This window comes from Gossypium hirsutum, chromosome D10, assembly GCF_007990345.1.
Source record: "Gossypium hirsutum isolate 1008001.06 chromosome D10, Gossypium_hirsutum_v2.1, whole genome shotgun sequence".
In the NCBI taxonomy this organism is placed as follows: Eukaryota; Viridiplantae; Streptophyta; class Magnoliopsida; order Malvales; family Malvaceae; genus Gossypium; species Gossypium hirsutum.
Window position 1 is genome coordinate 14536615 of NC_053446.1, and position 72089 is coordinate 14608703.

Genomic DNA, 72089 nt, shown 5'->3' on the forward strand with positions numbered 1-72089 from the left:
ACAACCAATTCCTAACTTTAATATGGTTATAATGTGCGAGGCCCTGTGTCACACACGGCTGTGACACACGACCGTGTCTCTCCCCGTATGGACGAGAATATGTCATTTTATGGCCTCTTTCCTCACCCATTCTTGACTTCAACCTACACACTAGAAATTTAAAGCATATAGGTCAAAACAAGATCTCTAAAACAACTAATTCCTAACTTTAATATTGTCAAATTGTCACATATAATCTAACAATCTAATTAAATCTAAAACAAACCAAACATGCAACTACTTATATTAACATGTTTTACCAATTTATTCTTCACTAAGCCTAGGATTCTTTCATCGAATAACCATACTAACATTATACCAAACATGATAAAACCATTCATACATAAGTTAACTTAAAACATAAACAAAATGAAAATTTTGACATTTATACAACTATTTCAATCCCTATGCATGCCATATAAAACATGGTATGTTTAGCATAATCTACCGGCAAGTTGAATAGTGTAATTTGATGTGTTGATCCGACCTCCCAACTTCTCGAAAATGTATAAAGAATATTAAACAACACTAGTAAGCTTAATGAAGCTTAGTAAGTTCGTTGGCTTTAAACATAGATCTTACTGAACATACTATAATAATTCATTTAAATAAATCGTTCATTACACATTCCCTGCCAATCACAACTTCAATTGATGAATTCACTTATTTCATCTCAAATTCAATAATATCATTGAGTCATCAAATATTAATTTCGTATATCTCTTACCAACCTTTGTCAAATCGAAGAACGTCTTACAGATATGAGTACATTGTACACAGAAGCCCAAAGGCTGTATAGAAGCATAGAACATCATATGAGTTAACTGAAGCTTATGAGAGTTAAGCAGAAAGCAAACATAAAAGTTTGCAACAAATGCTGAACCTCGGTTTACTTGGGTAATTTGTCCTCAATTCTTCCTTTACACAGAACGAATGTACTCAATCCTGCGTTCCACTCACCTCGAACATTCAATTTAATTTTTATAACTTTAACAATAATTTTATTTCAAAAATTAATATGAATAATTACATAATACCATTCATTAATCTAGCATTTAACCTTAAATAATACCATTCATTAATCTAGCATTTAACCTTAAAGTTTAACCATACGAACTTACCTGGGTTAAATTGTAGAATATGTATTAGTTCAGGGACTATTCAGCCAATTTTCCGTTTTCACGATTATCTACAGGCTCTTGATCTAAAATATAAATTCATTCGTTCATTAGCATCTAATTCAATTCTAATTCACTTCACAATTGTATACCCTTCAATTTTTAAAATTACACAATTACCCTAACTTTTACAACTTTTACAATTTAGTCCCTCACCAATTAGCCAATCAATTAAGCTAATTTTTATAAATTGATAATTCATCTAAATATCCTAAGCTATAACACAGCCTTTGATAAACATAATTTATTAACAAACCCTTTTATTTAATCTTTTTCACTATTTGGTCCTGAAGTCAATTTCCTTTGAAATTACTTGATAAAATCATCATATAATAAAATTAAAGCTCTAAATCCATGTTAAATCATCATCAATATTATGCATCCATCAATGGTAACTTTCAAAATTACCCATAAAATTAAAAACTAATTAATTAAATAGTTGGACCTAGTTGTAAAAGTCTTAAAAAGACAAAAATTTCAAGAAAAAGGCAAGAATTGAACTCACTTGTAGAAAAATATGAAAATCAACTTCTTAAAGGTTCTTAAATGGAATTTTTAGGCTGAATATTGATGAAGAATAGCCTAGAAACCATTAAATCCATTTTTTTTATCTATTTTAATTTTTATTTAATTCCGAATTTTACCCTTAAATCACCTAATCTCTTGATTTTTTTTCTTCTTATGCCATTTCAGCCATCATTTGTGTGGAAATTTCATCCCTTAAGCTATTTAATCACTATTTATTTAATTATCAAGTTTTGCACCTTTTTTCAATTTAGTCCTTTTTACTTATTTAATTATCAAAACGTTAAAATTTTCTAACGAAACTTTAATACTAATGACATCCCATAAATATTTATAAAAATATTGATAGTTCGGTTTATGAAATTGAGCTCTTGATACCTCGTTTTCAAAACCAATTAACCTAATAATTCCTTCTAAACTCAAATCACTATTTCACAAATCTTTCTAAAATCATATTTAAATCATAATTACTAAATAATATAATTTTTCAAACTCACTCATCGAATTTTATGGTCTCGAACCACTATTTCTGACACCATTGAAAATTGGGCTGTTACAACGGGTGCGTCTTAGTATTGTGTGACACACGGCCGTGTGTCCCCAATATTTTTGAATTAGAGTAAAACAGAATGCTCACACGGCCTAGCACACAGCCGTGTGGCTTGGGCGTGTGACCCCTGCATCTTATTAATTCAAGCCAGTATGCTCACACGGCTGTGTGACCCAAGTCAGAGAGCTCTCAAGTTTTGGTATGGGCTGGGACACGGCCGTGTGTCCCTATTTCGAATGCCCACACGGCCTAAGACACAGGCGTGTCTCATGACTACGCGAGACACACGGCTTGGCCACACAGTCGTGTGTCCCCTGCACCTTTGAAATATTTTTATATTTTTTGAAAAAAATTTTAAGTACCCGATTTAGTCCCGACTTGTTTCTAATGTTTATTTTGGGCCTCGAAAGCTCATATAAGGGATATTATGATTGACTTCTGTTATAAAAGCTATATGATATGAATTATCTATTTATTTGATCTGTAAATTTTGGTAATGTTTCGTAACCCTGTTCTGACAATAGATACAGGTTAGGGATGTTACAAGAAGGATGTAAAGAAAGGTCTCATCCGGGCCATTTGAGATGGTTGACTAGTTAATTTCTGGCTTGATCCTTAGTTTAAGGATTCGGGGCTTTTGGCACAATATTACATTGGTAATAAACCTATTTAAGTTTCCCTACGTGTTTCCAATGTTGTAAATACAGATGGTTCGTGGAATGTGGTTTGGTTACAATCGGTTCTTCCTTTTGATTTTTTGAAGCAAATACTGGGTTGCACTGCACCAATGGAAACTGCTGGGAAATATTACTTAACATGGAGATGGATGTTAGGAGGTGTTTTCTTTATTGCAGGAACATACAAGATTTTCTTGCCTTTAATGTCTAAAGGAAACTCGAAAGTGATTCCTTCACTTGGAAAGTTATGGCATCGTAAAGAGTTTGTATTTTTTCTTTTGTTAGTTGCCCATGGTAAACTCTTGACTAATGAGGAACGTAAAAGGCGAGGTATGTCCAATTATCCCTTTTGTGAATGTTATGGCTTGTGTATAGAATCTGTAATTCATGTGGTTCAAGATTGTTGGTTTGCTCAAGTTGTTTGGAAATCGATTATCCCAAGGTTTAATTGAAATGTTTTCTTCAACCTTCCACTTGTCAAGTGGATTATTTGGAACAGTAGGAATGCAGGAAAGTTCAATTTCAAAGTGGTGAATAGGGTTCTTTCTATTCGATTGTATGTTGGTTCCTTTGGAAGAATCGGAATGATTTTATTTTCAATCATGCTAGTGGCGACAACCATGATCTTATTTCCTCGGTAGCCGCTTTGATAGGGTCTCTGAACACTAAGGTTTGTCTCACGCTTTGACAGGTAATTTGCAACATCCCGAAAATCAAAGGTTTATAGAATTAGGTTTGGGAATAAAAAGAGAGTATTCATGCCTTAATTTTTAAGATTATCTATGCATTTTAAATGAGGTATTGGTTTTTTGGTTAAGTGTTAGTGAAACGTTCTTTGAAACCTAAGTTCAAATCCCTTCTCTCTCACCATTTTTATTATTTTGCAAATTTTGCCTTAAACCCTAGTATGTGACATGCCTTGTTTTTAAAATAAATATTGCAAAATTATTTCAAGAATGGAGAAAAAGCCTAATGGTTAAAAGAAATATGAGAAATCATGAAAATTAAATGAGGTCCCAAGTTCGAATCCTTTCCTTGCGAAATAATTAAAATTTGCAAAATCCCTTGTTTTTTTAATGTGTGTGTCATCCATACCCTTGAACCCTAAGTATAAATATAACTTTTTATTTTATTTTTCAGCATTTAATTCAAATTTTACCTACCCAAGCCGTTCACCCACTTCCTCTCTTCTTTTCTCTTTAATTTTCTTTCTTTCTCCCATTGTTGTCGTCGCCTACACCTAGTTTTACCATCTCTTTCTTCTTTTTCTTTTTTCCACAAGATTTGTTAACATATTCTCCACCGTATTGCTTTTATTTTTTCCTCATTAAAATCAACCCCAAATCTGAAATCTTGAACTCCAAGATTGATCCTGAACATTGCCAAGAAAGTGTCATTGCCGTTTCTCTTGACTAGTTTGGGTATGGTCTCTTCTCTCTTCAATTTCTTAATTAATCTTCTCCATTAAAAACCTAAATTTTCATATCTAAAATTTGGTGGATTTTAAATAATTTCAAAGGTATTTTTCAATATTTTAATGAAATCTTAAACTGTTTTAAAATTCAGCCCCAATTTTGGTCACCGCGAGTGGTGGTGCGTGCACCTATAGGCAAGAAAAGGGAATGTTTTGTTTCTTGGTTCTTGCCTATATTTTTCCAGCATTAATTTGATTTCTTGAACCCTCCTAACCAGATTTTAAACCCATTTCAATTAGGGGAAAACGTTCTTGATCGATTGGCCATTCAAATCCTACAAATAGTGAAGCGTAAGTGCAATTAAGGGAAACTAGTTTGTTATTTCGACATAGTTGTTGGGTAAAGGTTATGAATTGATTAAATTAAAGAATTAATCATTAATTAGCTACTGATTTTCCAGTATATTATTGAATTAGGTGCTGACCTAAATGCCCCAAACCATCCGTAAAGACGAAGAACGATTGTACATACGGTTTATATCGATACAGTGTAAGGAATCTAACTAGTTTGGATTCATAAAATAGTTATAATTTCAACGATTAGTTTGAAGTCATAAGTGGGTGTTTGGGGGTTGCTTTAATGGTAAATTTATTGAATTTATACTGAATTTTGGTTTAGGTTCATTTAAGGAATTATTAAGGAAAATTGGAAGATTCGCTAGTGTGCTGCAAGGAAGCGAAAAATAAGGTGTGGGTCCTAAACTCATAAAATTGTTTGAAAACGTTAAATATCATATTATATATGATAAATTAGCTTGCTGATTGGATTGTCTTAATAGCCAAATTATTAATTTTGTGAGTGGTCGAACCAAGTATGTTTCGAGCCTTAAAAGATTGACATGTTGGCAAAATTGCTAGTTTGATAGTATAGATGTTTGATTGAGTTCGTAATTGCATATTTGAGTTATGAGATATGGGAATGTTTGACTGAATGATATAATGTGTTGAGATATTAAGCTTATGTATGATTTAAATGCATGAGATATTTGATATATTGTGTATTGAAAAGGGTGCTATTTATGCACAATGAAAATCTATAAAGTATGTGAAATTGAACGATATTGATTGATACCAAATTAATGGTAATTTGAAAGATTGGAACACTGTTTCCATTTACTGAAAGTATGTGATTATTGAGGACATGCTGAGCATGTCAAATGAATGTAAAAAATATTGAGATATGATTATGTATGAGATTGTGTGACATATTGCATATGCATTGGGTTGGGATTTTGTGGTTGATGGAGGAATTCTGTGGAGTACCGGCGGCATATTAAGTCCGCATTATTTGTAGTCAGTGCACTGCACCTGGAGTACCAAGGGGATTATCGATTTTATCTCATATTATATGTTATTGGTGATTGTATCGCACTATTTGATATCCGACAAATTTTCTGCATTATTGATTATTTGGCGGTTTTATCACATCGAGTTATGCTATAATGTTTTGGAGTTTGGCAAATGGGTTATGGGGAACTCGTGGTGTGTAGTGGATGGTATGGGTAGGAACCTTTTTGCATTGCATCATGTGCACGACATATTCGAACGTTATTGATGTATGCTACGTCTTATATTTTGTTGTATTGAATGGTATCGAAATTAATGATTGTTACTCGAATGAATGATGACCTGTGCTCATACACCGTTTGACATCAATTTGATAATGGCTATGTAATGACATGAAATTCCTATAATGGTTTTGTTTTCTTCTGTTAATGCTATTATGTTTCACTGTATTTGATGTTTTTGACCATTTAAATAATTATTCAACTCACACTGAGCTTTTCATAAGCTCACCTAACTTTTTAGGTAAACCTTAAAATTAGGGTCGGACTCGGCATTCGGAGAATCAACTTGGACCTCGGGTTGTTATTTTTTAATTAAGTATTATTAAGTATTTATTGGTTTTCGCTTATAATTTTTAATTATTTCTGGTCTATGGCTTGGTAACTTTTCTTTTGGGAAATTTTGCATACATGAATTACTCAAGCATAATAACTGGATATTGCATGATATCGGGCTTAAGTAAAATTTGATACTGTTCCCTAGTTTCCACGACATTGCAAATGAACTATTTTTGGAAAAACAAATCGATAAGGCAACTAATTTTCCAAAATGACTTGAAAAATAGTTTTTCCGCTGCGTTAGTTTAACTTCGAGTTTTTTTTAAAGAAGAGCAACAAGCAAAAATTTTTTCTAAAACAACTCTGTCAATAATAAAATGAATCCTAAGCATACACGACCTAATGAATGAATGCTTTTAAGCTAACTCAAAGTACAACTACAGTTTTTCTCTAAAATGAGTTTATTTAAAGTCTTCAAAAGTAACGTTAACCATTCGTAAATTTCGGTGGCTAATGTAGTATTCTCAATCTAGCAATAACATCTAGGCTGAGTTTGGGAGGTTACATAATTCCAGTTTGAGGGGGTGGTGGCAACTCCCGAACACCGAATGGGCCAAAGTTAATGTGGATGGCTTAGTTTCAAAGGTTAATTTGAGGGCAGCCTTAGGTGGAGCGATAAGATGACCTAATGGGGGCTAGCTTGTGGGATTTGGAATAGCAATGCTTGAAGGTCTAAAGTTAGCTTGGGCACATGGTTTCCATCTAGTGGAAGTGGAGAGTGATAATGCTCTTTTAGTTGACATCCTACAAAATGGATGAGCTGAAAACAATAGTTTTGCTGAAGTAAGGATGGTTCATACTTGGGTTTTAAAAAATTGGCAAGTGAGAATTAAACTCATCTCTAGAGATTGTAATAGAGTTGCTGGCTGAATGGCGAAGGAGGCTATAGGTAGTTTGGATCAATTGACTATTTTTAATGACCCACCTATCGTTGTGCGATGAATTTTGGAAGCAAACATGCATCACGCGTTATTTGTAAAAGTTGTTGTTAATTAGTCTAGATAGCCCTTTAGCCTAAGTTACTTTTTCTTAAAAAAGATGTCCAGGTATGCTCTTATGACACACGTCCAAATAAAACTTTTTTCTTTAATTTTATAAGAATGACCTAATTTCCAAATTCCCAAATTTAACTTTTATACTTTTATTAAAAATTATAATTTAATTTAATAATAATGAAAAATATTTTATAATTAATTAATTTTCTTTTTTTCAATTAAGAACCATTGAATTTAAAGATTTAACATAACTAAAATAGAATAATAATTAACTAGTAAAAGCTAAAGTTGTACTTTTATTTAAAATTCATTTAATAAAGGCTTAACATGTCTTTTAGACACTGTACTATAGTTAAATAATCAGTTAGATACTTATACAATTTTTTATTAGTTTGGTCTCTAGACTTTAATTTTGTATAGCATGTTACCTGAATCTGATTTTTCATTAAAAATTTAAATTGAATAATGTCACGCAGCCACATGTAAGAAAAATAAAATAAATAAAAAATTTAAAAAAATTCGTTAAAATATCAAAAAAAATATTAAAACTTAAAAAATCATAAAAACTAAAAAAAAATTATTATCTATTTTTGGAATTTATAAAAAAATATTTTTAAAAACTATAAGTACGGGAAACTTCAAAAAAAATTAAAAACAAATCATAAAATTTTAAAAACTCTTTTGTTTGAAATTTAAGATTTTTAGAAATTTTTGAATACTTTTATGGTACTTTTTTTTATAATTTAAGGGATTTTTTTCCATTTTTTCATATTTTTAAAGAATTTTGAGTTTTTTAGTTTAAAAAATTTCTTAAAACTGTTCATAAAAATCTAATTTTTTTCTTAAAAACCTAAAATTCTAAACAAACAATTATTTTAAATTTTTTAAAATTAAGCATTTTTAATTTTTTTTGTTTATAATATTATAAAATAGATAAAGTTTTTTTAGTATCTTTTTTAATTTCTTGGTTTTTTGTTATGAATATTTTATTAAGTGGATATCCATCATGATCAAAATAAAGTTTTGATGTATTTTAAATTCAAATAGTTATTAGAATTAGATCTCTACTTCTTTTATACTTCTTATGCCTATAATTAGAGATTCTGATGAAACTTTGTAATTTTCCATTTGATTCATAAAGTACATTCTCTATTTCTTTCATATTTTCTTTGTTATTTATTCTCTCCATCTTTCTTTATTTTATAACATGTTATCAGCACAATGATTCTTTATTTTTTTCAAAATCTTTCGAAGTCGTCCCACAAATCAATCTTCAGGATGTTGAAAGATTCAATATCAGAATGGATGCTCGTGATAATAGTCAAAGTGATGACGATGATGTTAAAGATCTTCAGGTATATTTTATTATGTTTTATTTATTATATCATATTTATTATAATTTAAGAATAATCATGACAAAATGAATAGATAACTTCTGATTTAAAATCCACGTATATTGGCGATGGTGATTATGAAATAAAAAATCAATAGAGGCGTTTAGAAGTCTGTCATACCAGATTTGTTGCATTCCTCAAAGTGAATGTAAACTTAAAGAAAATAAAAGATATATTCATGGACCACTAAAAGTGGGAACATAATAATAACTAAGAGAACAATTGATTTTTGGTCAAAAGCCAAATATTTCCCATCTTACAATTTTTGGATGTGCGGTATATGTTCCAACTGTTCCACCATAACGCACAAAGATGGGTCATAATAAGAGATTGAGAATGTATATTTATATGAGTCTCCTTATAATATTTTTGAGCTATTAATTTGATATTTAGTTATGACATGAGTTGTCAGTTTTCTCAACATTAGGGAGAGAGAATAAAAAGTTGGATTAATAAAGTAATTGAAATGAATTATCAAGGTCTAAGATCCTCGTACAAAGCAATGTGAACCAGAAGTTCACCAGATAATTCATTTTACAAATTAACTGCCAGATTCATTAAATCTCACATACTAGCTGAAAATGCTCCAATATGGATTGATGTCCTAACAGGGTAAACTGTTAATGCAAAAGAAAGTAATCCATGCATGAAGCATGGAAGATCGGTCGGTTCCAAAGATAAAAATCCTCGTAAAAAAAGGGAGCAAACATTCAAGATGGTCATATAGTGGAGGCGGGGGTTCTTGAAGAGACCCATGACATAACTAATTATAAAACTCAAGAAGAAATTCAAGTACCTAAAAGTGAAAACGAAAATGATGAAAATAAAGAGATCTTTATAAGTTATGTTAATACAAGAAACAGATAGAATAAAAAAAAATGTAGTTGTCGACAACAATTTTTCTTATAATGTTGCTATTGAAATAACAAAAGAAAATGAGGATCTTAGGCCTAAATCTACTAAGTAATGTAAAAAATAGAAAAGATTGGTCAAAATGGAAAGATGCAATTCAAGCAGAATTGAATTCACTTTCTAAACGTGAAGTCTTTGGACCTGTAGTCCAAACACCTAACGGTGTAAAGTCGGTAGGATATAAATAGGTATTTGTGCGAAAACAAAACGAAATTGATGAAGTCATAAGATATAAAGCTCGACTTGTAGCACAATAATTTTCGCCAAGACCCGACATTGATTATGAAGAGACATATTCTCCTGTGGTGGATGTAATCACGTTTAAATATATTATTAGTCTGGCAGTACATGAAAAACTTGACATGTATCTAATGGATGTTGTTACATCCTATTTATATGGTACACTTGATAGTGAAATTTATATAAAAATCTCTGAAGTATTTAAAATCCCAGAAGGATATAGAGTTTCTTGAGAAAATTTCTCGATCAGATTAAAGAAAATTTATATAGATTAAAACAATCTAGGCGTATGTGGTACAATCATCTTAGTGAATACTTGTTAAAAAAAGGTTACAAAAACGATCCAATTTGTCCATGTGTCTTTATAAAAAGTTTGGATCAGATTTTGTGATAATTGTTGTTTATGTTGATGATCTAAATATTATTGGAACTCCTGAAGAGCTTCAAAATACCATAAATTGTTTAAAGAAAGAATTTGAAATGAAAGATCTTGGAAAAAAAGTTTTATATTAGCTTACAAATCAAGAATTTAAAAGATGAAATTCATGTTCATTAATCAACTTATTTGGAAAAGATATTATAGAAATTTTACATGGATAAAGCAGCCAATTAAGTAATCCGATGGTTGTACGATCGTTATATGTGAATGAAGATAAATTTTATCCTTACGAGAATATGAAGAGTTTCTTGGTCCTGAAGGACCATATCTAAGTGCCATAGGGGCATTGATGTATCTTGCAAACAACACAAGACTTGATATAACTTTCGTTGTAAACTTGTTAGCAAGATTTAGTTCTTCTCCAACATGTAAACATTGGTATGGAATTAAACATATATTTAGATATTTCAGAGGGACTATTGATATGAGGTTATTTTATTCAAATGATTCAAAATCCCTATTAGTTGGCTATGCTGATGTTGGATACTTATCAGATACACATAAAGGTCGATCTCAAACAGGATTTTTATTTACATGTGGGGGTACTACCATATCATGGCGTTCGGCAAAGCAAACATTAGCTGCTACTTCTTCAAATCATGCAGAAATAATTGCAATGCATAAGACAAGTCGAGAGTGTGTTTGGCTAAGGTTATTGACCCAACATATCAAGAAGATATGTAATTTTCTTTTATAGAAAAAGATGTCAACTATCTTATATGAAGATAATGCAACATGTATAACTCAATTGAAGGGTGGTTACATCAAAGGTGATAGAAAGAAACATATTTCGCCAAAATTATTCTTCACCCATGATCTTGAGAAAAGAGGTGATATAAATGTTCAACAAATTTGTTCTAGTGATAATTTAGCATATCCTTTTACTAAGGCATTTATAACTTCAACATTTGAAAGACTAGCACACAAGATAGGAATGTGTCAACTTAAAGATGTAATGTAATGTTGCCATTAGGGGAGTCTAAAACAAGTTGTACACTTTTACTTTAACCAAGGTTTTGTCCCATTGGGTTTTCCTAGTAAAGGTTTTTAATGAGGAAACTTATAATAGATGTAATACCCCTAACCCACATCCGTCGCCGAAATAGGGTTTCGGAGCATTACCGAAGCTTATCGATCAAATAGACATAAATTTAAATATTGATATCATATAATATTCAGATAAAAAACCAATTAAATTCATACATAATGTCCCTTATTTGAGCCCTTGAGGCCTAAAATACGTGTTAGAAACAAATCGAGACTAATTCAGAGACTCAGAGAATTTTTCGTAAAATATTAAAAATTTTCAAAACTACAGGGTTCACACACTCGTATGGTCAAGCCATATGTCTCACACAGTCCAGTTACACTCCCGTGTGTCTGGCCGTGTGGACTCAAAATGTACTTTTAACAATAAGTTTACCATTCCCTGTAAGCTTGAACAATAAGCAACTCAAAAATCATTCGTTTAACCAATTCAAAACACAATCAAACACATCCAAAATATGTCAAAACAATCATCCTAGGTGCCTAACCAATGTATCCTCATAGGTACCACAATTATATCATCAAAACATACCAGTAAAACATCATTCAAATCCAATTTGTAAGCATGCCAATTTCAATTTATTTTACCTATTTCATGTTCATTTAAACATTAACTTAAATTTTCCATAATATGACCTCAAACATAAAAACATATTTATATGTATATAACCATCCAATATTAACTTATAATCTTACTTACAATCAATCCGCAAAATGATTAATATTTAGACACCCTAGGTACATGCCGACACAAAACGAAAAACATCACCACGTTTGAGTTCTGGATCATTGTTGGATGTTGAATCGACGATCAAAATTAAGTACCTAACCTGCGCACGGAAAACAAAACCGTACGCTGAGTAAAAACTCAGTGGTATTTCTATAATTTGAATATTTAAAAATAATATAATATAATATGTATAATAAAATGTTAAGCACAATTGAACATTTAAAACCATACAGTACTAAATTTTCCATCACTTGCTATAGAAATAGCTTTTAACAATTTTAATCACATTTCATTTATGCAATTGCTTTATCCATAATGCAATTGCTTTATCCATACCATATTCAATTCACTATTCCACTTCATTTCTCATATCATTCCATTTCAATATAAATTATAAGACTTTATTATTCATTTACCCCTATTAACATGACTCGGACTCAGACGGATACACAGATCCAATCAAAACACACCAGTTTGGCACCCAGTGTCTCATCAGATAATTCGAAGTAATAAATTGACACTCAATGTCTCATCGGTTAAACCGAAGTAAATTGGCATCCAGTGCCTCATTAAATTAATCCGAAGTAATAAATTGACACCCAGTGTCTCATCGACTTGAAGTCGAAGAAATCCCTAAACTCTTCCAATCCTATGGCATGCCATCTATATCCGACTCAGCCCGATACAGTTAATAGGGTTTCAATTCACTTTCCAAATACAACCAATATTCATTTCAATTCAAATAATCAATATAATCAATATATATATACCAATTCAATCAATATAAATTTAATAAATCCATCACATACTAAATCAATCCATTTCAATTATAAAACACAATAATTCTCACCTTAATCACTTACCATAACATTTAATCAAAATACAACAATTAATAATTAGACTCGGATTATAGAAATACAAACCAAAAATTCTAAGCTATTCCTCGTCGACTTTATCTTTTCCCTTTTTAGTTGAGGATTCCTGAAACACCCTAAATCCGACCTAGACGTTATGGTCGATTCCGGCGATGTCACATGAAACTCCTTTTCGAAAAAAAAAGAGTTGTCGTCAAAAACCTCTTACCTATATCACCTCTTGAAAGTATCTTATGTTAATTCCAGGACATGTCGTTCATTTTCAAAACGTAATTCATAAAGTTATTCTCTTTCAAAACGTGATTAATTTTCAAAACGTCACTTATTGCATAAGCTTTTTAAAACAGTTGCGTATTTGAGTGAATTTTGTTAAAACATTTGGTTCTTTTTGAAAACTCGTTTATCCCTACTACTAGCAGTTATAAATCATAATAATAAAAATCCCAGATTAAAAATATAAATCCAAAGAGGCCATGATACAGTAAAATCCCCAACATAAAATCAAAATCAAAATTAAGCACTTAAATGGAATGAAGTAGGTTGTGTGGCCATCGCTGAGTCCTCCGCCACACCGATCCTCCTATAACTGGGGATTACCTGTACGGATAAACCAGAAGGGTGAGTTTACAAAAACTCAGTGTGTAATCCCATATACAAGCAGATAGAAAGCAATCACAATTTGTCTGGGCCTAAGCCCTTTTTCAGTATCAGATCCAGTTTCAGTTAGGGCCTTAGCCTATTCAGTACAGGTGCAGTCATGCATTGGGCCTTATCCCATTACAGTATCAGTAATCAGTACAGTATCATTTATGCGATCACAAAATCCTACCCAGCTAGCCTTTACACTCCATCTCCGTCTAACCCTACATTCCATGTGGGGATATAATCACCCCACCCATCCCTACACTCCAAGTAGCACCGAATGAGGCACTATACAGTATTATGCAGCTAAGCTACTAGTAAGTTAGGCTCAAAGCCTTTCAGTACACTTCCTTCGATCAATATAAACCCATCCCCATGCTATGCATCATACAATCATGTCATGTCCGTATCATACATGCAATCAGTACAGTTTTATAGCATGCTCAATATACAGTCATAAATATATATATCGTACATGGATATAACAATCATTCAGTCAATTAGGTGTCTAGGTAAGCTTACAGACCCTACAGTAGGTCCACCGTCGACTCAAGCGACTCGTGTAACCTTAGCAATACAACAGTGAAAATGGGCCTACAAGCCCATGATATTCGCTCGTGTGGCCCACATGGCCCAAATTGGCCTTGGTCGTGTAGATCACATGGCTTGGCCCAAAAAATCCCACACGCCTGTATGGCTCACACGACCTAATTCGGTCCGGCCTGTGTATCGCACACAGCCAGCCTCGTTGATCAAACGCCTATGTTCGATCTCACGGCCAACCACATGGACGGCCACACGCCCGTGTGGCGTCGACAGCCTCACTTTTTAGCTTTTTGCCATTTCCGTTTATAGTGTTACGGTTACACACATTGTTTCAATTCAAAGCTAAAGCCACCACGAGCACTTTAGAACCTATTATTGACCAACATTTCGATCAATTAGTCACTTAAACGATCGAATTAAACTTAATCCCAAAACAAAAAAGTCACCTTCCAAGTGGAAAAACCCTTACCTTACGAACTACAGACGCTTCCCTCTATAACTCGGCACTAGCACAGCCCCTCACACCAAATTTTTGGCTGTCAACACAGTTAAACAAAGGTTCCCCAATTAATAACTTAAAAACTGAAATTTTATAGCACCATTATCACTTACCGAACGAGTGCGACTCTATGTTGCGCAATATGACGATTTGAAAACAAAGTTGAAAAGGGAAAGGAAAGAAAAAGGTGGATTCAACAAGAGGGAGGATAAAATTCGGCAGCAAATGAAAAATGGAGAGGAAAACGATAGAGAATTTTTACAAGAGAGAAGAAAAATAACTGGGTAACTCCCAAATCCCCTATTTTGCTCCCACTAAACCACATCCGTTACAGCTGGGTAACTCTCAAATCTCTCCACATGACTCCCCACTCAATCCAAACACCCTAAACTGTCCACAACCTCCCACACATCTTAAACACTCAGTATTTTACCACATTTCAAACTCCTTCACGGCACAAGAACAAAAAAAAATCCCCTTGTACGTACAGGGATTCAAATTCAAGACCTCCAGCACATTGACACCTCACTTAACCACCAGACCAACAAGCCCATTTTAACATATTTTACCAACATATATTTATAAGCCTACTGATTAGAGATAGAGGTTTATTCATTTAAAAAAAAAATTTGCCCAAGCTAAGGCTTGAACTTGGGACCTCTCAAACACTTCCCAAAACACTTAACCACTGAAGTAGACATATAATTCTGATATGACGTTAGCTGCGGAATTAAAACAATTAAAATTCATCAATACAACACAATTCAATCTCATAATTAATATTTCAATTTTTACTCAATATTTTCCTAAATTCCAATTTAGTCCCTAAACCGAGACTAATTTTATTTCTTCAATCAATCTTATATCTTATACAAATTCCACTTTAGACTAGATTTAACTCATTAATTTCACTTAAATCCTTAAATTTTGAATTTTCAAAATTTAGTCCCTAATACTCAAAATTTACAATTTATTCTACAATTCAATCATTTTTCATTTCTAACTTAAAAATCTATCAATTTAATCCCTATTACTAAAATTATTCAACATAAACATCACTTAAAAAATTAATAATTTTTAAAATTTTGACATGGGTCGGGTAGTATTTAATACTGGGCTTCCAAAAATATAAAAATTACAAGACAATGGACTAAATTGACTAACCAATTGAGCTTTAAACTCTTGAAACCCTAACATTTCTCTTCCTTTCTTTATTTTTTTCTTTTCTTTCTTTCCTTCTCTGTTTTGTTTTTTTTTCTTTCTTTCCTTCTTTGTTTCGTTTTTTTCTCTCCTTCTTTTTCTATTTCTTTTTCTTTTACTTTATCATTATAATATAATAATATACATATACTTAACTTTTAAGTTTTAATATTATAATATTATAATATATATTTTAACTTTAAATATTTATAATATATATACACTTATGCCGCCTCAATTATGACCATTGGCATAATTGCTTCTTTGGTCCTTTTAATTTTTCTTTAATCTATAATTCAACTTTCACCCTTTGTACAATTTAGTCCTTTTACCTAATTACTCTTAATTCATGCAATTTCACCTAGCCAAAACCTAATTAACTACACAACTAACTTTGTAAATATTTTTAACAAATATGTACGAGTCTGATTTACGGTAACGAAGTCTCTATGCACTTTTCGACACCCGTGACTATCGGGTTGTTACAATAGAAGATTGTGTACTCTTTTTCCTTCATTAGGTTTTTATCCCACAGGATTTTTCCTAATAAGGTTTTAATGAGGCACATTATCTACCAATGGACATCCAAGGGGGAGTGTTATGAATATCTTATTAAGTGGATGTCCATCATGATTAAGATAAAGTTTTGATGTACTTTAAATTCTAATGGTTATTAGAATTAGATCTCTACTTCTTTTATACTTCTTATACCTATAAATAGAGACTCTGATGAAGCATTGTAATCATCCCTTTTATTAATAAAGTACATTTTCTATTTCTTTCATATTTTCTTTATTCTTTATTCTCTCCATCTTTCTTTATTTTATAATAGTTTTAATATTTTTATGATTTTTTTACTTTTAATGATTTTTTTAATTTTATTATATTTTAAAAAAATTAAGTGATTTTTGTACTTTTCTTGACACAAGACAATTGTTGGAAAAATTGCTTTTATGTGAACTTTGAGGCATACTCTCAATAGGTAGAGGTGAAGAGTTGAATCATAAAATTATGGTTTCATATTCTACTCCATGAGACCTTTACAACGGTATATCATATGCTCAAAATGATTTTGTGATAAATGAGAAATTGATGTTCAAAGTAAGCTACTTGGAAATATTGTTGAGGAAAAGAAAAGGCTTAGATCCCAAATTGGTTAGATACCAAGTGTGAGATGTGTTTATATATGTGAACTCTCTTGAAGGATAATTGTATGATTAAGCTTGTAACCTTGTCTCACGCACAAAGAGGTGTAGGTTCAAACATGATGGGGTTGGGTTGCACCTGCACGACGTGTTCAACGCGAAATGTCTGTGTAACAGCTCGATTTTGACCCTAATCTGACAAAGTGGTCTTGGGACCACAAATCTAAGTTAGAAAAATATTTTAATATTACTTTTGATATTTGCAGTATGTGAATTGATATGTGTAAAAATTTGATCGCTTGAGTGCTCAATTTGATAAAATGACTTAATCGCGTAAAATGGAAATTTAGGGGTTAAATCTAAAAGCACCTAATTGTTGTTGTCTTTTAAAATGGGAGGAGTTAAGAATCAATTAGACCATGAAATAGATAGTGGGCGGCATATGACAAAATTGACCTTAATATATATGTTATATATATTTATTAATAAGGTTAATTTAGTCATTTGGTAAATTATAATATATAATTAAAATAAGTAATGAAAAGATGAATATCTTCATCTTTCTTAGCTGAATGTTGAACATGAAGAACTCATCCATGGCTTTTTAAAGTTTCGGCATTTCCATAGCTAGATTAAGGTATGTTTTGGTTTCGGTTTTTGATGATTTTTATGTTTTGTAATCGTTGCTTCGTGTTCTATCAAACCCATGCTTTGATTTTAGAATTTGATGGCGATTTTGAGATATGCCATTGATGAATGCTTGAGCTTTGTGATAGTTGATGATGAAATATGAAACATATGTAAAAGATTAACATGTTTTGTCTTTGAATTTTTGGTGAAATTGAGTAATTAGAGCCAAATTGTGAAAATAAATTTTTGAGGGACTAAAATGTGAAATAAATGAAATGTGTGGACTTGTATGAGCCTATGAATATTCGGCCCTAGCATATTGTGGGCAAATTTTATGTATTTTGTGTTTTATGCAATAGGGACTAAATTGCAAAAAGTGTAAAAATGGTAATTGGCCCATTTATGTGTCTTTGGACTAAATTGAATGAAATAATATTTAAACTATTTTATTTTGAATATATTTAGATCAAGAACCAAAGAAATCAGAGTTGGATAGAGAAAAACTAAAGTCGTCGACTAATCGCCCGGTTTCGATCTTCATTGTCTGAGGTAAGTCTATTAGCAATTTAATGTTATTAAATCAGCATATATACATGTATATCTATTGTATATTTGATGAGTTGTAATTAAAAGTATATAAATTGAATTAAAGGTATGAATTTTATATATGTATATGTGAGGTTCGAATATATATGTATATACATGTATAAGTTCTTGAATTGAATTAAAGGTATGAATTATATATATGTATATGTGAGGTTCGAATATATATGTATATACATGTATAAGTTCTTGAATTGAATTAAAGGTATGAATTATATATATGTATATGTGAGGTTCGAATATATATGTATATACATGTATAAGTTCCTGAATTGAATTAAAGGTATGAATTTTACATATGTATGTGTGTGATTTGAATAGATGTATATACATATACAAGTACTTGAGTTGAATTAAAATTATGAATTGTAAATACTCATAAGATTCGAACATGGATTACAAACTTCTTAAGGTGAAGTTAATGTGTGAATTGTACATAAATGTTTCGAACAAGTGTTTGCTATTAAGAATTATATGAGGAATCATCTTTGTATCTGTGATATTCAAGTTCTGTGCCTAGTATGCTTAATGCCGGTGAAATTTTTTAGACTTAATGTCTAGCAGGCTTAATGCCGATGAATTTTTCAGACTTAATGTCTAGCAGGCTTAATGCCAGTGTTCTGAGTCAGGCTTCAAGCCTAGCAAGCTATATTCTGGTGAATCATTTAAAATATGTGTTTAGTAAGTTCTTTGTCAAAATAACAACAAATGAACTATAAAATTATAATAATTAAGTATGTGTTATTTATATCTTATTTGATAAGTATATATATGCATTCGGTTATATACCTTTGAAGTGTATATGCTTTCGATTATAAGTATTTGATAGGTATATATATGCATTTGGTTATATACCTTTGATGTGTATATGCAGTCGATTATAAGTATTTGATAGGTATATATGCATTCGGTTGTATGCATTTGATGTGTATATGCATTTGATTATAAGTATTTGATAGGTATATATTTGCATTCGGTTGTATACATTTGATGTGTATATGCATTCGGTTATAAGTAGTTGATAAGTATATATGCATTCGGTTATAAGTATTTGATGAGTATATACATACATTTGGTTATAAACATTCGGTGAGTACGAATTTTTGGTTATCAATAAAATGATTTAAGGATAGCAAATGTCTAAACAATAATCATATGTGGTATTTGCGATTTCAATAAATGTACTTAGGAAATTATATGACTCGTATATATTTTAGTTATGCTAAAGACTTACTAAGCTATATAAGCTTACTTTGTTTGTTTACGTCTCTCTATTTTATAGACTTAGAAATCAAGCTTCAAGCTTTAAGCTTTGGGGATCGTCAGCAAAGTTCATCACTCTATCTTCTATTTCGGTATTTAAATGTTTGACTCAACTTATGGCATGTATAGGCTGGATAATGTTTTGAATGTCGTATTTTGATATACTGTATATGTAAATAATAGCCATGCGAAAATGGCTTAATTCCTTATGGTTTAGTTTGTTTACAGTGTTTATGATTTGTTTTAAATGGTCAAAAGTAGGACTTATAATTATGCATATTTGATTATAGTTTAAGCTTATTATATGTAAATATATGTGATGCACTTGTCTTGATTTAAAATAGTTTATTTAGTTTTGGGTTTAGTCAATTGGCCGAACATACATAAGGTAGAATGACATTTAGATTGAATGTTAATAGGTTATAAATAATGAGTTAGTATTAGTCAAAATTTTCACATACTTGAAATAGGATTTGGATTTATTTTGTATGAATTCGGTTTTGAGATATCGATCAAAAGTTAAGTATGTTTTGGATGAAGTGATTGTTAAATTGAGTTCATGAAAAGGTGTCTATGTTAATAAAATGTTATGAAATAAATTAGTAATTTGCATATGTATATATTCGATTATATGAGATTATAAATCATGTATAATTTGAAATTAAACCAATTATGTGTATTGAGATACTTGACTTGTAAATTGCACATTCGGCTTATGTTCTTTTTAAATAGCTAAAATATATATATTCATTTGTATTAGTTGGTACTATATTATAGTGTTTCGAATTTTAATATGTGAATATGAATATGAATGAATAGTTAAGTTCAAGTATATTTTGAGTTAACCAAATTGCATGTAAATGGTTAAAATTCTTGAATTCAAATGAACATCTATTCTGAGTTGTGTTTTGTTCAGTAATACCTCGTAACCCTAATTCAGCGATGGATATGGGTTAGGGGTATTACAGTCTGGGTCGATCGAGCCTAAATGGGCCTACGGATATTTTAGCCCAACTTTGATTCCAATAAATCTGATTAAATTTTTAAATCAAATTGATTTAATGGCAGATTTTGTGGATATTTTTTCCAAAATTCCAACACTCTCCATGCCTATAAAAGGCCATGATTTCTGAAGGGATTTACACACTAATACTCTTTGATAATTTTTTTACTGAAACTCTGTTGCTATCAAAACTCTTCATTTTCCTCCTTCGTATTTTCAAACATTCCATTGATAGAAAAAGGCATTGTTCGTTCATTGATCTTGTAGAGGTGCTGCTACTTTGATCACTGCTATTGTTGTATCCTGGGAGACATTCAACCAACGTTACTCCAAGTACCGTAGGAGCGGTCGAATCTATCTTAAGGAAACTATGTTTCACAGGCTTTAACATTTCGTAAAATCTCGATTCTCCTTTTTTTCAACTGTTTATTATGGTTTTATTTGATTTTCGTATTTGATAAATTAATTATAAATCATTTTATTTATATTTTATTTCATATGTGTTTATTTATAATTAATTTATTTTCGCTAACATGTTTGGTCTAACAACAGTGTGTTATTGGTTGGTTTGTTTAATTTAACAAAAATTTGAGTTAGCGACTAGATTAAAGAATTAAAGTACAAGAGCCAAGTTAAAAACAAAAACAAAATGCAACGACCAAATTGATAAGCAAAATTTTAACTATAATAAAGGGATCAAAGAAGTATTAAGCCTTTATAAATAAACTTCAATGAATTACTGGATTTTTCATCAACTTTTAGGAGGTAAATGAATATTTTTCAAAATATAGGAGAGTAAGTAGGATATTCATCGAAACTTTAGAGTTGAATACTTTTCACAAAATATATAATAAAAAAAGAGATTTTTTAATAAACATTTTGTAATTTGTAGCCAAACATGATACGACAAAAGCGAACTAATAAAGTCACATTTCATATTTGTATTTTTATAGAACATTTAATGTGTAGATTTGTTCAAGAGTTTGGTTATTCGTTTAAGTTTGAAGGTTTTTTTGAAATTTGTAAGGATTTGAGTAAAAACATTATATTCGAAAAATGGGTTTTGACAAAAAATTAAGTTCGTTTAAAATATGAGTTGAGCTTGGGTTCAAACATTCAAGGCCAGAGCCTAGCTTGACTCGGCCTGTGTTATATTATATATATGCAATTTTATATATTATTCCATTTATAATAACACATAATATTTAAAATTGTAGTAATACATATTACTATAATGTAAACATTAAAAATGTTAAGTTGTGTACATATAAAAGTTTAATAAATGAAAAAATATATAAAATCATTAAATATTAACTTAAAATAATATAAATATTTTTAAAAAATATATATATGGGTAGGTCTAAAATGAGTGTGGGTTAGCTATTTACAAATATGAGCAGATTTGGGTAAAATTTTATGCCTATATTTCGGGCTTGACCAGGCTTGGGCAAATATAAAGTGTGTTAATGTTATGCTTAAGCCAGCCCACCCTAACCCATGAATCCTCCATCAATGTGGTACATGTAGGCTTTTTTACACCAATATTATAAAAATATATATTAATTTTGAAAATGGGTTAGATGTTTGATTATATACGAAAATGGTATAGATGTGGTGGTGGAGGCTGGTGGATAGGCGGCACCACCACCCTAAAACTGCCAATTTCAATTTTTGTCATTTGAAAATATATATATTTTAATAGATGGTGTAATGTTGATAGGCGGCACCTAAAGTTCGAGTTTAGTATATACTCATTGATATATACGGGTATAGTATTTGGGGGTGGTGCCATATCAATAGGCGACACTAGTGACCCTTACTTGATAGGCGGTACTAGTGACCCCTATCTTATAGGTGGCACTGGTGAAGTAAATTTGGGGAACCTTATAACCATTGTCCCCCATTTGTAGAGAAGAAGAGAAGTAGTTTAAAAAAAATAAAGATAGCAAAAGAGAATAAGAGAGTGAGAAGAAAGAAAGGTGAAAAAAAAGATTTTTAGTAGAGAAGAAGATTTAGGAAAAGAAAGCTAAAAGAAATAAAGAAGAAGCAAAAAAAAAGGATAGTAGAGAAGAGGAATGCGAAGGTATGGTTTTTTTTTAAATAGAAAGTATTAGAAATGTAATTTTTATTATGAAGGTATTTTGTTACTAATTTGTTTAGTTTAATGTTTATTGTGATTTGTTATAAATGTAATTATTTATGTTGTTTTTAATTTATTTTAAAGTTATTTTGTTAGTAATTATTATAAATTAATTGTTAGTTAGTGATGACAGTAAAGGAAAATAGATAAGTACTGAAATTCAGAAAAAAAAAACTTATTTTCTGTCATAGATATTGGAAGAAATGACAATAAATCTAATATTCTCTGATGAGATTACAACTTTAACACAAAGGGAGAAAGTTGATAGGATGATGAGAGAAGTGCAAGATTATAGAATGAAACAAGAAGAAGACATCCTTCAACACCTTATTATTGTAAATCAAAAGATACAAGAAGTGTTATGGAAGGGTCATAAACTGATTAGAAAGAATAAAATGCAATATTTAACCATTAGAGGGATATTAATAGAACGGGAGCATCAAATGATTTTAGACCAACTTTGAAAGACATTGGTACCACAAACCTATTAGAATGTAGTTATATACTACATGAAGTTTATAATCTCTTATGGAGCAAGAAAAATAGTGAGACAAATTGTAGGTTCGCGAAAGTTAACTAGGAAGCAAAATATCTTTGACATGCCATGGATGGATAAATTAGTTGTTAGGAAATTATCAAGAGAATTTATAATTTCAATACCCATTATAAAGATAGAAGAGGAAGAAGATCCCGAGGAATTTCCAAATTGGATTGTAGAAGATGAATTTGAAGAGAATTCATAATTTAATATAGAGAATTTCTCGGAGGAAGATAAAGAATCAGAGATGGAAGAAAACGTAGAACTGAATCTAAGTGGTTAAATGCGAAGATAAAGTAAAAGTTAGAGACTAGAGAATGTGAAAAAAATGAGTAGATATGATTGTACATGTACAAAATGAGAACTTAATGTTGATATAATGCTGATCTTATGAATGAAAAGTTTTGCATATTAATATAATGTTGGTTTTTTTTTATAGTTTATTTTTTATTGAAGTAATTTTTTTGCTGTTCGAAATTGTATTGAGAATTTTTGTTTTATTTTAATAGATTTAGTATTGAAGATGGATAATCAATTTTTCGTATGTGTTTATTTCGATGGAGTAATTTTGACAACAATAGTTGGATGTATATTTGACTGTCGCCAACAAATAACAATGAGATTTAATAGAAATATCTCATTTGATAATATGAAGGAGAGGATTAGTGCAAAAATTGTTAGATGTTGTGGGAGAAGGATCTCAAAACTTTTCTCTAAGTTTTTAGTTTCGACATATCCCATCAAATTGACCAAGATGGAACTTCTAAATGATGAAGACGTGGAGAGAATGATCGTTCTTTATTGTAGGAATCGGAGCAACCAAAATGCACTGATTCAGTTATTTGTTAAGTTAGCTGATGCGGAAACAACTGAAGATCCCACTCCATTAGGTGAAGCACATGGAGTTTAAGAGCCGTATATGATGGTTCTGATATCGTATGTTGATAGTCAATCAACTGTACGTGGGATCGACATTGATCTTAATACTGCATTCAAGGTTGATGCGGTTGGTGATGATGGATGCAGTAGTAGTGATCCTTCTGATCACGAGGTCGATAGTAATAGTGATCCCGATGTGGATGAGGTCCCGAATGATATTGACAACGAAGGCATGAATGACGATGGAAATGTTAACACGTCTTCAGTCGGGAACCAAATTCGATGTATTATGATACACAATAATCTTATGGCACATATGTCGGTCATAGACCCTGATGCGGTGCCTGTAATCCAATTTTCAGAGTACCCTAATATATTACCTGCTCACCAGCTGGCCATAGATTTCAATCCTGAAGAGTTATTCGTGGGCCAGAAATTCGAAAACAAGGAAGAGTGCATATTTTCCATTAAGCAGAATAGCATGAATATGTCAATGGACTACAAAGTCGTCGTGCCTAAGCTGACATTATATATTGGGGAGTGTTGGAGATCGACGAAAGACTGCAATTGGTAGGTACAAGCCGTATTTATCTAGAAGTCGTAGATATGAGAGATACAAAAATTTGTTAGGCCTCACACATGCAGTTCAACACGTATGATAGAAGACCACTAGAAACTTGATTTCTAAAACTATCTGTACATGTATTATGTCAATGGTGAAACACACGTCGACCATTAAAGTTTCAGTATTGATTGCCAAAATGCAAACACGATTCCAATATCGAGTATCATACTGGAAAGCATGGATACCTAAACAGATGTAAATAAAGCAATTGTACGAAGATTTTGATGCGTCGTACAATAAGCTACAGGGGTGGATAGTCGCTATGCAGGAGTACGTACTGGGGACTGTCATTAATTTGGAGACACGACCTTATTATGACCTAGATAACCAGCTAGAACCGGGAAAAATAATTTTCCAACGAATGTTCTGGACATTTGATTTATGCGTGGGAGCATTTCCCCACTACAAGTCGTTTGTGCAAGTAGATAAGACCTGACTATACGACAAATATATGCAGATCCTAGTTTCTGTGGTTGTTCAAGACAGGAATAAGAACGTGCTCTCAATAGCATTTGCCATTGTAGACAAGAAGAACATGGAATCATGAGAATTCTTCCTTACGAACCTGTAGAGGTATGTTATTAGTAACGATAATATTTGCATCATCTCAGATATAGGGAAATGAGTAATTGCTTCCATTAGGAATTCCAGTGTACCATGAATATCCGTTTACTGCATCCGGCACATCGCAGCTAACTTTCGCTGGGAGTATAAAAATGCAGACTGGCGGAGACAAGTTGTGAGAATGGGTAAATAATGACCTTATCTTTTTAATATATGTTTTAATGTTTTAATTCGAGAATGTAACTTATCTTTTCTTAATACATACACAGCGTACGAGTTAGAGCCACACATTTTTAGGCAAAGGATGACTCGACTTGAGAGTGACATGGAAGGTGAAATGAGCACACCTTTCTGAAAATGGTTGGGTACCATGGAGCCGTGGTAATGAGCTCAAAGTTTCGATGAAGGCTTTCGCTATGGTCATATGACCACCAACTTGACGAAGGGGTTAACTTCGTGTTGAGGAAAACATGTCATCTTCTGATTTCATCTGTGTTTTCGTCTACGTTCTACAGGCTGGCTACCTTGATGCCAAGAATGAGGTAGCAACAAGTCAACCAGATGGAGGCAAAATACGTGTTTGTCGAAGATTTCAGGGATGCAATGGTTGCAAACCGTCGGAGGGCGAGATCAATAAATGTAGAAATATATTCATGATATTTGGAAATGTTTCGAGTTACGGAGACCATCGGCCGTCAACCCGGTATACCACCTAGGTCCTATGGAGTTGATCTCCGAAATAGGCGGTGCGATTGCAGGAGGTTCCAGACACTTCATTATCCTTGTGCACATGTCATGGTAGCTTGTGCTAAAGTCTCGCTCAATGTTAAGGTGTCGAAAAATGAAGTTCGGGACTCCATTTCCATAAAACATACTCGTAAATATTTTTAATTAATATTTACGATGTTAGTTTAGTAGTGAATTAGATTTTGATTAAGCGAATTTTGTGAAATTAAGAGTTATTGAAGTATAGGAATAAATCGTGTATAGGTTAAAAGTTGATTTATATATTGAAATAAATTAAAAGGACTAAAATGCTAAATAGACATTTACCTTGTTTAATGGACAGCATTAATGAAATATATATATTTATTATATGTAAACTTATTATATTTATATATATTATAGTAATTAATAAGTTAAATGTTAAATTCATGTATATATGTATTATATAATAAATAGTAAAGTAAATTATAAAAAAAAAAGAAAGTGTTGCATGCGAATTAAAAGAAAAAGAATAAAGAATAAAGGAAAAAAAAGAAAGAAAGAACAGAAGAGACAACGCATGGCCTAAGGGTTTTTAGCATTCAAACTTCAATCAATTAGTCAATTTAGTCCATTTTTCTTGTAATTTTTACGTTTTTGGAATCCCGATACTTAGGGCTAGCTGACCCGTGTTGCAATTTTTAGTATTGCTTAGAAATTTAGATGTTACAAATGTTACTAGGGATTAAATTGATGTATTTTTAAGTTAGAAATAGAAAAGGACTAAATTGTAGAATTAATTGTTAATTTTGAGAAATAGGGACTAAAGTGTGGAAAATTTGAAATTTAAGGGTATAATTTAAAATAGAGAGTTAAATTTAGTTTAAAGTGAAATAAGCATGAAAATATAGAGTTAAATGTGAGGATTAAAAATTAATCTCGATTTAAAGACTAAATTGAAATTTAAGCAAATATTGTGTAAAAATTTAAATATTTAAAGTGGAATTGAATTATGTAGTATTGATGTATTTTAATTGTTTTAATTTCGTAGCTAACATCGTACCAAAATCCTCGACTAAAAAGGGGAAGGATAAAATCGACGTCGAATAGCTCAGAATCCACGGTTTATGTTTCTATAATCCTAACCTAGTTGTTAATTATTGTATTTTGAATTATTGCATATGGTAAGTAGTTGAGGTGAGTACTTTAGTACTTTGAGATTGAATTGAAATTATAGTTTACTGAAATGGATTGATTTGGTATATATTATGAATGTATTGATTATATGAAATTAAAATGAATATATGTTTAAATGTGATAATGTCCAAATATGAGAATTGGATATTGGAAGTATTTGTAAGTGAAATGGAACCCTATTAACTGTTTTGGGCTAAGTCGGATATAGATGGCATGTCATAGGATAGAAAGAGTTCAAGGATTTCTTCGACTTCGAGTCAATAAGGCACTGGGTGCCAATTTGCTTTGATTTAACCAATGAGACAACCGATGAGACACTGGGTGTCAATTTATATAGCGTTGGGCACAGTTATTACTTCGGATTTATCTAATGAGGCACTAGGTGCCAACCTGGTTTGTTGGTTGGATTCGTATATCCATCTGAGTCCGACTCGTGTTAATAGGGGTAATTAAATAATAAAGTTTTGTATCTGATATTGAAATGGCAAAGTATGTGAATTGGAAATGAGAAAGTGGATTGAAAAATGAAAAGTGAAATATGTTGTGAAAATAAATGGAATATATGAGTGATGCACTCATGAAATGATTATGGATTGGTTTGTGCCATTGTATAAATATGAATTGTTGATCGATATATGAAAAGTTATTTATATAGCAAGTGATATGAATTGAAATATTTGTTATAACCAATCAAGTATGAAAACATGTAAAAATTGAGTATAGTATGAAATGATGTGGTCATATCCATGAAATTGAAATGGTGATATATTGTAATTGTAAGCTTAGACAGTGGTATGATAGTATAACTTAAATTGAGCATTCATGTACCATTATGTTTTTAAATGTTCAAATTATAGAAATATTACTGAGTTTTACTCAGCATGCGGTTTTGTTTTTCGTGCGCAGGTTAGGTACTTCTCTTTTTATTGCTGACTCAGCATCCAACAACAATCCCAATCTCAAGTGTGGTGATGTTTAATTCTGTAATGGCATGTACCTAGGATGTCTTGGTTGTTAGTTATTTTTTGAGTGGGATGTAAATTGAGTTATGAGTATAATTTTGGTTTGGGTATACAAGTATATGTTTGTGTTTGAAGCCATAAGTTTGGTATATTTTTTTGATCCAAGGGTTGGTGTGTGTGTGAAATTTAAACTTGATGCCTTAGGTAGATATATGTTAGGCTAAATTGAGGTGATTTTAGCATGTTTAAAATCTTAATTTGAATGATGCATTGTTGATATGTTTTGACGATATAAAATATGGTACCAATGAGGGTACATTGGTTAGGCACCTAAGATGATTGTTTTGGCATGTTTTGAGTATGTTTGATCGTACTTTGAATAGGTTAAATGATTGGTTTTTGAGTTTCTTAATGCCCAAGCAAGTTGATTGTAAACTTGTTGTTTAAAACACATTTTGGGTCCACACGGCCAGAGACACGGGCGTGTGACTTGGCCGTGTGAGACACACAACTTGGCGACATGGCCGTGTGTCATCTGTTGAATGCTTAGGGTGCAAGTCAGTTAGCAGACGGCTTGGTACACAGGCGTGTGAGACTTATTCGAGAGTTACACAGCCTGGAACACGGGCATGTGACACGGCCATATGACCCTACTCAGTGAGTTACACAGGCAAGGACACAGGCTGGGACATGGCCGTGTGTCCCTATTTCGATTGTTACACGGCCTGAGACATGGGCTTGTGTCTCAGTCATGTAAGGCACAAGGCCTGGCCACACGGTCGTGTGACCCGTGTATCAAAATTTTTGTAATTATTTTCTAAACCTTCCAAATGATTTCAATTTAGTCCTGAATTGTTTTTAAGGTGTTTCTTGGGCCTCGAAGGCTCAATATAGAGACATTGTGTGATTGTATGATTGGATTAAGTTATGTTTATGATATTGAATAGAATTTATTATAATGTTATGATTGTATGGTAATGCTCGTAACCTTAATCAGACGACAAAGAAGAATTAGGAGTGTTACACCTATAATGTGCATAATGTACGCTCGAGCGACGCACATCACCTCTAGCTCAGTAAATGCTTAAAATTGGCCTTCAGTCATGAAAACCTCAAACCCGTAAATTTTGACTCAGCATCATCGGGCGAGACTCCTAGTAGGTTATAATAAAGGGCGACCGACTCAGAGATCGTACTTACGCCCATTACCGCACTCCCGTCAATTGGGAGCCTGAGTTGTAGTGCAACATCCTCTAGAGTGATAGTGCACTCCCCACACGGCAAATGAAAAGTGTCGATCTCCGGGCACCACCACTCGACCAAAGCGGATATTAAGTCGTACCGCAAATCAAACGTTTAGATCAATGCTGCTGACCCAAATCCGGCTAACTCCAAGTATGTCATTAATCGTTCATCCAGGGGATATCGTAAACCATTCACACAATCCCTCAATGCGCGATACAGGCCCTGACACTATTAAATTACAGAAATGGTTAATAAAACATAATTTAATTTCGTAAATGAAGTGAAACTTTTTATAAAGGAATCCATGAGTAACAAATAACAATTTATTACCATCTTATTAACTGTGTTTGATATGTGATCATCGTTTTTAATAAAAAAAATCCATTTAGATATCTGCAATTTTAAAACAAAGAGTTCAATTAGTTTGTTGCAAAAAAACACATTTCAATAATTAATTTGTATTTCGACATTTTTATCCCACTAATAGAAAAAATATTATTAAATTACAGATATGTGACACCCTAACACAGAGTTGCGAATAGCACATTTCGACAATTTATTTTTAAGGTGGTTCATTTTAAATATTTATCAGAATACCTAAATCTAATACAATAAATTTTACAATAAATATAGTACAAAAATTTCATTACAAAAATACTAAACAGTTTTGTCCATATCACATTTTTTGCTATACTATTGCAGTATATAATTAACAAAATAAAAATTTCTCATAAATTTCAACTCAATGGTCCTATCTTTTATCTACCTACATATAAAACAAAAAAAAATTATGTTAAAATAATAGAAACTATCAAAACAAAATAAACCTAGTTGGTTGGAGTATATGTTGTTATGTGCATCTAATAATAAACAACAACAAAAAAACACTATGCCCATCAAAAAATTTAATAGAAACATCTCATCAATTCCAACTAAATAGACCCATCTTTTACATACATAAAAAAATAAAAAAAGATTCTCAACATAATAAACCTAATGAGACTAATGTTGTTATTTTTTAATCTAATAAAAACCATAAAAAAAGAAAATATAAGACATTAAAAATCAAACAAAAACATACTTGCACACTTTCTAAAATAAATCAAACAACCTTTTTTTTTACCGAAATAATACCTTACAAAAAATTTAAAAATATAATATCAAAATCTGAATTATAACATTTCTAAAATAAATAAAATAAAAATAGAAAAATAACATTTATAACCTATAAAAAAATCCTAAACCCTACACAAATATTGTTTAAATACTAAACAAAAATACCTTAATTCCTCTTTTTTAACCCTTTACAAATAATTTATAAACCCTTAACAAATAATTTTGAGAAACCCTAAACCTACAAAAATACCTTGATTTCTTTTTTTAAAACCTTAAACAAACAAAATCCACAATATTTTTTTCAAAACCCCAAGCTAATACTAAACCCTAAACTAACCCTAAATGCTTTTTTCTTTTTAACCCTAAATTGACCCCAAACTTTTCTTTACTTTTCTTCTCTTATATTTTCAACTCCACTACAAATCATCTATTTTTTTTCCTTCTTCTCTTCTCTATTCTGCTACTCTTTCTTCCCTCATTCTCTCTTTTTTTTTCCCTTCGTTCTCTTCTTCTCTGGTTTATTTTCTTTTCACTTTGGGACCATTATAAGGTCCCAAAACAACATTTGACAACCCCTTTCATGAGACCCTTAAGGGTCTCATCCCATCGGCAGTCGCAGCAGAGCAGAGTCGTCCCATCCATGCTAGACCGGTACCACCTGTCAGGTAGGCACAACCACTGTTGGTGCCACTTGCCAGACAAGCTTCACCAGACACTCCTCGGGCTGTGGTACGGGGTTAAAATGGGTTAAAAACGGATCGTATGCGGGTCGTATGGCCGCCTATCAACATGGCACCACCTATTAAATTATATATATTTTTTCAAATGACAAAAATTGAAACTGGCAGCTTTAGGGTGGTGGATCCACCACCCCATCTATACCATTTTCATATATGATCAAACATCTAACCAATTTTCGAATTTAATATATATTTTTATAATATTGGTGTAAAAAAGCTATACACGTACTTTAAAAATATCCAATGTGAAACTTGAATTGTCAATATGTGTATTATTATGGTACCTAGAGTTTAGATTATTAATGAATGTTAAACCAACCAATGTAGTTCAACACATGAATTGTTTTTTTTCCAAATTATCATTTACACATGAATAATATAACATGATGAAATAAATTAATTAATTAAACTAAAAACCTAAACCACGATTAATAAAAAGAGAATAACTCTAATTTCATAATTTTGATCTTAAATTTTTTTTTCAAAAACTTCACATTAGATGAACTCAAAAAATTCTGAAGCAAAATTTGAAGGATTTCATAGTGATCGAAAATTAAATTATTAAACCTCTCATTCAAACTCAATGTGAGAGCTAATTTGGGTTTGACATACAAAAATCCAAGAAATAAAATTTTATGATTGTGGAAAATTTCAAAGAGAAGTTTAATTTAGGGTTAAGAATTGTAATTTGTTTGATTATTCGGTAGAATTTATTAAAATTTATGTATTATTGAGGTATATTTATACATGTATAGTATTTATTGAAATTTATAAATTAAACTACAAGCATATAATTAAAAATAAAAAGTAAACTAAAAAATAAATATAGATACATAATAATATATATTTTCAAGTTTATTAAAGGATCAACGCTGCTATATGATTATAAAATATTATTAAATTATTCCATAATATTGGTGAAATATATTTCTGTATCAAGTATATTTATTAAAAGTTAATGCTCTAAGTAAAAGAGGCTTTAGTTGGATTGGTAAAATGAAGATAATAAAAATTATAGTGTTTTGGGTTTAAATCTCGTTTATTATTATTTTTTTAAAAATTTTACATGATTTAAAACGAAAAATATACCCTCATAGCAATGTTTAAATTACATTTTTCTGTAAATTTGGTCATTATTATTTTTTAAAGCTAAATATGGCTATTAACATTTTTATAATATGTTATATTAACATTAATGCTACATTTGGTAGGAGTATTATTTTTTTACGCATGTTTTATTGTATGGGTTAACAATAAACTAATTCAATGTGATATTTCACCACTCTCCTGACTTTTATTTTAGGAAGGAGATAATTTTTTTTTACACTTTTATTTTAGGAAGGAGATAATTTTTTTTTACTTATTTTGAAGATGTCTTATTTGTTTATATGAATTTTTATTCTTATTTCTAATTTCAAATTTAAATTTAAATTAATTATTTTTTATTTTATGTTTAACTGTTGTATTACATACGTAACAAATAAACTTTTCTTTGTGTTATTACACCAATGTGGCAACTTATGTAGCATGGCACATGCACTTTTATGTCAACATGTCACGCAAAAAATTAGATAAATAAAAAATAAATTAAAAAAGTATTATAAAAAATTATAAAAATTTAAAAATAATAAAATAAAACACACGTGAATTATTATGTAAATTGTTATGTTTAAAAATGTAACACTTTAGATAATAGTTCTATAAAAAAATTAGTGGTCAAATTTAATTATTTTTAAAAAATTGAAGGATAAATTTAATTAAAAAATTAAATTAAATTAATAAAAGATATAAATATTAGCCACTAAATTTAACATTACATTTTTATTACTTTAGAAAATAAAATTTTGAATAATTTTTATATTAAATTAGTAACGATTACATCAACCCAATAAAAATACAAAATAGATTAGAAAAGGAAAAAAAAAAAACTGTAAGGGGACAAACACTGGTGTAGCGGTGCAAGGATCCATGGTGTGGAGTTCGTCACTATGAATGGCGTCGAATAAAAGCGCCCTCTTTCCTGTCTTTTCCAAAGTGCGCATCTTTCCGACCTTTTTTCTCTTTCACACTTCTACTGTAGCGTTTACTCGGAGCAATGTTTTTTTTCACTATTCAATTACTTCTACTTGCTTGGTGTGTTCAAATTCGATTTTGCCTACCCTGGGGACTAATCGTATGCTACCCTTTAAAACGATTGATAAGGACACCTTCAAAAAGTTATTTACAATCAGATCCTCTACTTTAACATATCATAATTATGCTATATCTGAGTAATTACTATAACTTTAAATGAGTTACTATTTGGTATCCTGATAGATGAGGATGAAAAAAACTCGAATTCAATGGGTTTCGACTCAACTCGATTCATTATGGTTCGATTTTTTTGAAAATTCAGATTTGGGATGAGTTAAGTCATGTAAAATTAGAAAAATAGTCTGGTCGAAGTTAAATTTGAGATAAATCCGTCTTGTTCGTCTCGGATATTTATAAAAATACTCCTAATATGTATACATATATTGAGTTTTTCTTTCAATAAATATATAAAAAAAATTGATATATTAAGTTTTAAGTCTATACTAAAAAAAATCAATCTTATTTGTTTCAAATTTTTTTTAAATGCAATCCTATTTGCTACAAAATAACAAATAGAACAATTAAATTAAATTCACGTTGAGGTGAGGTGAAATCGAGTCTTCTATTAAATTTTAGATTCAAGTTCAAGGTAAATTTTTTTCTTAAGAGTGGGGTCAAGTTAGTGCTGGGGCATATTAATCAAGTTTTGGGTTAGGATTGAGTCAGACTAAAATTTGCCTTGCCTTACCTTGTTGCCATCCCTACTAGCAATATACCTTTTTTTTTAATTTCACAAGCGTCTTAAAAATTTGTCAATGTGTCTCTTTTTTTTAAACTATTTATTTTTTTAATAATTTATTATACTCTTATACGACACTTGTCAATCTTTTAAGCTTAGAAACTCTATGGCAGTCTACCAAATATTATTAATTTTTAAATTAGAACAATTTTTAAACTAAAATCTAAATCTAAATTATAATTATTTTTAAAATTAATTTAGTAATACGATGAAAAAAAATAGTATTCTTCAAAAGTTTCTCTAGATTTGTACTTATATATATTATGGGAAATAAATCCACTTATGCAGTGTAAAAATTAAAATAATTTTACACACTTCTATAACTATTTATATGATTAATATTTTAACGATCCAAATGTTATATTTTATGGTTTGTTCATGTAGAACATGCATATTGAATTTGATGTAACTTTAAAATTCCTAATGGTTTGTTTTATGTAAAAAAATCATCCGTTAACGATATATTAATGTATAGAATATTTTAGATCAATATAATAAAGATATCAGATTGATTACAAAATTTATATATATGACAAGTATAATTATATTGATAAATTAAATAATTAAATGATTAAAAGATTAATTATATAAATAATTACTGAAGGGGTAAAAACAGAATTATAGATATAGGTAATAATAAAATTTGATATCTTAAATATTCTAAATTATAAATGAAAACAAAAATTATCGAGAAGAAAAATAGTGAATGTGGCAGTGTGTGTGAGTAAGTGTAGGCAAGTTTATCTCCAATCCGTTGACCGAATTACATAAAACAGGAAGCAACTCAAAGAGGGGGGCGCAGGATAGCATAGGCGGCCACGTCAGGAACCGCTAATAATAATGCAACGTGTCGGCCACGCGAACCATGGGCAGCCTCGACTCATCTTTCATGGGTGCAGCCCCCTGGTTCGACCCGTTTCACTTTTCTCCGAACTCTTTGGGCAATAAATAATAATATAAATAAATAATATTTATAAAACTAAAATTCTCACGGCCAAGGAAATGAAAAGTCCACACTTTCCGTTTCTTCTTCCTTCTCTTTCATTGGAAAATGCAAAATAAAAAAAATAAAAAAAAAGGAAAAACATAAACGCTGTTTGATTTTCACTCTTTTATCTCTCTCTAAAAATTCAAATTATATTATATTTCTTCCTTTTTTTTTCTTTTTTTCTTTTACAATCTCTAAATGGCATGAAAAACCCTAGCTTGTGACAGCCGCCTTTGCAATTTCTAGTGGTGATTGAAACTTAATACGCGCGCATGTAAGTTCCTATGCTTTTCAATTTTTTCGAATTTCAATTTGTGGGGATGCTATTTTGTTCAATTTCGAGAGAAAAGACAGAAGGGAAAAGAGAATTTTAGGAATTGGGAATATCTGTTTTTTTTTTTTTAGGATTGTGTGAGCTTAATCTAGTTTCGGTTTCATTATTTTAGGAATTGGAATATATGTTTTCTTTAGGATTGTGTGAGCTTAATCTAGTTTCGGTTTCATTTGTGTTCTTCTTGTTAATTTCTTCAATAGAAGATATCATTCTCTGATAGTTTTTTTGGGGTTATATATGCATTTGATTGAAATTGAGTTACAAATTTTGCAGTCTCGGGGTGGGAAATTGTGACAAGGCTCATGAAATTTATGCGCGTTTAAAGAATATAATCGAATATAGGCTGGGCAAGGGTTTCGGATGTTGAGCTAAATTTGGCGTATAAGTTTCTTGTTATTGGGAATGGCAGAAGATAGCCTCCGGATTGGTGGGCTTTCTTCTGGTTTGGCTGTTATATTGAATAGTGGGGATGGGAAGGAAAATCCATCGAAACCGCGCCTTGTATCATATTCTGATGAATTTGGTCAGCAGTCTGTGGAGCGAGCTCTTGAATATGTATTTGGTCTTCCCAATAAATCAATTGGTCCATTGAGCGGTCCTGTCGACAGCAGTCTAGTTCGTTCAATCATAAAGAACTACTTGTATTCAGATTCTGATTCTCTGGTTAGTAACAGGGATGGGGTTTGTATTTCAGATAATGGCTCTGGACCTGGTGTCATCGGTCTTGAAAAATTCAGTATTTGTGGTGAAATTAGAATTGTTAAGCCACCGTTGCTTTTAGAGAGCTTAGCGGTGTTCAGTAGTGCCAGGGCTAATGCCTATGTTTGGAAAGGGAAATGGATGTATGAAGTAATTTTGGAGACTTCTGGTATACAACAACTCGGATGGGCTACTATTTCCTGTCCATTCACTGACCATAAAGGTGTAGGTGATGCTGATGATTCATATGCATTTGATGGCAGAAGAGTTCGCAAATGGAACAAGGAAGCAGAGCCATATGGTCAGCCTTGGGTGGCAGGTGATGTCATTGGATGCTGTATAGACTTGGCTCATGATGAGATTTCATTCTATAGGAATGGTGTTTCTCTTGGTGTGGCATTCTCTGGCATTCGGAAAATGGGACCTGGATTTGGATACCATCCTGCAGTTTCTCTTTCTCAGGGTGAACGATGTGAATTGAATTTTGGTGCCCGCCCCTTTAAATACCCTATTGATGGCTACCATCCTCTTCAAGCACCTCCCTCTTCTAGCTCTTTTGTGAAGCAATTGCTGGACTGCCTATCCAGGTTATTGGATATGCAATCTGTCGAGCGAGCTGAGCATTCTTCAGTTGAAAGATTAAGGAGACTGAAGAGGTTTGTATCACTTGAAGAATTATTTTATCCAGTTTCTCATGGGATATGTGAAGAATTTTTCTCTGTAGTTGAAGCAGATTGTCAAGGTGCCGAGTACATTGGGTGGGGCCCCCTCTTGTTGTTCTTTATGGGGGTATTTGGAGTACGGGCACCACATGATTGGTTGAGTTTGGATAGAGTACTTGATGTCTTTCTAGAATTCCAAGGGTCACATGTTATGTTCGAGCACATTATAAATGCTCTTTCATGTGCTTGCAAGACAGCATCATTGGTTCTGACAGAATGCCCGTATTCAGGATCATATTCTTATCTTGCATTGGTATGCCATTTATTAAGACGGGAGCAATTGATGGTGTTGTGGTGGAAGTCATCAGATTTTGGTTTCTTATTTGAAGGCTTTCTTTCACGGAAGAGTCCAAACAGGCAGGACCTTCAGTGCATGATTCCTTCTGTTTGGTGGCCTGGTTCTTGTGAGGATGTGTCCACTGAAAGTAGCATGTTATTGGCAACTACAGCTCTATCAGACGCAGTTAGTAAGGTTTGTCCCTGTCACTTAAAACTGAATGGTTTTCTCCTTTGTGCAATACTTATCCTACTAAGAAACAAGTATCCTTGGTTGGTGTTCAATGTGGAGTTATGTTTATCATGTGACCTTATGTCTTAATGATCCCAAAGATGTATGTTTTCACTCATTTGGTGGATCATGTTAATGATAACATTACATGATTTGGGGCTTTAACCAGATGAAAAGTGCATTTGCTGACCTTCCATACAAAATTGTAAATGCATATCTGCTTGTGTAAAGACTTCATTTCGGAGTTGAATTGCCTCTTAAGGGTAATACAGCAGTCCTCTGCTAGGCAACAGCTTCAATTGTATTTTTAACTGTTCAACTAACATTTATAAATCCATAAATGCTTTCTCTTAATCTATAGTTTTCTTTTCTTTTCTCCTTTTTCCAGATTGAGGAAAAGCATAGGGACCTGTGTCTTTTAGTCATACAGTTCATTCCTGCTTTATCACCTCCCCAGTTTCCTGGTTCCGTGTTCAGGACATTTGTGCAGAACCTTTTATTGAAGTATAGAGGAGCTGATCGCAATATGCCACCTCCAGGGATTTTAAGTAACTCTGTTCTTGTTTCTTTATACACTGTTATTCTCCATTTTCTATCAGAAGGGTTTGGAGTGGGGAATATTTGTGGGTGGTTAAAGAGCTGTGATTCCAGTGGTCATGACATTGGTTTTCTTCATAGAGGTGGCTGCCAAAGTTTCCCTATAGGTTTGTTTCTTAAGAATGATCCACATCGAGCTGAACTTTCTAGGCTTGGAGGATCATTCTCTCACCTATCAAAATCACATCCTATGCATGATCAGGAAGCTGAAGTTATTCGGTGGGAGGAAGGCTGTATGGATGATGAAGAAACAAGAGTAACTCATTTAACCAAACAAAAACCATGCTGTTGCTCATGGTATGACATGGAGTTTACAAAGTGCTCAAAATATCCGATAAGAACTACAACCAAAAGTTCCCGTCACAACTGCAGTGCTATTCCTGAAAGATCTGCTCAGGTTGCTGCAGAATGTAGTACAGGAAGTTTGAATGAGGAGATATCAGATAAACCTAGCTCCAGTGATCAGTCAGAATCTGAGTTTGGTTATCGTCCGGTCCAGCATATGAGGACAGTACCGAGAGATAGTGATTTGGCTTCAACAACTCTAAGAGAGGAAGAACTTCTGGATGCTCTGCTATTACTTTATCACATAGGCCTTGCACCAAACTTTAAGCAGGTGAGAGTTCATTAGATCATATGTTCCTCAAAATAGTGCACCAGGCTTATTTATTTTTCATTATTTTATAGTTTGTTAATATTTCAACTTCAGATATTATAACGGTTTGGGCTATGATTTGATTTCATTGGAGATGCATTAGCTTCCATGGCAATATTAAAATAATGCAGTGTCAAGCCTCAAGGTACAAATGGTATCAAACAGGAAAATTTCTAGCATTTATTAGGTACATGTAAGCTGCCTAAGGTTCTTGTACTCTAAGGGTGAGTTTGGATGGGCGGTGCGTTTACCTGCGGTTAGTGTAAAAACAGCGGTAGCGGTGAGATTAGATACTGTAGTGATACTGTAGCGTGAGACAAAAAGTAAACTAAACGTACCGCACCGCACCCAATCGCCCATCCAAACCCACCCTAAGAGAGTCAGCATTGTTTACTTCCACAATTGGTAATGGTAGGAAAATAATTCAATTAGAAAATTTGTTTGAACATGGATATTATTAAAAAAAGTAGTAATGCGGGATTTCCTTTTGTTAAAAAAAAATAAAAATTATTACACTGTTCTTGTATGGATATAAACTGATAAACCGAAAACTGGAGGCTTTTTAACTCTGATCAAGCCCCTCAAGATCCCCCTAATTCATTGTTAGTGTTGTTTTCCCCGTTAATAAATCTTGAACTTTACTTATGATCGTTGCCAAGAAGTTGTAATAATATCTTGTTAAATTTTATATACTGATGTTCTGAGCCTCTGAAGTTTCATTGGTCATTAAATGTCCGAGTGTTGGCTATCACCAATAGGTTTTTCTTTGGGTTGGTAATATTTGGCTGGAGATCATGCATCACAAAATTTTCAGTTAATACCTCCGGGCTTTGTCAGATACATGAAATTGTCTTAGCTGGATCTCAAGGCTCTGTTATGCAACTTTAGCATTTGTTGTTCTAAATGTTTCTGTGTGCCTGAGACATGATAGCTCTGTCAGCTAACTGTTTTACATTATAGTTGCTTTAACTTTCTCAGTGCAATCAGGTAGTTAATTCTTAACCTAAAAATCTATGTTCTGTGTGTCTGGTAGTATTGAAAAGTTTGAAGTCTTAGCAATATTCACTTTTCAAGTGAACTTGAAGGTCCTGGATGACAGAATGCTTTTATCTTAGCATGCTGATGTGTTGGAAAGGATTCTTTTGTTTTAGATGGTTTTCCTCTTAAGTTATTTTGACAGAAATAAAATTGATTTTATGCAATGAGGAATTGAGTATTTGTGTTTCCTTTAAATAGGGATTTTATGTTTGATGCTCTACTGTTCTACCTATGAAATTGTAGCACCTTTCCCCTTTTTTAACTGATGTAAAGAACTGAGAGATTAATTTCCTTTTATAGGCGTCATATTACATGTCTCATCAGTCACAGTCAATATCCCTCCTGGAAGAAACTGATAAACAAATAAGAGAACGAGCTTGCAAAGAGCAATTAAAGCGTTTGAAGGAGACTCGAAATAACTATCGTGAAGAAGTTATTGATTGTGTTAGACATTGTGCATGGTAAGATGACGATGAGTAGTTTGCTTTCCCATGAATCATTTCTGTGTTATTGGTCTTATTTCTTCTCGTTATTTAGTTAGTTCCCTTTTCTTCTTTTGATTTGTCCCTAGGTGTTCAAGTGATATGTTGTATTTCATTTTGATATTAAACATAGTATTCATATTCTATCATACAGTGTTGAAATCTTAGATTTGTGGAGACTTTTCTATCTTTAGTTATTGCTGATATTAGATTTGTAATGATAGTGACTATGACAACGTGGTATTATAATTCTTGATTCTTATTACTATTTTGATAACAAGCGGATGCTTCAATTGCTATGCTCTTTATGAACATACTTATTTAGGTTTCATTTCTTGCTACACATGGTACATATATTTTTACCAAATCTGAGTCATTCCTTGGATTTTGACTTTTTCCCTTAAAGCATTGACTAAGAAATAGGATTTTTACTGGTGTACAAACCACAATTATTTTGCTGACATTGGAAAATGCCTTTTTTGGTTCTAGGTTAAAGAGTTCTTTTTTTTTTTTATCTCATTGTGTCTGTCAAATTTAGCCAGTTAAGATTAAATTTAATTAAAAAGGGGATGTTTCTAAATTTCAGGTTAACTTGTAAGTTTTGGCCAGAACTAACATCAACTGGACATGTTAGCTCCCTTCTTCCCCCTCCCCCCTCACTTATAAAGTTTGTACTCTTTTCAGTTTGTTACTTTATCTGTCACTGTAATATCTATGAAGGAGATCTACATCGGAGCTAGAGGATACCTTGTTCTTGTTTTTGTTTGGATGAATGTTCAAATTCTCAATTCTAAGAGGTGAAATTAGTTTTTGAGTCCCTGTAATTCATGGTTGGCTCTTTTGTCTTGCTGTACAGGTACCGTGTCTCTTTGTTTTCTCGATGGAAGCAGAGAGGAATGTATGCCACATGCATGTGGGTTGTGCAATTGCTATTGGTTCTTAGCAAACTGGATTCAGTGTTTATATACATCCCTGAATTTTACCTTGAAGCTCTGGTAAAACAAGTCTTCCTTTAACAATGTTATGTGCTTTGTTTCCAATTTATTCCAATTTAAATCAAGATTGGACAATCACTGCTATACTACTGTCAAGTAATTTTAATTTTTAACTTGCAATTTAAATTGTGTTTGTTTTATTGCTTGGAAAAGAAATTGTTCGTCCTTTGATTTTTAAAATTCATTGAATTATGCAGACAAGCTTAATGTTTACATCCTTCCAAAATATATATTACAAGTAATCACAGTTTATGAGTGAACCAGCGCAATATATAATTTTAGTTTCATTTGTATTTGGCAAACTACTTGATGAAGCTACAAAATGGAACTAAACTGAAGAGTGAGTTTGTTTTGTTTTTAGAAATTCAAATGCCAGCAACATATATGCTGCCACGATACATTACCTAGCAAATTAAAGTTTCATTGCAAAATATTGAAGAACAGTTTCAGTTTTTCTCAATCAGTTCTCTTTACATCTAATACTGCATTATAGACATCTAATTGAGTTGGTATTGTAAGCCATGGCACCAACTTGGTGAAAGTACAAAAAGGATCATAAATAAAAGAATTAAATAGGGGTAATTATGTCTTCAAATATTTGTTATAATATTTTCTTTTATGAAGAATTACTTTTTCTTCTAAAAGAACCTACCAAATTTGATTTTCTTAAAATTCTTTTTTTTTTTAAGTATTTTTTGACTCACATGGTGACTGTAGAGTTTGTGTTTTATAATCTGCCAATAGTGGACATTTGGCTTGTTTGAATTGGAATGTAGGACCTTAGAAATTATTATTTGGTGCACTTTATGTCTATTTCCATTTGCATTACTTGATTGATAGTAATTTTTGTTATTATTTTTTCAGGTGGACTGCTTTCATGTCTTGCGTAAGAGTGATCCGCCATTTGTACCACCTGCAATATTTATCAAGCAAGGCCTTACATCGTTTGTAAGTTATGCCAATTGATCTGATATTGTTGTTTGTTATAAGTTGAGTTTTGATTTGTGTTCTTCATCTAGTTATCAACTATTTGCTCTCATCAGAGTTTGTTTTGAGCAGTCTTGTGCTGGATTTACCATTTTGGTATAAGTTGCATCATTCTTATACTCTAAGAATATCGCAATTTATAAAGAAAATAAGTAGTAGTTTATTAGATAGAGATCAATAATAGTGCATAAGCTTTTAAGCCCATTAACAATTCACTTTCTGCCAATGTGGATAGGGATATATCTGTTCTGCCAGTTAGTATGTGCACTTGAGTATAATCGTACCTTATATCTCATATATGTTTGAGCATTGTTGATTAAACATTTAGAACATGCAGATAATATGCATTTCGAACTTTAATAATCAATTTCTATTCTGTTCGTTGTTTGTGGTTGTTACGCAATTGACATGTTCTGTTTAGTAGCTTCCTAATTTTGGAGTTCCAAAAGCACTAAACCCTATTGTTTCTGAAATCTGTGGCATATTTTTAACATGTAGCATGAGCTTAACGAAATGACTTTTGTAGTTTTCTTCTTTGCTCAGTCCAAGTAACAGTTATGATCCAGTTTTTCCTATTGTTCATCAGGTAACATTTGTAATTACCCATTTCAACGATCCAAGGATATCAAGTGCAGATTTAAGGGATCTTCTTCTCCAGTCAATATCAGTCCTGGTTCAGTACAGAGAGTATTTGGCAGCTTTTGAGAGCAATGAAGTGGCCAAACAGAGAATGCCAAAGGCATTATTGTCAGCATTCGATAACCGATCTTGGATTCCAGTTACAACTATTCTTTTACGTCTGTGCAAGGGTTCTGGGTTTGGTTCTTCAAAGCATGGAGAATCTTCATCATCATCAATTATTTTCCAGGTGAATATTGTGAACCATCACTAGTTCTTATTCATCTTCTTTCCCACTGAAATCGCTTCTCTTTCTAACTTTTGCCCTATGGGGGGCTCTAATTTTTATAGGGACTGTTGCGTGAAGCTTGCATCTCCGATGAAGAGTTGTTCTCAGCTTTTCTCAATCGTCTATTTAACACTCTCAGCTGGACAATGACTGAATTCTCAGTTTCCATTCGGGAAATGCAAGAAAAATACCAGGTATGATTATTCTCTCATTCAAACAGTTATCTTCTTGTTTTGTTAATTACTCTTTTGGAGGTTCTGCTCTTATTCTTCTTGTATATATACTATTTACTCATCGCCAACTTGGATCCTAACTTAGTGGACTTGCATCTTTTGGACTTCTATGTCCATTATCGTCCGTTTTTGTACAACATTCATTAAGTAGACAAGGATACTTGAGAAAAGAAAATGGTTGCAAAAATGTTCCTGAAAAATGCTGATATTGCATAGTTCTTAACCATGATATGGAATAGCCGTTATAAATGGTACTACCTTTTACAGATTGGAACAGGTTAAAAGGTAAATATATGGAACCAAAGGTTGCATATACTTGTTATCGGCTTTTGTTGTTGCCTGTCTAGTATGTCAAGGTCTCAAATCCAAATAATTGATGAACTGTTGAATTTGTGAACAGGCCTGATTCTTCCTCTTAACTTTTTAAAGCAAATATAACTTAGGGTTGGTGGTGGTTTAGTCCTACTTGAAAGCATGGCTTGGATGGGTTTTCTTTGTATTTCATGGATGGCTTGAGGTGTGTTTTACAGATGAATGTGTAGAGAATGTATGATGATATTGAGGAGCAATTTGGATAGGTGAAAAGTCCGAGACAACAATGACTGGGGTAGGCAAGGAACTTTATTTTAGATGAATCATCAGGGATGCCTTTCAAATAGAGAAGGGATTCTTTTTTCTGAATTGCTGGAAAGGCTGATTATCATGATTCTGGTGGTTCAAAGATGGCCAAATAACATTAAGGTTAAAAAAGTCATGTATGGTGGGTTCTAATTTGTGGTTTTTTGTGTTATAGCTTGTTAATTCAAAACTTTTAATTCAAACATGGCCCCTTATATTTGCTGCCCAACATCTGCAAGATTGTAAATGGCTTGCATTACTTTTTCGTAGAATCGAAGTTATACGGCTTTTATCATAGGATTATGACTGTTCATACATATCCCATTCAAGTCAATGGTTATAACATTTCAGTATGTAGTGTAAATACCATACTTGAGGATAACCCCAGCTTTATCTTTCGATTTGAGCCCATCTTCCTTGGGATATCTGATGTTGGAGACCTGCTTTTCCAGGTATTGGAGTTTCAACAGAGGAAATGCTGTGTCATATTCGATCTCTCGTGTAATCTTGCAAGGTTGTTGGAGTTTTGTACCCATGAGATTCCTCAAGCATTCCTCTCAGGGCCTGATACAAACCTTCGAAGACTGACCGAGTTGATTGTCTTCATTCTGAACTATATAACTTCAGCATCAGATGTCGAGTTTTTTGACTTGTAAGTTGTCACCCGACTGAGTTAATTTATACGACTGTCTTTTTCTTTATAAATTATAATGTGTAATATCCTGATTATGTTCCACATTAATACTATAATATGTTGTGTAATGAGAGGCAAATGTTACTTGAGTTTCTTTTATAAAGTTGCATGCAAGATATTTGATGAACTAGAATTTTTGTTTTTGTTCCTAGTTCTTTTTTATACTAAATACTACTCAGACTTGGGAACTAGATTTCTGATATCTTCAATTTTTTCTTAGTTTTTTTCCCCATGTATTTGTGTCTTTCAAGGATTATTTTCTCATACCCATTTTTAGAAAAAGTTAATACAGGTTTCAGATACATGTTCTTCAAGAAAAATAATTGGAGCAACATAGCTTTATGTTTAAGTCAGCATCTTATTTTTCTTTCATTGAAAATTTCGAATTCTGGTTGATATATCTTGTATATATCAGCGGACACATTCTACTTTTTTGATGAACGGACCAGTTGCATTGGCCTAGTTATTAGTGGAACTAAATATAACTGTATGACTTGTTAATTAACATATGAAAAAATGGTAACATAAAATACTTGTTTTTGTCTTTTTATGAACAGGTCACTTAGACGGCATGGTCAATCTTTGGAGAAAGTAAACCGAGGCATGATATTAGCTCCTCTAGTAGGGATCATTGTGAATTTGTTGGATGCTAGCACAGATTCCAAGTTCAAGGAACACAATGATATCGTGGGTGTTTTTGCAAACATGGATTGCCCTGAAACTATGCATTATGGCTTGCAGTACATGTTAGAGTATAATTGGGTTAGTACTGTTATCCCTTATATATCCAAGAATCCACCATGTTTCATTTTGCTCCCTGGCATTTTGATCGGATGTTTGCGAGCCAGGGACATTTTTTCTTTTCATTTCAAGGTTATGATTCTTACAGTCTTTAACTCTCTTACACCTTTGATTTCCAGGCTACATCATTTAGGGGAGAAGCATATGTGCCTAAGCTTTGTCGGCTAGAGAATTTCTTGGCCCTCCTTATCAGCCATACTGATTCAAAGAAGATCGAGGGGCTTGAATGTGGAGAAAACAATGCCGACGATGGCATGTGCTGCATCTGTTATGCTTCGGAAGCCGATGCACAGTTCATACCGTGTTCCCACAGGTCTTGCTATGTTTGCATAACTAGACATCTTTTAAATTGTCAAAGATGTTTCTTTTGCAATGCCACTGTCTTGGAAGTAGTCAGAACCATAGAAAACACAGTTGAAAGATAACTAAGAATCTTATATTGTTTGAGGAAAATGGGGAAGAAAGCCAGAGAAAGTTGAAAAAAAAGTAGGTTTTTTGGTTTGTTTGTTCATTTTATTGCTTATGATTTTGTTATTAAGGATTTATATTCTTATATATATACCCGTAAAGAAGTGGCATGTAGCTAGAAGTCGGGGGGGTTGGAAAATGAGCGTCAGCAGCAAGCCCTTTGTTTAATCCTCAGGCTGCAGTTTCAGTTGTACCTGGGAAAATAAAATTCTGGGTGCACTACGCATTTTGTAGTTTGAGGGGCAGTAGTTGTAAATATGAGATGTAAATGGCAAGGAAAATAAGATAAAGAAACGAGTGCTTTTTTGGCTGATTATTATTCAACAATCCCAAATAGCATAAGACTACTAAAATAACAAATAGTAGACAACTTTTCATCTTTATTTCTTAAAAAGAAAAAAGAAAAGAAAAACCCATCTATGTATTGGCTTATATTTCCTTGGTTCGAAAGGTGGAATCTTTTACCCTTGGAATCAACTCAAATAAGATTTGGCCCATTCGCTTCACTTATCATTTTCTTTATTACGTCTAATTGATTTTAGTTTAAATTTGATAATGATGTTCTACTGCTCAACTAAGAGTGAACAAATTCTAATTAAATAAGACAATTGAATCCTTTTTGTGCACGCTTCAATAATATTATTATTAGTATTATCTCAAATCAAATATCTTCATTGAGCTTAAATCAAACTCCAAAATGGATTAAATTTGGATTTTGTACCGAATTTGAACGGAATACAGATATTTAGGGAGGTCGATAGGGTATCAGCTCAATTACCAAAAGCTCATTGTTATCCAAATTACACATTATCGTGGTTTTTAATAACTTATCAGTTCAAATGGAGTCATACAATAGGTGTCTCAAGAACCATTACTATTTGAATAAATATAAATTTATATAAAAACCTAGCACCTGGGATCCGTGGCGCAATGGTAGCGCGTCTGACTCCAGATCAGAAGGTTGCGTGTTCGATTCACGTCGGGTTCAAATTCCCGATCCTTCCGGATCTATATTTTTCCCTTAGTTTTTTGTATGGGTAGTTTCGTCATTTACTTTCTTCCCGAAACTCTCCATATTTATAAAACAACCCCCGAGAAGCCCCCCCTATCAGCAGCTCCAAACACCGAAAGCTAAAAATAAAATGCCCCTAATTTTATCACCTTACTCTCTGCAACTCTCCACATTCCCTTCTCCTTTTAAACGTAATTCTTCACCAACTAACATATCCTCCCTCACCCAACCATGTAATCTTCCATCCCGACCCTTCACACGAATATCCTGTGCCACCCGACCCAGGAGGAAAACGGGTTCTTCAAAACCTGAGGACGCCGAAGCCAAGGAACTAGTTCGGGTCTTAATGAGAAGTTTCGGCGACAAAGAGCCGTTGGTTAAGACATTGAGCAGGTACGTGAGAGTTGTGAGATGCGAACACTGTTTTCTCCTGTTTGAAGAACTCGGCAAAACTGATAAATGGCTTCAATGCCTTGAGGTTCCTTTCTCCCTTTCTCGATTTTTATTTCCCCCTTTTTGGTTCATTTTTAAGGTTTAGGGTATTTGGAATTTTGCATTTTCAGGTTGTTCTTAATACGGGTGTTCTTCGAAGATTTTTTTTGGAAAAGATAAAAGAATAAATAAAGGAAACTAAACTTATCTCGTTATATTCATAGCTGTTATAATTACAGAATGGGTTCGGGCATAATGATCTGTTAGTACTAGTAAACAGGTAAAAGCAGCAATCAAGTGGAACTTAATGAACATATGAGTTGAGAGCAAATCTTTGTGTTAGAGAATTTAAGCTTCTTAAAGTGTCCTGTATTGCTGTTGGTAGCTGGAAACTTGGATGAAGTAAATCTGTTTGACTACTTACGTACTGTACCTTTCAGGTTTTCAGATGGATGCAGAAACAAAGGTGGTATATTGCCGATAATGGGGTTTATTCGAAATTGATTACGGTTATGGGAAAGAAAGGCCGAACTAGAATGGCTATGTGGCTCTTCTCTGAGATGCGTAACAGTGGTTGTCGGCCTGATTCTTCGGTTTATAATGCTCTTATCACCGCCCATCTCCATTCCCGTGATAAAGCCAAAGCTTTGGACAAAGCTTTGGGTTACTTCAACAAGATGAAGGGAATTGAACGGTGTAAACCCAATGTTGTCACTTACAATATTCTTTGAGGGCCTTTGCTCAAGCTCGAAATGTGGATCAAGTTAATGCTTTGTTTAAGGATCTTGCTGAGAGCAGTATTGCCCCTGATATATATACGTTTAATGGTGTGATGGATGCATATGGGAAAAACGGGATGATCAGAGAGATGGAGTCTGTTCTTTCTCGGATGAAAAGCAATCAGTGTAAGCCTGATATTATTACATTTAATGTGCTTATTGATTCTTATGGCAAGAAGCAAGAATTTGATAAGATGGAACAAGTGTTTAAGAGCTTGTTGCGCTCCAAGGAGAAACCTACCCTTCCTACATTTAATTCGATGATCATAAATTATGGCAAGGCGCGGCTTAAAGAGAGAGCTGAAAATATTTTCAAAAAGATGACTGATATGAAATACACACCAAGCTTTATCACCTACGAAAGTCTTATAATGATGTATGGATTTTGTGATTGTGTTTCTCGGGCGAGGGAAATATTTGATGAGGTTGTTGACTCTGGGAAGGAAATGAAAGTTTCGACCCTAAATGTCATGCTTGAAGTTTACTGCAGAAATGGTCTACCTATGGAAGCCGATAGGCTATTTGATAAGGCAAATAACATTGGGGCGATTCCCGATTCATCGACATATAAACTTCTATATAAGGCCTACACGAAAGCTGACATGAAAGACCTTGTACAGAAGTTGGTGAAAGAAATGGAAAAAGATGGTATAGTCCCTAATAAGAGATTCTTCCTAGAGGCTCTTGAAGCCTTTGGATCTCTACCGGCTAGTCCAGATTCCGTTCAAGCCACAAGGAGTGGCAGGCCTGAGACTAATGCAAAAACTGAGGTTAAAGTAATTAATTGACTGGTTCTTTGTTATTTGGGTCTCCTTCCAACTAAGCCTGCATCAGAGCAATGGATGGTTTTCAATTTCGGCTATATTGACTGTTTTCCCCCACAAAATGCTGCCGGTATATGTCTGCGTTTGTTCTCTTATTTTCTGTTTGCATAGCAAAGCTTATACCCTATTAATGAGAATCACTTTGTGTGCTTGATTTTCCATTTAAAAATATAATATTGTTTTCTAAATTGTTGACAAAGATCACAGATTTAACCATGTCATGTGTTCGATCTGCATCTTGTTGCATCATTGTTAGTGGACTAGATAGTAAGCATACTTTCAGTATAGGATCCAGTGACAACCTTCTGTGCTTGTAGTATTTGGTTCATTGTTCTTTTATGACATTGACATCTAGCTTCCTGCTGTTCAGTTTGCTATTCTCTAATTGTGTTTTTTGATAAATGCGATGTGTTGTGTTGAAATGAACTGAGAGTAGTAGCTTTTCAGACATCTTTAATTGAAATGAGCCAGATTAATTTGTTTCGTATTTCAGGGCAATGAACCGATTCTTCCCTCTGGTTTAATCTGAATGCAGCCCGCTTTCAAAGGCAATGCAATAAGACAATGAATGCAGAACGTTGGTCGTATTGCAGGCTTTATCCATACTCAGTTGTAGTTACAAAGAGTTCAGACAGTTGGGTATCTTCCTCGAATCGTAAGCAGGTACTTACAGCAATATTGTTTTGACTCTTCATTTTGCGTAAAGGATGGTTGCATCCGACATCAGTATCTAACATATATTTGGACTATGGTTACGAGTGTATGATTGTTCAAATGTATGAAAGAAATCGAGTATATGTGTGTTGAATATATTCCTTTTTCCTTAAGGAAGCCTATATGTTGGATAATACTAAACTCATGTTATTCAATGGTAAGAGGATGGCAATGTTTTTTGTAATATCCAAATTCACATAAATGCTTCAAAATTTAATTTCTTTTATTATTTGCATGAAATGCTAATATTATTATTATGTGTTTGAATTTGTAACGGATAACACTAGTATATGAGTATTCAATTCAAGTTTATAGATGAGCAAATAACAGATTTTGTTGAATATTAGCAAAAGAGATCAGATACTGATTTACTTGTAATGAAGACAGATTATGAAGATGTTTAAATGAATCTAATTGCAAATAATCAATATGGTCTTTTAATATAATCTATTTTATTCCAAAACAATTACAAATTATCTATTTGCTTAAGTAAATTAAAAATTAAAAATTATATAATTCAAAGACTACTTCAAATATATTCAACGTGAATTTTTTTTTATCTACAAAAAACAATTTAACTAAATTAAAAAGTTATATTTTCATTATACCAAACTTCATATTTTTGTTATATCAAAGTAAAAGTTCTATTGTTTCAAGGATTAAAATAAAATGTATGTATTCAAATAACTAATTTGTCATAATTTTTTAAACTGCAAAAGAAAATTTTAAAAAATCAACATATACAGGGGATGGGGATATATAGGCAGCTTAACGACACAAAAAAGTTGCTCTTTACTTGTCACCGGTGTCGCTCGAAAATTCAATCTGACCAGAAATTTCTCTTGGCCGCATCACTTATCAAAAATACGTCTTTTTTCTCTTCTTGAATATTTATATTTTTTTACGGATATTTTAAAACATACATATTGATATTCTGTGACGACACTCAAAATATATAATTTTTTTAAAATGCAATAATTGAGTCATCATTAGAGGCACTGATAGACACTATAGAAAACAGGTTATTCTTGATTTTGATTTGAGTTTTTTAAAAAATAATATTTTTTTTTGGTTATTATCGAAAAAAAGCCAGAATAGTGAGGCAATGGTAGGTGGGTTGGGGAACCCAACGAATATTCACTAAAAAGAAAGTGCTGACATTTGTAATTTGTCTTTGCCAGCTCAATTATAATTATCTACTAGCTCGTCAGAATCTACTCCATCCCACGTCATTTCTTCAATTTGAATTTTATTATAATTTTCGGGGACAAAATACAAGAAAATTTTATTTTTTTTAAATTTATCGAAATAGACTCGGTATTTTATTATTTATCGAAATGACTCATTTTTCCCGAAAGTGCGTTCTTGTCAACGCGATGTCAGGGGACGTGGCAGAAAAACGCGTCCCTGAGGGCGCGCTTTGCTTACGTGGACATAAATCGCTCCCAACGATAAAAAAAAACTATAAAAACCCCCAACCTTCACTTTTTTTCACAACTAAATCCTTTATCTCAATTTCTCTCTAATATTCTCTCAAATTTCTCTCAAATTCCTATTTAAAAGAGCTTCAAATTTTTAATTATTTTTAAAATAGTTTTAAATTTTATTTTTTTGAATTCTTTTTTTAAATCGTAAATTTTTTTACCAATTTAGCAATGGCCGGGGAATTGATTCATCTTGATGACAAGCATATATCAGTGGAACAAATGAAAATGGTAAGTGTTAAATTTAATTTTTAAATATTATTTAAGATTTTTTTATTTATGCAATTTTAAATAATTATTATTTTATTATTTGTTATAAAAGTCTATAGATCGGATATTGCAATGTTATATCCGCAATATGCATGTCCTCCATCACTGTTGGTTGAGAATTACCTGCGAGAGGTGGGTTTTTGGCACGTGGCGACGGTAGGTCGGGGATGCAAGTTGGACCCAAAACTCATCAGTGCATTGATTGAGAGGTGGAGACCCGAGACGCACACATTCCATCTTTCATGTGGAGAGTGCACTATCACTTTGGAAGATGTCAATTTGCAATTGGGGTTGCCAGTGGACGGGTACGCAGTCACCGGGTCTGTTCAATCTGGTGATTGAGGAGCGGTATGCTACGAGCTGTTTGGCGCTATTCTAGAGAATATTAATGGAGGTCGAATCGAGATGGGCTAGTTACAAGACACATTCCCAGATCCGGATGATGATTCAACCGAAATAGAAAGAATCAGATATGCTTGGACATACATTCTTCAGATAATTGGAGGTTATCTGATGTCGGACTTGTCACAGAACCTCGTTCATCTAAGATGGCTGCTGAAACTCGTTGATTTTCGAGTAGCTGGTGAATTTAGCTGGGGGTCTGCCGTGTTGGCAATATTGTACCGGGAGATGTGCGGGGCAACGCGATCGAATAAAGCGAAAATCGGAGGTTGCTTGTCTTTAATGCAGTCATGGGCACGGTTTCGCTTTCTATTTTTACGTCCTCAAGTGGACCACCCGTATACGTTCCCACTTATAACAAGGTAAATTTTATATTAGATTTTACAATTATTACGTAGATTTAAAATATAATCGAATGCCAAAAAATTATTTAATTAGGTGGAACCATCCAGCAAGTTATGCTCGATTACCTACTTCTCTTGAAGATATACGACTTCTATTGGACCAACGGTCGGAAACACAAGTAAGTATTAAATAAAATATATATTTCCATAATGAGATAGTCGATTGGTATTTAGTATTTAGTACATAACTAATATTTCCATTATGGTCATATAGTTTGAATGAACACCATACGAGGATCCGGCAATTCGGGCAGTAATTCCGGATGAGTACTTGCAAAATCCAAACGATTGGCATGTGAAAGTCCTATTGGTCAACTTTACGATTGTGGAGATGCACCAGTCGGACAGAGTATTACGACAATTTGGATTCTGACAACTGATTCTCGTGTCAGTTGAGGTGTTGGATGATCATCACAAAATCGACCTACGACAATTGCATACGGATTGGCCGAGATTCTAGTCACACTACATCCAGATGTGGGAAGATCAGTATGACTATATACCTACTCGAAAACCGATCATCATTCCAGAGTTAGCGTGCGTGCCGGAATACATATCATGGTTTAAGATCTATGGCAAGTCGTATTTACTCTCGCCAGAGGAGAGATAGCGACAATTGCGTGTCCAAAGGGAACGACGTGGCCCTTTAAATCCAAGAAGAAGGGACGATGGCGCAGGCCCATCAACGAGGCCTAGAAATTCACTCGGCCCATCATCAGCGCCCATAACTTTATCAGGCCCAGTAACAGCACCGACACAGTCACCCGACCCAGCAGTCCAACCGATAATACCCAGGCACAGACTTTTCAGATGATGCCAAGTGCGTATCCTAGCCCTTTTATGTATCCTAACCCTTTTATGTTTCCTTTTCCTAGTCCCATGGCAGGTTGGAGTCAATGGCTCGGTCCATCTCCATTTTCGAATACGCCGAGTGGACCGCCGATGTATAGGCTATCGTTGCATAAGGGATCACAAGAAGGGGCATCGGGGAGCTATTCTTTTTACCAAACCCCATTACCGTATGGGTTTTAAACACCTTCGCCATTGGTGATGCAAACACCTCCACATTCACTATTCTACCAAGGTGGCTCATCGTCTTAACACCGACAACCAGATCCCCTACCGGATGAACCAAAATCCCCGCTGGAGCAACCACAACCCCCGCCAGAAGCTAGATAAAGAAGGAATCCAGCGCGTAACCGTCGACGACCGCCATGTGGCACTGAATCCGACGGGCACGGAGATTGATTTTTATCTTAATTTATTTGTACAAAATAGTTTTATTAATGTAATAAAATACAAAATAGTTTATTTTGAATATTTTGATATTATTTGATGTAATAAAATACAAAATAGTTAATATTCTTAATAATAAAAATTATTTTAAATAATTCAATATGTTGAACACTTGGCATATTATTTCATTTCACAAAATAGGCAAATATTCTTAATAATACAAAGTTGTTTACAATGACATTCAACTATTGCGATTTGGGCATGATCGGCTTGTATGGCCTGGATTCCTACACCATCCGCACAACTTGCCTTGACTGGTTATTTCTTGGATATCTATATTGTTACGTATTCTAGTCGAGCAAGGTCGACCCTTCGATTTGTGACGTAATTCTTTATCCGGTAACAGCTTAAAAGGAGCAAGTGATACGGGCGGCCACTTACGTTCATCTGGGACCGATGGGAAAATGTGTCTCCAGACGTTGTACATGTTTTCTAATTTGTACACTTCATTGACATAGATCATCAGATCCAGGTGGAGATTCTGACAAGCTGCAATTACATGAGCGCATAGATAACGAAGTGCATCAAACATCCCATAGTCGCAAGTCCTATTTCGCAAGTGTAAATGATATTGCCCGCCAATAACACCTTGGTGCGGTCTGTCAAACTCTATCACGCGAAACCATAAGTTGTCTCGATCGTGACACACTGTGTGCATGGTGTTTACCTGCTCCTTGGCCTTGTTAATTTCTTACACTACCTTACTGCACCATATATGGCCTCCCTGTATCTGGCCTGCATAACTCGCTGCTCACTTTGGAAATAGCGCCGCCAAACGAAAACATGTCTCTCGCACAACCGGTGTTATCGGTAGATGGCGCGTTCCTTTTAGAACAAAATTTATGCATTCAGCCAGGTTTGAGGTCATATGACCATATCGTAGGCTGCCGTCGTATGCTTGTACCCACTGTTCGAAATGTATGTTGGAAAGGTAGTCCGTGCTTTCGTTGTTAATTGAACGCAAAACTGCTAACATCTCGTGAAAACGGTCTTTATTTATTTCATACCCTGCCAATATATGTTCATAGCGAATATTACATACCACTTTTTCATTTACAATAAATTTAAAATGACAAACGAAATAATATTAATAGAGACTAAATACCCATGTTGGCCACTTGTCGTCGTTCGCTCTTAGATGGATATTGCCTGTAGTAGTTGAAAGCAACGTGCCTTAGGCAATATCGATGGTGTGTGCACTGCCATAAGCTTCCCTGTCGATCAAATGCAGCTAGTATACCTGTACCCCGATCTGAAATAACACAGATATCAGGTTGGGGGCACACATGCCTCCTTAACCTAGATAGAAAGAAATCCCAGTCATTAGATGACTCCCCCGGTGTTATTGCAAACGCAATTAGAAGAATTCTCCCACTGCCATCCTGTGCCACTGTAAACAATAGCCGATAAGTATACCTACCAAACATAAAGGTACCGTCAATTTGTACCAATGGCTTGCAGTATGGAAATGCGTCTCGACATTGCTTAAAGGTCCAAAACAAGCATTTGAACACTTGGCATTCACGTAGCAATCGGTTGTTGTAGTACGCATTTTTCGTTTTAAGGTCTGTGATGCAACCTGGGACTTATCTCTTTAGCACTTGACACCACTGCCATATTTCATTATATGAAGCGTCCCACCCACTATGTATCTTCTCTAATGCCTTCTGCTTAGCTATCCAAGCCTTGCGGTAAGAGGGCGTGTACCCCATTTGGCTACGAATATTGGCAATTAAGATCAGCACTAAAGTCTTGGGATCTGCCTTCACCGTGGGTAGTATCAAGCTAGCTAATATAGCTGAATCCATCTTGGGATGATCTTGTGAAACACCTATAAATGGAGTACATTAAATAATGTAACATTACATAATAACAGTATTACTCAGAAACCATCAACACTGTACCTGCAGCACATATATGTGGACCTTTGTTCTTTTTTATCTCCCACAACCTTGTCCTTTTCCTCAACGAGGCGGAGATTTTCCATGAACATGTGCCGTCTTGCACGGCACACTTTGCCTCAAACTTATCAGATTTAGATTTAACCACATGGTAGTTAACGCCGTTAGTGATGCTATGTTGTTTCAAAGCACCAATAAAACTATCATTGTTGGAAAACTGATTACCAACTTCAAATTCACCCGAATCTAACCCCGAACTTGTACGATCACGCAACCGGTGTGGTAGCTCTAGAAACTCCAACGTATCATCTGCAGACAGATCAACATTATGCATGTGGGCTGGAGGTGAGTATGCTCTGAATCGTGGCTTTTCTTCTTCATCTGAACTCTTTTTAGCATCTTCAAGTTTTGTTGTAATAGGCTCCGGTTCAGAAAATAAACCAACTTCTGTACCATCGGGCCCGGGCTCTCGACGTAGATCCACATCGGAGTCATCTTCTAACCCAGCATCATCTGCAATGTACGAGGTCCCCTCACCGGTGGATGTCGTAGGGAGTACATCATCCCTTCTTCTGGGCATTTCATAACGTCCCCAGTTGGATGTAGATTGCCAACCACTAGAATTTGATGCCGTTCTCCAATACGTATTTTCAGCATCATACATCGAGCCACCGATGTACATGTCCCATCTACCGACAGAGTGTCTTGCAGGGGATGTGCATTCTACACCACTACCAAACATGGGCTGTTCCGTGTTTTGTAACCCGCTAACCGAGTGTCGGTTAGGGGTCGTGTATACCTCTTGAACACCAGTCACAAGTACATCATTTGGCGATGTAAATTGTACATATAACTCAATATAAGGTGCTCCACTAGCAAGATGAGTCTGCACCATTGCCTCCAAGCTATGAGCACCTTTTATGTCGACCGAGTCATATGTCACCGGATCAACAGAAGAACAAAATCGATACGTAATAAACAGAACTTTCATTGGCGTCGATCTGAAAATTTTACGCCTAATTCTTTTACGAAGTTCTGTCAAATCTATGTTCTGGTTAAAAACCAGTTGCACTGTATTCTCTGATAAAAAAATAATACCGTTCTCGGTGTGGCAAACCTCACCATCATAGTAAATAACAGCACTAATACGTTCACTCATCTTAATTTCTAACCTTCTTAGTCTCTCTAAATTGTTTTTGCTATAACTTATGCAATCTGAGAACATTTTTTGCCTCATTTATAGCCTCAGACCAAACATGCTACTGTAGCAAAAGCGCGTCCACGTTGGAGCGATTTCAAAAATTCTTTTGATAAAGCATCCTGCTTGAAACGTTTTTTATACTATTTGCTCAGAAACGTCAACTCGAAATTATTTTTTCAGGACCTATTGTAGCAAAAGCGCATCCACGTGGGAGCGATTTTAAAAATTCTTCTGATAAAGCATCCTACTTGATGCGTTTTTTATACTATTTGCTCAGAAACGTCAACTCGAAATTATTTTTTCAGGACCTACTGTAGCAAAAGCGCGTCCACGTGGGAGCGATTTTAGAAATTATTTTGATAAAGCATCCTGCTTGAAGCGTTTTTTATTCTATTTGCTCAGAAACGTCAACTCAAAATTATTTTTTCAGGACCTACTGTATCAAAAACGCGTCCAAGTGGGAGCGATTTCCTTAATAAATTTTTAATTAAATTACTCACGTAACCCTAAACCCTAATTTAATTGATTTAAAAAAACCATAAACACGAAACCTAATCCAATTTTGAAAAAAAATATAATTAATTTAATTAAGAAATCCTAAACCCTAATCCCTTATTAGTTTAATTTTTTCTCCAAAACCCTAAAAATCTTGAAAACCTTAAACCCTAACCCTAACCCTAAAAACCCAAAACCTAACGTGGGAGAAACGGACAAAACGCGTCCCTAGGGGAGCGCTTATGTGGCAGCAAAATGCGCCTTTGAGGGAGCGATTTATGTTCACGTAGGCAAAGCTGACATCGCGTTGACGTGGACGCGCTTTCGGGGAAAAGGGCCATTCCGATAAATAATAAAATATCAGGCCTATTTCGATAAATTAAAAAAAAAGGCTTTTAATGGTGGTTTGCCCTAATTTTCGACTTTAAAACTTCAATTACCAAATTATGACCATTTTTATCTTTGAGATATATAAATATTTAATTTTTATAATAAAAATATATAAATGAGATATTTGTAAATTTTGTGCATGCATCAAAGAATTAATGAAAATTTAAACAAAATAAAATATGATTCGTAATAAATAAATAATTTTATTATTATTATAATGGAAGCATAAATGAGTTTTTAATACCCACTTTATAAATCTAATGTATGTCACACCCGTGATAATATAAAAAAAATCTTGAAATTCGGATTGAAATTAACATCCAAGGATTCGCTAGATAAAGACGAATCTGAAAAGAAAATTTTCTTATAACAAGCATTTAAATATTTTAAAATTTTAGTGTCATCTCATCAAATCATTATTTTGGTAATAAAACAGTGGAAAAAGAAAAAGTAAAACAGTCCACTCACTCCATAAATCTCTTCTTTTTTCCCACTTTCTCGAACAAGAGAGGAATCTGTGAAATTTTTATAGGTTTTGGGTAAGATATGGCGATGATGTTACAGAGAAAATTGTTGAGGAGAACCTTTGGAGAAGGCAAAGCAATACTCAACTTCAATTCTAACCCTGTACTTTCTCCCTGCACTTCCTTCTCTACCGTTACTTCCGCTGCCGCTACACCATTCCACAATGCGCCACGTCAGCTTCCACCGTTCGATTACCAGCCGAAACCGTACAACGGACCGTCGGCCGATCAAATCCTTGAGAAGCGGAAGAAGTTCTTGGGCCCCTCTCTCTTCTACTACTACCAAAAGCCTGTAAATGATTTTTTTCCCTTTTTTTCAGATTATATAGTTGCTCCTTTTTATTTATTTTATATATTCATGATTAATTTATGCTTTTTTTTAAACAAAATGTATTCAGTTGAATATTGTTGAAGGAAAAATGCAATATTTGTATGATGAAAACGGGAGGAGATATTTGGATGCATTTGCTGGAATCGTAACGGTGTCGTGTGGTCATTGCCATCCGGAGGTTTTGAATGCAATAACAGAGCAAAATAAGCTACTCCAGCACGCTACCACTATTTATCTCCATCATGCAATTGCTGATTTTGCTGAAGCTTTAGCTTCCAAAATGCCTGGAAATCTCAAGGTTGATTTCTTCTTCTTTCGCTGAGCTTTAGTTTTTCATTTTTTAAAATGATTTTATTATTATTTTCTCCATTCTGGTGATGCATCAGTAGATTCTTAATATTTATGTTTTCCTTTTTAATGAGAATTTTGGATTAAAGGAAAAAGGAATTGGCAGTTATAACAAATTCATAATTGAGTAATATGAAATTATTATGTTGAAGTCATTTGATCATTTTAGTTAAAATTTTTGTTTGTCCTTTTATTTGTTTTTATTTATTATTAATAATAAAATTTATGAAAGCAAAAATGCTAATAGTTAAAAAATGGTTGCAATTTATTTTCTTCTTAATTTCAATAAAACTGTTTATTGATAAGAACAGAGTGTTTCGCTATTGGTATTCATGGGGGAAATGACTTGAAAAGAAAGGCTTGGTCAATTGATCCCTAAATGATGTCTGGAATGAATTGTTTTATGAACTTCTTTCAGGTTGTATATTTCGTGAATTCTGGGAGTGAGGCAAATGAGTTAGCAATGCTGATGGCCAGACTATACTCTGGTAATCTTGGTATGATTTCCTTGAGAAATGCTTATCATGGTGGAAGTTCTAGTACTATTGGACTCACTGCGCTGAACACATGGAAGTACCCAATACCAGAGGTTTGTTTACGTATCATGTCTTAGAAATTCCTACAAAAAATTTCATGTTTTTATATCACCAAGTCATGTTGAAAACTAGATGTTCTGTTTTAGCAGCCATTGGCTTTAAACTTTCTTTGACTTTTGCTTAATGGTGTGCTTTTGTTCAAATAATTAGATTACTTTGATGTTCCCTTTTTCCAATTGCTTGTTAGCTAAATATGATGTTGAACAATGGATTTGACATGCCGGAAGTTCTAGAGGATATTATAAGATAAGAAAGTGAATGGGAATAGATGATTTAATCTTATCTCACTTTTGGTGCATGCTAAACTTATAGATATTATATTTGTTACCAATTTTTAGGGCGCTTCTTTGACCAAGTCAAACTTTTGAACCAATCAAAATTTTCTTTCCCCCTCCTTTTTCCCTAACCCTAACTTTTTCTCTTCTCACCCCCTGCTCCTTCTACCCCTTTGCTCCCTGCTCTCAAACTGTGAAGATCGAGTTTGCTCCTAAATTTTCCAAACATGAATCAGACTACTTTGAAATGAAGTATTCCGATGAATTATTATTGGTATTGTTTGAACAAAGTGAATAGGGAGGATCAGCAAGAGCAAGATCATTCAGACCCCAAAAAATAACAAAGCAAAAGCAAATGAAGGGTTTGTCTGAAATTGGAGGAATGTTCCATATCTTGTCTTAATTTCCATTTTCTTCTAAATTGCAAGATTGGCTCTACTACAGCTTTGAGACCCTACAAGCAAACCTTAAATATTACTATGAGTTAGAAATACTAACAGGGAGTTGCTACTGTGCAATTGAACCAAGTATTTAGGCTCCATTTGGGAGCATTAATATGACAAGAGTGAAGCTTACAGGTAGGTCATACTCTCTAGCCTTTCAAAAGCAGGTGGAATGGTTCCATTCAACTTGTTGCCATGCACATTACTATCAACAAATCAATCAATAGGTTACTACCTTAAGGTTCTTCACGTTTAGAACAGAAATTCGATCGGTATATCAGTGCTTACAGGCTGTTGAGATTTGTACATGAGCTAAGATTATCGGGAAGAGGTCCGTCAAGGTTGTTATTAGCAACATTCCTGCAAAAAACTGTATCAGTTCTTTGTATATACTAAGAACAACATATACAGAACAGTCAGGAAAACTAACACACATCAAGTTTGAGAGCAGGGAGCAAAGGGACAGAAGGAGTAGAGGCGTGGAAGAAAAAACGTTGGGTTAGGGAAGAAGAAGAAGAGGAGGAAGAAGAAGAAGAAGAAGGGGGAAAGAAAATTTTGATTCGTTCAGAAGTTTGACTTGGTCAAAGAAGTGGTTTATAGTGGGATTTGACCAATAAGGGGTGTGCCAAGTCAGACCCCATTATAGGTTAACGGTTGGTTGGGTGAGTTTGGGTGACCGAAATAAAAACGCCTTAAAAGTTGGATGACCAACTAGGTAGTTTACCCTATTTATTAATGGGTATTTAGCTCACAATCTTATCCCATGGGATTGGAATAATTGTTTTATATTATTGGGTAGTTACATGCACTAAAATATTGCACCAAAATGATTCTCTCACATTTATCTATTTCTTTATTCTAAGGAAAGTGAAAAGTATTAAATTTGTCTTGGGTCTATAATGGAAATGTTGAAATGTATGTTTTAAATGAGCGTGTGAACTATGTATTAGATGAGTGTATATGGTATTTACCTTTTATTTGTCCTCTGCTTTTCATCGACAAGGTAGTTGCCTTATTTTTCAAGCCTTGAACTTGTATCTTGGACTTCATTTTAAAAATTTTAGCTATGTAACCATTATATATTCCCTTTACATCTATATACTAGCTCTTTGACAGAGATACTATCATTCAAAGTTCAAACTAGAATGCTGATTTCTGAATGTTATATTGGAATGTGACAGGGTGAAATCCATCATGTTATTAATCCAGATCCTTTTCGTGGAGTGTTTGGCTCTGATGCTACTCGTTATGCCAAAGATGTACAAGATCACATTGAGTATGGTACTTCAGGAAAAGTTGCTGGGTTTATAGCAGAAACCATTCAGGTTAAATTGGCAACAATTGTCTCCTTTAGGTGTTTTTGATTTTTTTTTCCTCTTGCTCTTTAAAACTGGATACTGAAATTTTCAAATTGTAATTATTATTAGGGAGTTGGAGGAGCAGTTGAACTAGCCCCAGGATATCTGAAACAGGTTTATGACATTGTACACAAGGCTGGCGGTGTCTGCATTGCCGATGAAGTACAAACGGGATTTGGTCGCACAGGAAGCCATTATTGGGGTTTTGAGACTCAAGGTGTCATTCCTGACATAGTTACCATGGCAAAGGTCTTTAATCATCAAACTTTGTTGCTTTGTACTAAATTCTGTGAACATTGGTACATAATTTCATTTAGTTTAGCTATCTTTTGTCATTGCTATAAGAAATGGTAGTGTCCTGTTACATAACATTTCATGTTTGTCAGGGTATCGGCAATGGATTACCATTAGGTGCAGTGGTCACTACACCAGAAATTGCAAATGTGATGGCTCAAAAAATTCAGTTTAACACTTTTGGAGGAAATCCTGTATGTTCTGCTGGTGGACTTGCAGTGCTCAGAGTTATAGACAAGGAGAAGCGTCAAGCACATTGTGCTGATGTTGGTTCTCACTTGATCGGACGCTTGAGATCTTTACAGGACAAACATGATAGTAATTATTCTACAATTTGGCACCTCCCATTTGCTTTGCAGCAGTTTCTAAAACTCGTGTTTAATTTGCTCATGCATATTTTCGCCAACCATTGTTTTGTAATTTTGAATTGCACTGAACAGCAAATTATTCAATTCTTGAACACAAGGAATTGCTTTAAATGGACCTTTGTAATTTAACAAAATTGCTTTTAGGACTACTAAGTTCTAACTTAAGTTTAAATTTATTTGTGTTCTTTTACAATGTCAAGTTAGTGCTATCAAGTGAACTGAATTTCTCAGTATTATTTCCCTTTTTTCAGTCATTGGAGATGTCAGAGGTAGAGGCTTAATGGTGGGTGTGGAACTTGTTACCGACAGGAAGGAGAAGACACCGGCCAAGGCAAAAACTGCCATCCTGTTTGAGAATATGAGAGGTATTAAGGCATGACTAGTCAAATCAAAGATCAGAAAACAAAGGCTTTTTATATTACTGTATCTTCTAATCGAGAAGCAAAAGAATCCATATCCCTCTCTTTTGCTTTTGTGCTTCCATGTCCCTACATGGGAGGGACATGGGGATGTATAAGTGGATCCGATCAAATTGTTCCAACTTTGGATAATAAGCTTATAGGCTTTGTGATAATAAGCTTATAGGCTTTGTTTTCATTGTTGAGAAATTTATGCTAACTGTTCTCTTTTCTGACTGAAGAACTCGGAGTTTTACTTGGGAAAGGTGGGCTGCATGGAAATGTTTTCAGAATAAAGCCACCAATGTGTTTCACCAAAGATGATGCCGGTACTTCTTTCTCTTAATGTAATGATTTGATTGTGAAACTTAATTGTGGCAGACACTAAACAAATGGTTTTCTTATAGAGGTGTAACTGAGTTAAGCCAAGTTCAAGCTCGAGTTGAAATTCGTGAATTGAAGCTAAATCAAGCTTCACTTTTAAAACTTGAACTCGGTTTGAAATAAAATTAGACTATTGTGTATGCATAAGTTCAGGTTAGAATTAAGATTTTCCAATACTAATTAAAAAAACTTAAAAGTATACATATGTTAGAAAAACTGTATTAGATTGGTGAATTACTTAGTGTAGACTTAAGATATTTAAACTTTGGCTGACTGAAATTCTGTTTTTATTTAATTGAAATAGAGTATCGCTTATTTTTGTAATTTTCCTTTTATGTCCTTTGGCATCGTGGCAGAATACAGTTACAAGCAATTTTGTACTTGTGCAGATTATCTTGTTGATGCTTTGGATTATGCAATGTCAAAGTTGTGAGCAAAAGGGGTTATCTAACTTGTGGATCCTTTGGTATCAAAGTTCAGCATAATTTTGTGTTTAATAGTAATAAGAAAAGTACATTTTGTTTGCATTTGTATTTGTCAAAAAGGATCATCAAAATCCCTTCTATATTGTGAAATATGTTTCTCTGTGTTTGCATTTGTTGATTGGATTCATCGAAAATAAGTATAGTTATAGGTGGGAAACGGAAAGGTTGTGGGTATGGGTTGGAGCATTGTGAGTTCAGGTTCATGAAGTATATAATCATTTTAACAAGCTATTCTAGATTTTATGGACGGGCTTTTTGAATTTGTCAAGTTTAGGGGTCTTGAGTTGGAGTCACTACACCAAAACAGTCTTTAACGGCGTTCTTTTAGGCCTTTAGCTGTGCTTTATAACGTCACTAAAGTTATTTGCGGCGCTTGTGGAAGCGCTGTAAAAAAGGCCGCTAACGAAAACGTCGCAAACGTTTGCAGCGTTTACAACAAAAAACGCCGCTAAAGATCATGTTCTTTAGCGGCGCTTTGTATAAAAACACCGTTAGAGATCATAATATTTAGCGGCGCTTTTTTTACAAACGCCGCTACAGAACATGTTCTTTAGCGGCGCTTTTGTACAAAAACGCCACTATTTTTGAAATTTTTTTTATATTAAATTTTTTATTTTTCAGCCCTCCTGTAGCAACAAATCAAAAGCTACTAGATCTAAACCAGCCAAAAGTAATAAATTTATATAATATTTCAAATTAAACGAATAAAATAATATTAATATCAATAACTAAAAGTGAATTCATATTATTTTTGCAAAAATGTTAAAAGTTAAAATGATAAAATATTTATGCAATACACTATGACGGCAGAAGTTGCGACTGAAACATCTTTATCATAGTCTGAAGCTGTTGCTAGAGTTCGTCGTACTTTCTGCTCTGCTCTGCTTCTCTCGATGCTGCATTAGCTTTAAGTCGTAGCTGGAGTTCTTCATATTTCTTTTGAACCTCTGCTTCTCTCGCTGCAGCTTCTGCTTCCCTCGCTGCCGCGTCTGCTTTAAGTTGTAGCTGGAGTTCTTCATATTTCCTTTGAACCTCAGCTGTGGTCGCTTGCATCTGAGTCATCTGGTCTTTTAACCTCTGAACTTCAGCTTGAGCATGGTGCGAGCTGGATCCAAAATATTGGGTTGGGCTAACAAAAGATCCTTGAAATCGAACCCGACCATACCTTTTAGGACCCAAACCTTCAGTAATAATTCGGTTATCAATGTCTTCAAGATGAACAGAACTATTACTAGAAGCAATCGCTTCGTACTCCGCCTTTTTATCCTTTAGTTTTTCCTAATAAATAAATCACATAATTAGAAACGCAATATATATTAAAAAACATATGCAACATAACAATAGTCGCATTACAAGCAATGAATTAAACCATTAAAAAATAAACAGTATAAATAACTAAAACAAGTCAAATCGTATTAAGTAAACTTACCATTATTTCACCAGCTTCAGGAGTCATGGGAGATCCATCTTTCTTCCTATGTGTAATTTCAAAAAGTTGAAGGCGTCCAACTTTTTGACCGGACGACAGTTCCTACAATATAGCAGTAAAAATATTATTTAATAGAAAGTTATACATATTTGACAATATTAAAAAATTAAAAATACCTCCGCCTTAGCTACACATACAAAACTTCTCAACCCGGCTGTGTGGGTGAATTTTTGTTTCTGCCTGCTGCTTTTTTCAACTTGTTCACGATCCTACGTTATGAAATTTTTAGTACGTAAATAGAAAATACTATAAACCAAAATAATTACAATAGTTTGGAACTACGTCATACATCGCCTTTCTTCGAATGTCAAAATCTAACCGCATCTTTTCATTGGTACCTCAACATACCCGGCGGGACATTTTGCAATTTCTCATCGAGGGTTGTTTTTGTCTTATAATAATTTTTCTTCAAAGTACTTTTATTGTCTCTCCATCTTTTTCCCAATACCTTCTTTACATAAGCATCCGAGACCTCTAAAGCAAACCTCGCCTACAAAAAACAAAAAACACAAGTTAATAAAGTAAATATAAATGAAACTACGTCCCAAGCATTACAGATGACATTAACATTTTGTTACCTTAATATTATCGAGGGCTTGGTTTTTGTTGCTATCGGGCATTTGATGCCATGACTCGTAGTTGATAGGCAACATATTCGGATTTCGTGCTAAAATGCCCATGTATCCTGCTAAAAGTCGAGCTTTTGATCCAACAGGCTGACCAAAACTATTTCGTACAACTTTGACACGCTCGACTGGATCTAACTTGTATAACTCTCTAAGTAGCGTACGTCCTCGACCTCTGCGCGTCCTACCATTTTCAGCTACAAATGGTATATTATAATATAAGAATTTGAAAAATAAATCAACTATAAGTCAACACGCATGTAAATTAAATGTAAAATTACTTTGAACTTTTGTAGGATTCTTAGATGTAATCGGAACATTCGAAGATCCAATTGATGTCTGTTGTTCAATACTATTTGTTTCTGTCGAGTTTGGATCATTTTGAACAATGCTTCCCCTTAGAATTTTTCTTCTAGGCATTTTATCTGCAATACACATAAAATAGTTGATAACTTAATAACTAATTACAGCAATAACAACACATATAAAATAGTTGAAATATATAATAAGACCAAGATTTAAATTATGATATTACATATAATTAAACAATCGTAAAATCTTACTACATCATTATTCTTAAATATCTTCATCCGTATCCTGACGAACCCATTGAAATTGTGCACTAGTACTAGGGATATTATCATTTAAGTTTTGTTCTGGAAAGGACAAAGTTTCTGATCTGTCGTCGATGTTATCTCTACTTCCACTGCCCATGTCAAACAAGTCTCTAGGGATGTTACGGAGTACAACGTACCAACCCTCATCGACTGGATCTTTTGAGTAAAAAACTTGTTTGACTTGAGATGAGAATACATACGGCTCATCTATCAGTTGTTGTCCTGTGTGAATCAATCGGTCAAAGTTCACCGTTGTAAAACCAAATTGATCTTGCTTAATTCCACGAGTTGTATTAACATCGGCCCAATCACCTCGAAATAAGACAACTGTCCATTTGCCATAGTAATCCAACTCAATTATGTCAGTAAGATGTCTGAAATATTCCACATTTCCCTCGACAGGATTATTGTCCCTAGCACTAGCATAACTTGTAATTGCAGAATTAACAACTATTCCACAATTTTGCGTTCTCCTCAACCTCTCGCGATATTTTGTATGAAATCTGAATCCGTTGATGAGGAACGCACTATATCTGAATCCCTTGGTACTCCAACCGGATAAACTGGCATAAGCGGGAAAGTCATTAATGGCCCACATTAAAGCCGCACGTAAATTAAAGTTCTCATTTCTCAGCACATCGTATGTCTCGACACCAGCCCATAATTGTTTTAACTCTTCAATAAGTGGCTGTAAATAAATGTCGATATCATTCCCGGGCCCTTTCTCACCAGGGATAATCATAGATAAGATAAGGGAAGATTGTTTCATGCAAATCCACGGAGGTAGATTGTAAGGAACAAGCACTACCGGCCAAGTACTGTACGCAGTGCTCATGATCTTGAAAGGATTAAATCCATCAGATGCTAGCCCAAGCCTCACACTCCTAGGATCGCTTGCAAAGCTTGGAAATTTATTGTCAAATGATTTCCAAGCTAAAGAATCTGCCGGATGCCTTAATAATCCATCATCGGTTCGTCCATCATGGTGCCACGTCATAGACTCTGCTGTCTTCGACGACATGAAAAGCCTTTGAAGCCTCGGTATCAGCAGAAAATATCGTAAAATCTTGACTGGCTTCTTTCTTGACTGTGCATCATTTTCATCGTCGTTCCCACCTTCTGTGTTTTTACTTATCCAACGGGAGTGGCCTCATACATGACAGCACTGTTGATTTCTCCAATCGCCCAAATACAACATGCAGTCATTTGGGCAACTATGGGTTTTGTTGTACCCAAGGCCTAAATCTTTTATCATTTTCTTCATATCTTTGCATGATTGAGAGATTTTTGCAAAAGGAAACATTTCTCTCAAGAACTCTAACAGCATTGTCAAAGAGTTTTCGGTCCACTTTCCCAAACATTTTAATTGAAAAAGACGAACACAGAAAGATATTTTTGAAAATTTTGATCCCTCATACAATTCTTCGTTCATGTCATTAAATAGCGCGTAGAACTTCGCCGCTTCTTCATTCGGTTCTTCATGAGGTACACTACTTTCCGGTTCGGTAAAAGCATTTCTCCCAATATTACAATCATCAGAAGCCACAAAGTCCGCTGGGAATGACTGGACACCATGATTATGCATATTAAATGCATTACGCAACATACCTTCCATGTCATCCTTTTGGATATAGCTTATATCTTAAATTAATAATCATATATATATTATACTGAACAGAGCACTAAAAATACTGAACCGAGATGGGATAAGATGGGGATATCCTTTTGGATATAGCTTATATCGATTTTGAAGAACCAAATCTTCACACAATTTTAAAGATCCAAATTAATATTATCTCTTTTACAATTATATAAGAAATTAATTAATATATAAATTAGAAAACACTAGTTAATCTAAATTGTAAACCATAAACCCTAAAATTATAAACCCTTAACACATAACCTTTAAACCTTAAACCCCAACCTTTAAACCATAAACCATAGACCAAATACGATAAACTAAACATATATAATAACCTACATTATATAATGCATGGTTAAGACCAAAACTCTGCATTTTGGTTAAGATATTTTCCGGCGCTTCTCAAAAAGCGCCGCTAATACTATGCTTTAGCGGCGATTTCTCGTGGACGCCACTAATTCCAGTATACATCAAGACTTAAACGCTGCGTTTTTGTTAATATATTTTGCGGCGCTTTTTGAAAAGCGCCGTTAATAGTATGCTTTAGCGGCGTTCTCCCAGAAGCGCCACTAATTCTAATATACCTGATGAAAAAACTCTGCGTTTTGGTGAGCATATTTTGCGGCGCTTTTTGCCAAGCGCCGCTAATACTATGATTTAGCGGCATTTTTTAATATTCGCCACTAATAGCTGTATACATCAAGACAAAAACGTTGCGTTTTGGTTACCAAATTTTGCGGCGCTTCTCTGAAAGCGCCGCTAATAGTATGCCTTAGCGGCGTGTTCCCTTTGCGCCACTAATTCTAGTATACCTCAAGACCAAACTCTGCGTTTTGGTTAAGATATTTACCGGCGCTTCACACAAAACGCCGCTAATATTATGCTTTAGCGGCGTTTTCCCTTAAACACCACTAACTGTAACATACACCAAAACCAAAACGGTGCACTTTGGTTAGGATATTTTGCGGCGTTTTCCCATAAGCACCATAAATTCTAACATACCTCTAGACCAAACTCTGCGTTTTGGTTAACATATATTGCGGCGCTTTTAATAAACGCCGCTAATACTTGCTTTAGCGGTGGGTTTTCGTAAGCGCCACTAATGCTAATATACAGCGACACAAAACGATGCGTTTTCGTTAAGATTTTTACGGCGCTTGCGACAATGCGCCGCTAATACTTCCTTTAGCGGCATTTTATCATAAACGCCGCTAATTCTAGTATACATCAAGACCAAAACGATGCGGTTTGGTCGTCAGATCTTGCGGCGCGTGATGGTAAACGCCGCTAATGATGTTCTTTTACGGCGTTTTGCAGGAAGCACTGCGAATGCCTGATATTTAGCGGCGTTTTATTTTTTGCGCCGCTAATGCGCGATTATTAGCGGCGTTTGTCGTCCAAACGCCACAAAAGATGCCGCTAAAAGCCTCATTTGATGTAGTGAGTTTGGGTTCATTATATAATTCGTTGCCTTCACACCTTGTACCATGCAATATATTCTCAGCATTTTCTTTAATTTTTACGCAGCAAACTATTTTATGCCCTTCTCCCCTCTTTATGCAGATAGCAGAATGATAAAAAAGATCTAAATCGAAAGACAAATAGTAAAAACTAGGTCGCATTCACGGGTTTTTTCAAATTTCAAATTAATTAAAATTGTGAAAGTATTTAGTTTATATTATTATAGTTTTTTTAAAAAAATACTATTTATTAATTTGATATAAAAATAGAATGAATAATCTGTAATGATTTAGCAAAATTTTAAGGGCACGTTTGGTTCGCTGTAATGGAATAGAGGTGTAATGGAATAGATGCGTAATGGAATAGAGGCATAATAGGTAATTCTTTTGTTTGGTTGAATGGAATAGAATAGAGGCGTAATGGTATTCTTGTGTTTGGTTGAATGGAATAGAGGTGTAATAGCATAAGGAAAAAAACTAAAATGACTAGAATACCTTGAGCAGAATTTTTTTTAGGTAGATGATTATTGTTATTGTTATTAAATTTTAATAAGATTATTAATATAAATAATAAATAATTTAATCATATTTTAACATAATTATTATTAAATATAATTTAATAAAAATATATAATTTAATAAAATATATGAATTTACTAAAATCATAATATATAATACTATAAAAAATAAGTTAAAATAATTATTATTAAATATAATTTAATAAAAATATATAATTTGATAAAATTCTTAGTATTAAATATTCTTATATGAATTTACTAAAATCATAATATATAATACTATAAAATATAATTTAAAATAATAATTATTAAATATAGTATAATAAAAATATATAATTTGATAAAATTCTTAGTATTAAATATTCTTATATGAATTTACTAAAATCATAATATATAATACTATAAAATATAATTTAAAATAATTATTATTAAATATAATTTATAATCTGCTTTATTATTTTTAAACTGCAATACATATTTTAATGTGCTAAAATATCCTTAGTGGAACAAATAATTTAATTTTCTACAATAAAAAAATATTACCAGTAATAAATAACTTGAGAATTATATTTTGCATAAACATAATTTTCATATATTAACAAAAGGTTAAATGAAATTCATGAAATTCTATGTCATAATCCATATGTTATACAGTTTTAGAACATCAAAAAGTTAGAAGATTGTAATGACATACCATCCCAAATATTACAAACAGAAAAATTTACGAAAATATCATCAATAGAAATAAGAAGTTTAATGGTCAGCAAGAAATCTTCTGACCCATTCCAACCGCACATTAGGAGGTAAACTAAAGAAAACGAGCATTTGAGTTGAATGATCTGGAATTTTACTCAATGCTCGATACCGCTCATCCACTGTTAAACCTTCTATTTCACATAAGGTTGAATATAAATTTGTAGCTTTTTCTTGGATGATCTGGAATTCTTCTGACTTCTGTTGAACTACCATATCAGAGGCAATACTCCTACTAATTTGTTCGCCAATGGCCCGCATGTTTTTGGCTAATAAAGTGGCAGCCTCATTAAATGAAGAAGAAATCTTATCACCTGCATCAGAATTCTTCTTTTTCTTGTTTGAAGATGAGGAACCCCCTTGGTTTCTCTCTCGTCGCGGCTCCGTAGCAGAAACATCCATGTCATCCAAAGAGACGTCAGCTTTGCAGTCATAGAATTCGTTTCTTTCTTCATTCATATCTGTAGTAGGTACACCCTGAGCATTTATTTCTTCAAGAACATCAGTGGCTGTTTGAGCATCTTTCCCAGTCGCTCGATCTCTTGCGTATATGGCAGTAAGGTGGTTGTAGTAAGGGAAAGTACGATGTCTGAATTTAGCGGCTTCTTTGTGACTCTAAAAAAAAATGAAGAAATCATATTAGTTATAAGTTTGGTAAAAATAAGATAATAAAGACTTGAAATAATTCTTACCTTTAAATAAGAGTCTCGAACCGCATCTTCAGCAACAACGAGCTGCCTATGCTCGTCCCAACCAAAATCGCTATTGTTTTGGCCATTAAGCATGTCATACACGATTGACCACTCCTTTTTTAGTAACCTAATCCTCGATTCAATATTAGGTCTGGCCTTCAACATTGCATTGGGTAAAGCCTTTTCTAGCATTTTTTCCAACTCGTTTAAATAACCGGCTTTGAACCCGGCATGTAACACTCCTAACCCGTATACGTCGATAAATTAGGGTTACGAAGCGTTACCGGATAAAATGCAACTTAACACAGACATTCAGTAGAATTCAAAAATTTTACTTTAACCTTTTATAACAAAACATAACATTTCAGTTCAGTTAAACCGTAAGAAAAATAAGCTAGTTTCATTTGGCTATTAATTACATATATATATACAGTACATTAAAGTACGACGCCCAAAATATTATCTAGCCTATACATGCCATAAGTTAAAATTTAAACGTTTTAATACCGAGATAGTAGATAGAGTGATGATCTTCGCTAACGATCCCCGAGTCTGCAGCTTGGTTTTTATCTATAAAACAAATGGATAAAAACAATCGAAGTAAGCTTTTATAGCTTAAAAAGTTTATAGCATATCTAAAATACATATAAACGAACATATGTATAAACATTATATGCTTATAATCAAATTACAGACATAATCATTAATTGCATATACTGATTTCTAATATACTTATCATTTGCATTTCATCGAATGCATATATATGATCCTTCAAATACATATGTCAAAAGCTTATATTTTTACTTATCAACTACATAAACCAAATGCACATCTATACTTATAATCCACATATGCCGAATGCATACATGTATATTCAACAGTTTTCATAACAACCAATATATGTGCCTACTCACTAAACACAGAGATCCAAACCTTTATATGCTCATTAAATACATATAGACAAATGCTCATGTAATTATCCATTATATATATCCCATAATCATTTATATATATATCAGATCACCGACACTTAGCCTGCTAGGTTTATAACCTGATTCAGATCACC

General features: G+C 33.4%; 3 protein-coding genes, 1 long non-coding RNA gene and 1 other non-coding gene across 5 annotated transcripts; 4 read left to right on the forward strand and 1 right to left on the reverse strand.

Moving 5' to 3' along the window:
- The first annotated feature begins 35084 nt into the window (after nucleotides 1–35084).
- Nucleotides 35085–46138, forward strand: LOC107914376 (E3 ubiquitin-protein ligase RKP). Its single transcript, XM_016843278.2, has 11 exons — nucleotides 35085–35355; nucleotides 35689–37308; nucleotides 37733–38557; nucleotides 39935–40095; nucleotides 40973–41111; nucleotides 41976–42059; nucleotides 42685–42966; nucleotides 43068–43199; nucleotides 44309–44508; nucleotides 45108–45312; nucleotides 45471–46138. Exons 2-11 carry the CDS (start codon nucleotides 35818–35820, stop codon nucleotides 45774–45776), a joined length of 3825 nt encoding a protein of 1274 aa, XP_016698767.2. The 5' UTR covers nucleotides 35085–35355; nucleotides 35689–35817; the 3' UTR covers nucleotides 45777–46138.
- A 597-nt stretch (nucleotides 46139–46735) lies between these two features.
- Nucleotides 46736–46807, forward strand: TRNAW-CCA (transfer RNA tryptophan (anticodon CCA)). The gene has a single exon. It is a non-coding gene; the product is annotated as a tRNA-Trp (tRNA).
- Nucleotides 46808–46911: 104 nt separating this feature from the next.
- Nucleotides 46912–49806, forward strand: LOC121222446 (pentatricopeptide repeat-containing protein At4g39620, chloroplastic-like). The gene is given in 4 exon segments (XM_041103225.1): nucleotides 46912–47309; nucleotides 47704–47986; nucleotides 47989–48936; nucleotides 49360–49806. Coding segments are annotated over 3 exon segments (1473 nt in total). The 5' UTR covers nucleotides 46912–46961; the 3' UTR covers nucleotides 48831–48936; nucleotides 49360–49806.
- Nucleotides 49807–57716: 7910 nt separating this feature from the next.
- Nucleotides 57717–63317, forward strand: LOC107914378 (alanine--glyoxylate aminotransferase 2 homolog 1, mitochondrial). Its single transcript, XM_016843280.2, has 9 exons — nucleotides 57717–58239; nucleotides 58346–58576; nucleotides 59045–59215; nucleotides 61122–61265; nucleotides 61368–61547; nucleotides 61685–61910; nucleotides 62212–62325; nucleotides 62601–62687; nucleotides 63132–63317. Exons 1-9 carry the CDS (start codon nucleotides 57970–57972, stop codon nucleotides 63173–63175), a joined length of 1467 nt encoding a protein of 488 aa, XP_016698769.1. The 5' UTR covers nucleotides 57717–57969; the 3' UTR covers nucleotides 63176–63317.
- LOC121222447 (uncharacterized) lies at nucleotides 59228–60274 on the reverse strand. Its single transcript, XR_005919708.1, has 2 exons — nucleotides 60229–60274; nucleotides 59228–60145 (listed from the first exon to the last, which is right to left on the reverse strand). It is a non-coding gene; the product is annotated as an uncharacterized lncRNA (long non-coding RNA).
- Nucleotides 63318–72089: the final 8772 nt, after the last annotated feature.

Coding starts and splice junctions, on each gene's coding strand:
- LOC107914376 (XM_016843278.2), top strand. CDS start 35,818: ATGGCAGAAGATAGCCTCCGGATTGGTGGGCTTTCTTCTGGTTTGGCT. Junction 37,309..37,732: donor TATCAGACGCAGTTAGTAAG/GTTTGTCCCTGT, acceptor TCCTTTTTCCAG/ATTGAGGAAAAGCATAGGGA. Junction 44,509..45,107: donor GATGTCGAGTTTTTTGACTT/GTAAGTTGTCAC, acceptor TTTTATGAACAG/GTCACTTAGACGGCATGGTC.
- LOC107914378 (XM_016843280.2), top strand. CDS start 57,970: ATGGCGATGATGTTACAGAGAAAATTGTTGAGGAGAACCTTTGGAGAA. Junction 58,577..59,044: donor AAATGCCTGGAAATCTCAAG/GTTGATTTCTTC, acceptor AACTTCTTTCAG/GTTGTATATTTCGTGAATTC. Junction 62,688..63,131: donor TTTCACCAAAGATGATGCCG/GTACTTCTTTCT, acceptor GTACTTGTGCAG/ATTATCTTGTTGATGCTTTG.